General features: G+C 40.9%; 1 long non-coding RNA gene across 1 annotated transcript; it reads left to right on the plus strand.

Moving 5' to 3' along the window:
• Positions 1-5,730: 5,730 nt before the first annotated feature.
• LOC141493626 (uncharacterized) lies at positions 5,731-52,310 on the plus strand. The gene is made up of 3 exons (XR_012470262.1): positions 5,731-6,038; positions 46,844-46,901; positions 51,987-52,310. It is a non-coding gene; the product is annotated as an uncharacterized LOC141493626 (long non-coding RNA).
• Positions 52,311-72,089: the final 19,779 nt, after the last annotated feature.

Here is a 72,089-nt window from a genome sequence, read left to right on the forward strand (position 1 = left end):
GCTATCTCCAGTTGTCCTGATTCATCTGGCCATCAGACCCAGTTGGCTGTGGAGGAGAAAGTGAGGCTGGTGACCTGGCACAACTGCCCCTCACTAAAATCTCCTTCATGTGCTTGGCATGGTATCACCTCCTTAAATAGAACGAGGGACAAAACAAACGTGGAACCTACTCTCAGTCTATCCTTAACCATTGCCTTGGGATTGTCTGCTGTTGAGGCTCAGATTGTGTCCTTTCCTTCTCTTTCTGGTCCTCATCAGTGAAAAAGAGGACTGAAGAGACAATGAAAAGATGATTAAACTTAAAGTCCCAGGACCCAAGTTCAAGTGGGAGCTTTACTCCTCACCCTGCTTGGGCTTCTCTGGTCCTCAGTTTCCTCACTTGTAAAATGAGGAGTTTGGATTGAATGACCTTTAATGTCCCTGCTGAGTCTAAGACTAGAATCAGTCCCACTCCAAAGTTTTTCTTCACTTCACCACTGCTTGTCCCTTGCTCCTGTTCTCATGGATATTTCCCAACTCCTTTTCCTGAACATTCTCTAGATCTAGATACTTCAGGCTCAGGAGAGTAATCCAATCATTCGTGAACCTGAAATAAGCAGTGGAAAAGGTTGGCAGGAACCCAGCTATGAATGTGCTCGGTTGGGTCTCTTACTTTAATTGCCACGGCTTAGAGGCCATGATTCTGGGGGTGGAGAGGGATCATGGCCTCCCTACATTCCTCTTCCTGGAAGTCTTGAATTACATGATAGCATCTGAAGAGAGAAAACTAGAAGCTAATCTGCCCCCACTTCTAATGTCAGAGGGCAGTGAAGAACCAAGGGATCACCCCCAGCCTTGGTTTTGATATGTCCCAAAATGCCACCACTAGGTCACCACAAGGCCAGAAGTAACTGAGGAATTCCCAACTCCAGTGTTTCCAAATGACCAGCGAAAATCTGTATCACCCATGTTACATTAGATTCCTGGAGACCATAGGTCCTTGTAGAGAGATGAGCAGGGAAGTAACCAGGTTGGGAAATATCCTCTTGATGTGTAGGAAGACCTCAGGTTCCTATCTGATCTACCATGATCCCTGGTCCCAGACAATTTCATGAATGACTTAACACAGTAGTCCATGCCCCAAGGACTATCTGTCCCAATTGGTCACAGTCACACAGGAAGAGAGGGCAGCCATTCCCCAGAGAGGACCTCTATCCACAAAGTATTGGCATTCAGAGTCAACTCATCTGGTAATCCTTCTGGAAATTTCTTTGAAAATCTGAATGATGTTGGCATAATCCCTAGATTTCTTCTATCCCAAAGTACATAGCAAGATCAGTACTTGGCCCAAGGACAGACATTCTCATTGAACCAGCTTACAATAGCAAGTTTTGTCATTGCTACTCTTTAAAGCCATCAAATAATACTTAGTTGAGGTCCATCTCAATTTGGGGAACAAACTCAGAATTCAGCCAGTCTTCCCAGTCACTTGTGAGGAGATGCTAAGACGGTTTTCTAAAATAGTTGGTCTTACTCCTTTTTTCTTGCTTCTGCTATATTCACAGTCTTCCCTGAGCAGGGGAGAAGACTTTATCTACATTCTACCTCCTTTAGTTTATCACCTAAAATACTTACAGAGCCTGATGGAAGGATGTTTACATTGTTCTGCATAATACTGTGAGATAGCATGTGAGAATCTACTGTCATAGATTATCAAAGATGGGTCTTTGCCACTAAGTACTGTACTTGTGATTTGGTAGCTTCTTAGAACAGTATACATATCTCTTCAGGTAGGAATCCTATATATGATTCCTAGAAAAATATCAGGATTCTAGCCGATTAACATAAAAATGAACCAATAAGGCATCTCTAATAATCATACATGGGCAGCTAGGTGTCTCAGTGGATTAAATGCCAGGCTCATCTTCTGGAGTTCATATCAGGCTTCAGACACTTTGGAGCTCTATGATCCTGGACAAGTCACTTAACACTGTTTGCCTCAGTTTCCTCATCTATAAAATGAGCTAGAAAAGGAAATGACAAACCATTCCAGCATCCCTTCCAAGAAAACTTTAAATAGGGTCATGGAGAGTCAGACGCACTGAAACAACCGAATGATGAAAAATTTTCTAATTCCAAAATGTTAGTGCTCTGCCCTACACTGATTACCAATATTCTTACAGTTCCATGTAGCTCAATTTCATACCATTTTTCATCCAGTTTATGATCAGTGCCTAGCACAACACATTTCAGATGGGAGTGGGGGCCCACTGGTTGTTTTACTGGGTGTCATGGCCTCTCAGTGGGGAAGCTTCCTCTCCATCAATGCATATAAACAGTTCTTTTATAATATATTGAGAATTGAAGTGACTTGCCCACAGTCTCAGTCAGCATATATCTGTCAGGGGATAGAACCTGATCTCCTAGCTCATCCCCCAAAGCTGCCTTTGTCCTACAGATCCATAGGTAGCAAATGCAAATTGGATTGAATTGAGCTGAAATGAGGTGAGGTGAGGTGAGGTGAGGTGTGCTAAGTGGAGGAGAGGTGAATGTTTGTCCTTTATTCTCAAAGATCTTAGCTTCTGGGAAGTAATGCCATAACAAACACCCAAACTGGACCTGAGTGAGAGGGGCTGTGCTAAGTCACCAGTCTCAGTTTCTCCTCCAGATCCTTCTAGATCCAGTGGACAGATAAGAATCAGGATGATTGGAGATGGCCTTGAATGCTAGGCAATCAGGGGTTAAGTGACTTGCCCAAGGTCACACAGATAGTAAATGTGAAGTGTCTGAGATTGAATTTGAACTCCCATCCTCCTGACTCCAAGGCCAGTACTCTAACCACTACACCACCCAACCGAGGTGAATTATAGCATCATAGTCCCAGAATTGGGAGGGAGATTAGAGGAATTTAATTACATTAAATTCATTTGGGGGGCAGCTAGGTGGTGCAGTGGATAGAGCACTAGCCCTGGAGTCAGGAGGACCTGAGTTCAAATCTGACCTGAGACATTTAATAATTACCTAGTTGTGTGGCCTTGGGCAAGCCACTTAACCCCATTGCCTTGAAAAAACCTAAAAAAAATTCATTTGAGGATGATGTTTCATGGTATTTATTTTTAGCCATTCTTAGAAACTCTTCCATTTTTTACTATGTGCAAATTTAGAGCTATCTCCACTCCAGATGTTCATATGGCTCACTTGTGCCCAGCCTGTGGCAGAGTTCATTGGTCTGACTGGCTACATTTGGATATACTTGACCCCAATATCGTGATCTTGTTTTGATTCTCTTCAAGAACGAAAGGCAGCAACTGCCAAGTTTGGGAACTGTGTGCGTGCATCTAGTTTTAGGCTGTACTTTAAATGTAGTTAGCTGTTATGTTCTGCCAAAGGAAAGAAATAAAAGATGCCAATAGTTGAAAATCTCTGGGATGTTTTTCCAAATTGTACTTGAATTCTTTTATTGAGCACATTTTGAAAATTCGACTCCCGTGTATTTACCTAAGCTCTTAATTAGACTCTAATGGTTTGTCTTCAGATACAAGTTGTCATTTCCATTCTTAATGAAATGTAGAGATTGTTCTAGAAATCTGGAGCAGAATTCTGATTTGTCTGTTTCAGCTGTCTATGTCCTATTTCTACTTTATCTGTTTTGATACACTGGAGTTATGCAGGAATGTGTTTTCCATCGTTGCCAAGGCCAGATAAAATAGTTCAATGACTCCTACATCAAATTGGAGAATTACATATCTAAATTGCTTCCCGTCCATGCATTTTTGTCTATCCGAGATAAAAGCATTTTTTCCACCTTAGATAGAATGTTTCTATCACCTCCTTTGCTTCACATGAAAGTTTATCTTGTAAGGGACCAGGTGCGATGGGCAAGGAATTGGCTCTGTTCCCAGCACAGGTTGGAGTTGTGATTTCCAGGTCGGCTTGTTGAGTGAGTAATCAGGGGAGCCCGAGTTTGGAGAGTTTAAAGACACGAAGCCCAAGGATGTTTTCGTGCAGTATTTGTCCTCAGGGAAGAGCTGGGAACCAGAGTGAAGAGATATGGGTGGTCTCCCTTAATTGAACGGAATTTAATTAATTGGATGGAGATACACTCTGCCAAGACAGGTGGCTGGGTGAAAAATTTTTCATGTACCCACCAATAGGGGTCAGGCTGAACATAAATGGCTGGGGATGAAGGAAGATGGGCTGATTTTGAGCCTTTATTATGATTGTTTTAAGTGATAGAACCAGGGGAACACCAAGGTATTCATTTGCTCTTTCAGGTTAGCCTCCAGCCAACCCCCATTTGGCTGCATTTCATTAGCTTAGTTAGAGATATAGTGAGACCACTAGATGGGGGGGTGGACTTGATTGGTTGATTTCTGGAATTGGAAGGGACTTCAGTGACCATCAAATCCAACCCTCTTTGATAGGGGAGGAAATTGAGGCCCAGGGAGAAGTGACTTGCCCAAGGTCACTCAGAGGTAGAGTTTAAGTAGGCACAACTTTTGAGGACCAAACTAGTCCACTATATACCCTGGCTTCCTTAGTAGCTCCATAGGAACCTAACCTGCTTCTCAAACTGTCTCTCCTCCTTCCCTCCCCATGTCTCTGTCCTTAACTCCTCTCTAATCCTCCTCCTGCTTCAAGGTTCAGCACAGGTGCTACCTACTTCCTAAGCCTTCCTTTGAACCCCAACCCGAATACCCAGCCAACTCCTCTGATTTTGGATAGCTAGAGATAGATCAAGGTAGATAAGTATAGATTAGATTAAAGTTTTACTCAGATTCTTTTAGCTATATCACTCACTGTAGTTAAGATATGGGACTTGTGATTTCTCTGATACAGGAAAAACCCTTCTATTTAAGGTCACCACCTTTGCCCAAATGAGACCATGAAGATGTTTAGTGACACACACTAGTCCAGTCGATGTCAGAAGCAAGATTTGGTCAAAGGTTTTCCTGTGTTCAGAGCTAGTTTTCCTTCCACTGTGCTATACTTCTTCCATAACAATTATCTAGTTAGGTAAAACATTTTGGCTAAGTCTGGGAATGTATGCCTCATTCCATAGCTGTAGTCCACCACTTTCTGGAGATGTATTTCACCTTTGGGTTACTTGAGTCAAAAATCTACCTTTGTATTTATTGTTGAGTTTACTGATGTCTTTCTGTGTCATTAATGTATCAGGGTCATTGGGTAAATTGCTTCCCTGGTTCTGCTTTCTTTGCCCTCTATCAGTTCATAAAAACCTTCTCAAGATTCTCTGAATTGAAATTCACCGGTTTCTGAAGGTGCAATGGCAGCACTCCACACATTTGTGTTCCCGACAGATTTAGCCATCCTGCTCCAAGTTTCCCAAGGCACTTGAACTGAATCTCTCCATTGCTCCCCTGCCACACTCCCTTGACTTACTGATTGCTCTAGATGCCATATGGTCTTCCTCCTTCCCCAGTAATCAATCCACCAATTAATACACATTTCTTAAGCACTTACTAATGGAACTCTTGGAGGGCAGGACTTGGGTCATCCTGTAATATTTCTGTCCCTAATATCTAACATGGTGCCTTTATAGAGAGATTGGGGACTTAATAAATAAATAAATTCAACAAACATTTATTAAGTGTTTATTGGTTGTCAGGCACTAGCAAACACAAATACAAGTCAAAAGGATAGTGTCTGCCCTCAAGGAGCTTACATTCTCATGGGAGGAAAAAAAACAAAATGGAGCTGCAAAAAGCTGGGGCAGGATATGGTGGCTAAGTCAGAGTGAAACAGGGCTGATCTGGGGCCTTGCTTAACATACAGGTCCCCTGAGGGGGCAAAGGGAGCCACAAGGAACAGAGGACGAAGGCAGCTGAGGCATGGAAGCAAAGTTCTCCAAGACTCTAGAGCCTTGGAGGTTGTCCTAGAGATGTGATACAGGACAGGAAATGTAAGAAGGCTAGCCCCCACCTGGAGGAACTCTGCAGAATGGGAAAGAGGGATGAGGGGAAGGACCAGTGAAAAAATATTATCTGAAGTCAGCTCAGATGAAAAAAATAAGGCTTAGAGGCACCCATCTGTGAAAGGTAGGTGTGAATGTGACCTGGAAAGACTTATTGTCAAAAACCTAGGATTGAGGACAGATGAACTAACTAAATGGTTAGCTTTCATCATTTCCTTGAGGGTCTCAAGTATTTTTCATTATCAGAAACCAGCTCTGAAATTGTTCTGCTAGGATATATTCCAGCTCCATGTGTAGAAGTAGCTTTATCCAGAAATATATATTATTTAACAATGCTATTGAGTTTTAGTTTGTATTTTTGGGATATTGGTTTTCATTTGTTAGGGGGTAGGCAGGTTCTTTAGCTCTTGAGACAGAACACTTAAAAGTTTAAGAGGCAGACCAGGGATTGTCTACAATTTAGAAATCATGGGTGCCAGATTTATAAAGGAGAGCCATCTGTTCAGCTAAGTAATATCCCTCCCTTTTCTGCTTGTACTGTTTATGTTGAATCTTTTTTTCAGTCTAGGTAATTGGATTCAATGACTTGTCCAGGGTGACAAATTTAGTGTCAAGTGTCTGAGACTACATTTGAACTCAGAACCTCTTGACTCCAGGGCTGGAGCTCCATTTACTTTGCCACCTAGCTGCCCCTCCATTTAGGCAGAGTAATGTAGACGAGAGTCCTGAATTGGGGGGTCAGAAGACTTGGATTTCAGGGATCATAGACCTGAGAGGTGGGAGGTCTTCTTTTTCAACTACCTCATTTTATTGAGGCTCAGTATGGGGATTTGTTCAGGGCCACACAGATTGTAAACTGCAGAACTGGAATTCAAAACCAGACCCTCTGACTAAGTTCCCACCCTTAGTTTACCATGCTGCCTGTCCAATGTCTTCCTCAAACACATGCTCTTCTAACCAGAATAGAAATTTTTCCTGTGTCTTTAGGGTGAAATCCTCTCCCTTACTCATCATCCCCAACCTACTGCAAACCCCTCAAGGTGCTGATCAGAGCTCTGAGTATGTGCCTTAGCCATGCCATCCCACAGTGGGGATTTTTATGGGACCTATAGGCTACTCCAGGAGATCTTCCAGGAAGAGACCAAGTTGTTTGTTTGGTAGGGGGGAGTGGTTGATGAGTGAACGGGACTCATGGGAGATCCCTGATCAACCAAGTTCTCCAATCTAATTGATGAAATTACAGGTGCCAGATTTATAGGGGGGCTCAATTATGACTGATTAGAGGGACTTCCCTGATTCTGATCTCCTCAACCCAATGGGAAGAGCCTCTTTGATCTGGAAGTACTCTAATGATGTCATAAAAATTGTGGAAAATTTTTCATCATGAAGCTTTTCCCCCTCTGTGGGTCCTCATAGACCCATGTGCTGTAGAGGATGACTTGTTGCAAACTCCTCAATCCCTATCAACAGAATCAGATCTTCTGGAAATCTAATAAGACACTCAGCACTTTGGTGAATCTAAATGTGTTGGTGTAGACACCCCCTCCAATGGAACATGAGCCTGGTGTCCATATCTTCTCAATTTAATGATAGGAGTACATCTAAAATTCTGGGGGCCTTCCTGACTCTCTCTTGATATTTAAGAGTATACCAGGGAACACTAGGGCTCTCCTTCAGGTAGCCCTAAAACTTGACAACTTTTTCTCATTCATTTCTCTAATGACATGCTTTACTTTATACTTCTCTTACATAATTCCTTATTAGTGCAGTGGATAGAGTCAGGAAGACCTGAGTCAGGAGTCTGGAATCAGGAAGACCTGAATTCAAATCTGATACAGACACTAGCTGTGTGACCCTGGGCAATTAATCCTTTTTGCCTCCATTTCTTCATCTATAGAATGATGGGAGAAGGAAATAGCAAACCATTTCAATATCTTTGCCAGGAAAATTCTAAATGGAATCACTAAGAGTTGGGCAACTGAAATGACTAAGCAACATCATCTTCTCTGGGCTACTTTTTTAACTTGCACTCACATTCATGGCTTGAGGCCGTTACCTCAAGTTATAGAAGGAACCTGGTACTGATAAGACTCTAGCTCACCAACCCCCACCCATGTACTTCCTAATAATAACAATCCAGAAGACTCAACTACACTTAACAAAGGCATTTACCCTGATAGCAAAGAATAGTAATGACAAAACACTCCCCTCATAAACCTGAATCCCCCTTACACAAATACATACAGCTTCCATGGGAAGAGCAAGTTCAAACAAAGTACGATAATATACAATAAAATAAAATCATATTGAGAACTATACCACATATGCAAAGTCAAGTCACAATTTCAGGGAATAAAGGACCCAGAAATCACAACTCTCTCCACAGATTCTTTATGAAACTCTCCTATGCAGCATCTCTGGTGGCGGTTACTCTCCTAGGTTCCCAGGTTCTGCTTCTTTCCATTATCTAATTTTTTTCTTCTGCCAAGGCGTGTAAACTCCTTGAAACTTCACTAATTCTCTTTATTCTTTTCTATTTTTGAATGTGTAGCAGTTCCCCACAGATGCAAGGTGTCTCCTACTTACTGTAGCCCCTTCAAAGCTGAATGACTGATGTGGAGAGAGAACTTCCTGCCTCCCCTTTGCAGGGGTTTCCTGTTCGAGCAGCTCTTGGTTTGATTTAAGATTTAATATTCATTCAGGGTTTAGTTATTGAAAACCCCCCAAAGACTTGGTTTGATTCAATCTAAGAGGTGTTTATGCTTTTAAAAGCATCAGACTGTTTTATATCCCATTAACATATTGAAACTTCATTATATATATATATATATATATATATATTACTACATAAGGGCGAAAGGAGGGATCACTTTCTCCCTCCATTGTTTATAAGATGTTGTAGCCTGTTCACACCCACCATGGAGGTGTGAACATGGGTCTTCTCATTGCCCTATAGGAAGAGGACCTTTGGGAAATTGCAAAAACTTTTTGATGACTTCATTCTTATCATTGAAGCAAATATCCACTTAAAAAAAACCACAGTAATATTTTTCAAGGTTGCTGTATGGCAATAAGACATGAAATACTACAGATGTCAAAGAATTAGCAAGCTAATAAAAATAAAGCCTTTAAAAATATAAGGAATCTATGGTTTGAGCCAAAGAAAAGATAGTTAAGTTGTATCTCTTCCCCTATCTGACTGTTGTCCACTCAAGCACAGAGGAGGGTTAGTCAAACTGGAGTTTAAAGGAAAAAAATATGAAATCTGCCCATATTAGTTTCCCAGCATCCTCTTGATGGCCCTGAGCCAATAAGCAATGGTGTCCATCTTACCAGATTTACTTTACACATACTTGAAGACTCAACAGTAACCCTTCTCCCCAGGTTAAATAATCCCAGTTGCCTTAACATTTCCTCATAAATTCCAGTTTCCAAACCTTTAATCATTTTTATTGCTTGCACCATGTGGGCAGATTTTGCTCTCTGGGGCTCTGACATCATTTTGGCTTGGAGAAACCATCTATGTTGCATTTACACCACCCAAAATTAAAGTTAAGTTCCCTTCCCTCCTTCCCTTGAGGATCTTTCATTTAAATTTCTGGAATTTCTAAAGTTAGCCAGATCCAAATGTGTTTGAGGTCTATGGGGGCCTTCAAAGGGGGATGAGAGTCATACATCAGGTTTTTTTCAGCATTTAGAAATTCCATGAAAGCCAAAAAGCAAGGTGGCAGGCTGTTGGGAGAAACAAAACCAAGCTCATTTTCCATTCTTCCTTTTCCAAAGGAATTATGTGGGGTTCTGATCATTTCAGGCCCTGCTGGGGCTCAGCCGATTTCTCTAACAGTTGTGGAATGTGAAACTTCAACCCAGGACCGACTGAGGTGGAATTTTTGTTGGCCTTCTCCTCCTCCTGAGGGTTGCTACCAGCTGCAAGCTCAGTGATGTGTCTCTGCATGTAGGGAAACACAGGGAGGAAGACAGGGGCTCCTTTAGATCCTGCACCCAGGGAGCCTGGGTAAGGAACTGTCTAGGAGATTCCTGTCGTTCAGAGAACTCTTTCTTGTCCATCATCAGCCCATCAATGACACTTGAACCCTGGTTGACCAGGTCACAGTGACACCACGGCGGTCAGGCAGGAGGGGGAGATGCAGAGGTCACTTTCCAGAATGACAATCAGCCCCTGGAGATATGGTAATGCCCCAAGCCTTTCAAGTGGCTTTGTCCAACTGAGCAAAGCTTCCTGTCCCCTCCAGCAAAGTACCTGCTCAGTGTGGGCTTTAGACCAAAAAGAGGCAGCATCCCTGAGTCCTGGTGACTGGGGTCTGCTCTGGAGGTGGACATCCTAGGAACCTGGGAGGTGGGAAGGCTGGCCTTCAACCTAGTAAGGATTCTTTTTTTAACCACAGAGATGAAAGTAAATGCAAACCCTGAGCATAGGACTTTTGCATCTGAATGAATGTGCTTACAGTCAATAGACAGCCTTCAGCCCTCCCCCTACTCCACCTCTTGACATTTCCTTCCTGAGTAGAACAGGTTAGAATGTCATCATTAGAAATAAATCCATCATATTCCTATTGGGGATCAATACTCCAGATTTACTGTGAATTTGCCCCTGTGTACATGTTTGCTTGGGCTTTAATCCATTTCTTTGCTCAGGAGGACTAACAAATCCCCCAGAAGGTCAAAAAGCCTTTGTTTGCATGTACATACAAAGTTGACTGCTTCCTCCAGAAAAATAAAATAAAATAGAATAAAAACTACTCTTGAGATGATTCCAGCAGTGTCGGATTAACTAGTCACTGTCCAAGTCTGGGGATAAGGCAGGGTGGGACTGAGAAAAATAGGTGAGTTCCCCACATCTTGAAAATGGGCCAGAATTCTATGCAGAGTGGAAGCTCATGACATCAGTCACAGATTTTGAGCTTGAAGAGACCCGAGAGAACAAAAAGTCCCATTCCCCCATTTTACAGATGTAGAGAAAGAACAGTAGAGGTTAAATGTCTTACTTCCCTCCCAAAATACTTGAACTCTTGCATCATTATTTCATAGTTATGCTGGGGATAGGTTCATGCTATAAAGATCAGTCATTTCATCTTCCATCTACCGTTTGTAACTATCTACTTGGCTTCTCCCCCATTCAAATGGAGGTTCTTCCTGAAGTATGATTATTCCATTCTTTGTGTAATAACCACATCTCCCAGCACGGTCCTAGTGATCACATAGTAGGTGCTTCATTTCTCTGATTGAACAAGATCACACAAGTATTCAGTGTTTGATTTGGACTTGAACTTAGGTCATCTCCCCCTAAATCATGGTTCTTTCTATTCAACCAGGCTAATGGGCTTCACGCCATCTTGCCTAACTTCATTTTGCTTATGAGGAAATTGAGGCTCAGAGATGCAAAATCATTCAACTAAGATAATGTGATTCAGGAAGGGTGTAATGCTAGCATGTGAACCCAAACCCTCTGACTCCACATCCAGAACCCTGGACATTATTACATCATTAAAAAAAATCAAATGCATAGAGGGTTGTAGCTCATTTTTCTTCACTGTTGGGAGGCTGCCTCAAAGAGAACTGTGGCACCCAAAGTGGGGAAACTGGTATTCTTGGCATATGATTTGCAATCACTCAAGGTCCTTTCAAAAGCTTCTCATGAAGGGCTGAGCCTTTGATCATCCTAATAGGCTGACGAATAATATGTAAAATCATACTGCCTCTATATTTATCCCTAAAATTGACAGAGGGCTGAAAGATAAATAGGGATATAAATCACCTGTATTAGTCTGCCTGTCTTACTTCAGAATGTCTCACTTAACAAAAAACAGCTGACAAGATCCTTCCCCATCATCTCAAAGAGATGGCCTCTTTTGGTTCTCCTCATAATTGCATATAATGTTCTGTAACTCCATATTGCAAATCATTTTATACATTTGCATACAATCTAGATTAGATTAGAATGTGTAATAAACAAGGAGAAAGAATGAGAGTGAGAAAAATTCATGATTTGTGATTGAAAATATTTAAATCTGAATTATTTAAAAGGTTTTTAAAAATCTAGAAGTAGATGAAAGAAATGGCATAGGGGCAACTAGGTGGTGCAGTGGATAGAGCATGGACGCTGGAGTCAGGAGGACCTGAGTTCAAATCCTATCTCAGAATTTAATAATTACCTGGCTGTGTGACCTTGGGTAAGTCACTTAACCCCACTGCCTTGCAAAAAACAAACAGAGAGAGAAATGGCATAAACTCCGATCACAATTTCCTCTAGAAGTTAATTAAGGGCAAAAGGATATCAATTTGGGGACCAAAAGGTCCTTAAAAGTGTCTCAATCAACAAACATTTGGCTCATCCAATGGAGTGAGATGGCAACTAAAGGCAACAATGGGTTAGACTATAAACTCTTACAAGAAAAGAGAACAGATGAATATGAGAGAAGCAAAGAAGAGTAGAGTACATTAAAGAAGGCTTAGATGATATCCAAATATGCAGAAAGAACTTTGGAAGCTGAAGAAGGGTTTCATGTGAACATTGGCCCCAACAGATCCAGATAAATCCAGTCATCCCAAGAACATTCAAGGATGAAAACAGAAAGGACAACAAATTGAAGAAAAATGGAAAACATTTGTAAAAATTATTACAATAAAAACTGCTCCTTCAAAGGTGGCTGAACTACCCCACTTGAACCCTCTTATCACACTCCCTGAGATATTTACAGAAGAAATGACATTAAAGAGAAAAGATGGGGAACAAAACCAGAGAAGGGAGCTATGCTGGAGGGATATAATTGTGAGGGGACTGAAGGATCAATTTACAAGGAGGAGAAGATACCAAGACAAGAGAAAAAAAAACCTTTCAACTTTGTTACCCAAAAGAGGTGACCAAGAAAACACCAGCTACTGATCTATATAGTAGGCTCAGTGGATAAAGGACTGGGCTTACAGTCAGGCAGATCTGAGTTCAAGTCTGACCTCAGATACTTACTGAGTAATCCCAGGCAAATCAATTAATCTGTTTGCCTTAGTTTCCTCACCTGTTAAAATGTAAATACTAATTGTATCTACTGGGTTGTTGTAAGAATCTAAATAAGATAACAATTATAAATGGCAACCAATAATTGACTAGTATATAGTAACCATTATATAAATGTTAGATTATCATTATTATTATTATTATATGCCTGGTCTCTCATCTATTCAAAATTTGTAAGAGTTTTATTCATATATGGATATTTATGATGGACGAAAAAGAAGAGGGCGTCTTCCAGAGGAGTATTAGTAGGGAATCTAGATTCAATAATGGGTCCCATCTTTATCCTATCTCAGTTGATTGAAAGCTATAGAGAATGTAAGATCTCATCATGATTTGGTGATATGGGAAACCAGTCTGCTAGGTTCACAGGCTCTTTCACAAGATGTCTTTTGGGGTGGGTAGGTGGTGAAGTGGATAAAGCACCGGCCCTGGAGTCAGGAGGACCTGGGTTCAAATCCAGTCTCAGATACTTGATAATTGCCTAGCTGTGTTGCCTTGGGCAAGCCACTTAACCCCATTTGCCTTGCAAAAACCTAAAAAACAAAACAAAACAAAAAACCCAAGAAGTCTTTACTCACATCATGCAAGATTCCTTGGAAGACAGAACAAAACAAAAAGGCCTATTCAGTGACCCTCTGATAATAAACATTGGGGGGGAAAGGGGTGGTCTAGACAAATCTAAAGTATAGACAGGACTGAACCTCAGTGACCTCATCTATGAAATGAAGGTACCATTCCTGTAATATAAACTTCACAGATTGTTGTGAGCTTCAAATGAAATTTTGAGTCAGTGGCAAGATTCAAACCTGAATCTCTGCTGATGCCAAGCACATTGGCATCTCTCCATCTCACTGAGAGAGGAGCAGTACGTGCCTTCTGAACAGACTTCATGCCTCTCTACTTATTTCTTAAAAGTCAAAGAAAACCTTGAGGGTAATGATCACAATGGCTGCTGTTCTATAACCAGATCAAAACATTCAAACACCTCTACACATGATTGTAAAAGATAACATGCAACTGGCCAAGAAAAATCTACCAAAGGCAAAATTTTATGTAATTGTATCACAACTAAAAAAAGAGCTAATCTTGCTCAATGAACAATAAAAAGTGATAGAAAGAAGAATGTCCCCTGGATATTTGTTTCATTTTTGATATTCCCTAGACATAACATCTTCCTTCTTACATTATTACCTAAGGAGATGGAGGCATTGTCATTTTACAACTCTGGCGTCAGTGATTCCAACTATGAAGGAAAGGGAACAATCATTTATTCAGCACCTACAATGTCTGAGTTCTTTATCTACCTTATCTCATTTGAGGAGTGACAGCCCTTTCCAGCTCATACTTTGAAAGAAAATAATGCCCCAAATGGATCCCACTTAGCCACTGGCTTTCTGCCTGGGTATTTGACTTTTGCTTTCATTATACTGTCCTTAATACTTTTCAAAAATTTTCTTTATTTTTTTTTGTTTCATTTTGAGTCCCTCCTAACACTGCCAGAGGGAAGGCTAATGTTGGACACAGATATAACTGTGAGATCACATAATACCTATTTCCATATAGCAACTCTTTCTCTAGTAGTGGAGAGCACCATCCTTCATAAGTTCTTTGATTGATAGGAGTGTTCTATGACTCAAAATAACTTAGTCATTCCCAGTTACTCTTTGAACAATATTATTCTTACTGGTCTCTGATCAAATACCAAAAAAGCTCAAATTTTTATGACTTTGATTATTACCATTAGAATTATTACCATCATTTTACAAATGTGGAAACTGAAGATTAATGAAGTTAAGTAACTTGTCCAGGGTCACACAGAAAGTAAGCATCTGAGTCGGGATTTGAACCCAGGTCTTACTGACTCTTGTCTCTTTAGCCACTGAACTGCCTCCACAGGGAACTGAGCCCATGGTAACCAAGGGCTGACTGGATTGGACACCTCTGGATCATGGGATTGAGGAACCTCAGAGGTTATCAGAGAGGTCAATCTGCTCATTCTACAGATGAGGAAATGAAGGCCTGTATCAATGAACTAACTCACCTAATGTCATCTGGTGAAGGCAGAGCCATGTGGAGTTTGTCAAAAGCCAACTTTGCATGCTCCACCATGTTTTCAGGGGTCCTTCTTCCCTGTGGAGAGATGATGGCTGTAGTGATCTGGCCTCTGGCACCCGCAGTATTATTACTGAAACTGAACTTATTCTGGCGACAGGTAGGTCATCCACACAGTCTCCACAGGGAGAAGAGCTGAGTTTGAGTCCTCCTTTTTTCAATTTCTGGCTTTATTTATTTATTTATAGTCAGCCCTGCCTCCCTCTGAAGACTCTCCTCACAGGTGAGCAAGCATATCTGAATTAATGGAAGCAGGTGCTATGGGGAGTTCCCCCTCAGTAGAAAGCACAAGCTCTACTCACCCAAATCTGAGTGCACCCCAACCAAAAATATTGCAAAGCTCTGTACTAAGTACTGGGAACCCCAGAGAGAGTAAAAATATGGCCCCGGCCCTCAAGGATCTTACATTCTTCTGAATTAGATGAATTGATGATATCAGCTAGCAGGCTAAACTCGACTCTGCGGGAGTCAAGGAAAAGCAATAAGCATCCACTGCTTTCAAGGAGTTCATGGTCAAATGGACAACACAACATGCCAAGAACCAGGCCTCTCCAGCAAAATTGGACATCATCCAGAAGGAAAGCCTGGGATAAAGAGGGATCAGAACGCTCCGATACAAGGTTGGATTGTAGTTGAACCTTAAAAGAAGCCAGGGAAACAAAGAGGCCTAAATGAGGAGAAAAAGAACTCCAGTCATGGGGAGCAGCCCATGAAAACTCTAAGATTCTGGAAGGAGATAGAGTTTATGTTTGGGGAATACCAAGGAGGCCAGGGGAAACTTGGGGTCTGGTCCAGCCTCGGAAACAGATTCAGGCTGTGTGTGATTGGGCCAAATTCCTCGGTTTTCCCATTATAAAGAAGAGATAAGAACACTGACAATAGATACCCACCTCCTCACTGACTTGTTGGATTGCATGGATTTTGACCATGGGATCCATGCTCTTAAGAAACTTGACAATCCTTAAAGGACTGTATATACCAGTTATCATGACACAGTACATGGCTCTGCTGTTGTCAGAGATGTAAAACTTCTCTTCTGGTTTTCCCTGGCGGGAATCTCACTCGGCCTGAACCCTATTCTCCCTCTTGTTCACTCCCCATCCTATCACCCACCCAGTGCTGATGGTACCAGGATCAGAGTTGGGCACCTACCTTCTATGGCTTTGTAATCTCCATTCACAGACAATGAGGCAGGAGATTGGGGCGAACAGGAGGCCAGGCCGGGGTCAGAGATAGGCCACATGTCCCGATGAAGTCTAGCTGCAATGCGGTTTGGCTCATGGGCACAGGATGTCTTTCCTAAGTGTGTCCTAATCACAACTCCCCCTCCCCCCGAAAGGAAAGAAATGAAGTGTGGCTCTGATTTCAGGCACTCCTCAGATAAAGACCAGAGATCCCTTCCATTAGCTGCCAGCAAACAAAACCTCTCCAAAAGTCATTCCTTGACTGGAGACGCTTGGGTTTCCAGTCCAGCCTCTTGGGAGGAGTGGGGGGTTAGGGGGAGGGCACCCTCTTGGCCAAAGCTAAAGAACAGCTGATGAGCCTCCCAGGCATCAACACCATCTCTGACATGCATTTCTTCTCTGTGTTGACCTTCTTTTCCGGGGTCAAAGTTGAAGAGCTGGGCTTGAGTTGCTGGGTGGAAATGTGGTGAGTGGCTGATATGGGCTGTCAGCATTTGTCCGGGCACAGCCCCGGAATGGGGGCCCTCTGTGCCTCTCCAGCTCAGTTCCAAAGAATTCATCTCAGGGTGGCTAGGGACAAGAAAAGGCAAAAACACAAAGATCAAACCTAGCTGACTCTAGGCCACCCCTCCATTTAGACTACATTCCTAAAATGAGGTCACTTTGATAGAAATGTATTTATGCCAAATACATACATATATGTATATGAGACAAGGGAGAAAGGAAATATGGAAGCTAGAGGAAAAAAAGAAGGCAAAACAGATGGGGGGAGGGAAGGAGAGATAGAAGAGAGAAAGAGAAGACAAAGAAAAGGGGAGAAAGACAAAGAAAGAGAGAGAGAGGGGCGGCTAGGTGGTGCAGTGGATAAAGCACCAGCCCTGGAGTCAGGAGTACCTGGGTTCAAATCCGGTCTCAGACACTTGATAATTACCTAGCTGTGTGGCCTTGGGCAAGCCACTTAACCCTATTTGCCTTGCAAAAAAAAAAAAAGAAAGAGAGAGAGAGAGAATGTGGTCTTTATTACCACATGGGTTTTCATGAAAACCACATTTGGGGGCCTTGGTGTTTGTCCATCACTATTCCCAATATCATCACCTCCCAATCAATCAAGCACACCATCAAAAGCATTTCTTAAGTGCCTCATAACCCCACACTCTATCTCCTGCCTCTAGACCTTTGTCCTGGTTATTCCCATTCCTAGAATACTCTCCCCTCCTAAGTCCTCCTTCTGGATTCCCTAAGTTTCACCAATACTCCCCTCTAATGTTCCTTTACCACCAAATCTTTGGAGATTATCCTCGATAAATTCATCTCGTATCTTGAATATAGTTGTTAATGTCCATCTTGTTTGTCTCCCCTATAGAATGTAAGCTCCTGGAGGGCAGGGACTGTCTTTTGCCTTTCTTTGTATCCCCAGCTCTTAGTACAGTGTTTGGAATATGAGCACTAAATAAATACTGTAGGTTGATTGATTGATGATGGGTAGAGCTAGACCAAGTCTTCCCAAGTATCCCAATCTCTGTCCTCCCTTTCACTGTGTTCTCTGCAATTCTTCCTTCACTGTGATTGACCCTCTCCTCTTTGTCAAAGGAAGTCCTTTTCGGGACCTATTTCTTCCCTCTTGGTGCTCACTGAAATCTGCCTTTCTCTTGAAAATATCAACATTTCTTGATCTCCTCTCCAAGACTAATTGCTTTAGCTCCTGATATGAAGGGCTAGGAAAACAGGTCGACATCTTCTCTGGTCCCTACTGTCACTTCCAGATTTTCCCATTCCCACCAGTCACCAATCACCTCTCCTCCTTTATCATCCTGTCCAGATCACTACTGCTGGGGTCAATAGACCTTCATCCCCAAGAAATTCCATGTCTAGCCCAGCCTTCTTCCCCCCAACTCCTGCCATCTTTGAATGCTCTGGCATCTCAGTCTCATAATCACCTCAACTCCCTTGAACTCTGTCTTTAGTTTAGTCTACCAATCCTATAAAGAAGACATCCCTTAGATAAGGGGCAGGGAATGTCCAACCCTCAGGCCATATAATGCCTGATAATTCATTTGGTCTGGTACTGCCAAGGTAACTCAGGTGGGACTCAAAATTCAATAAATCTAGGCATTTTTAGCAGGCTAATTTTTAAGTTTATAATTTTGTGTGGCCCAAGAATAATGTTATAAATATCCAAATGGCCCTTGGCAGCAAAAACATTCCCCATCCCTACCTTACACACTTCCCCCCACCACAAACCTTCAGTAATAACATTTACTGTATATCAGGCATTATCCATTACAACAACACTGGGAAATAAGTGTTATTATTACCTTACCCCATTTTACAGATGAGAAAACTAAGGAAAAGAGAGATTAAGTGACTTTCCCAGAGTTCCACAGCTTTTCAGGTCAAATTTTGAACTCAGATCTTCCTGGTTCCAGGTCCCATGTTCAATCTACTGTGCCTATACAACTGCTATAATTTTCTGAATTTATCTCAAGTGTCAGAATTCTGTTATGACTCTGCCCTCCATTTCACTCTGTGTTAAATGAGGACAGAAATAATCACACAATTATAAATCTTCAAAGAACACTTTCAGACTTGGACAAAAACCAACAAAACTCAAGGCAAGAATACGTGGTGAGCTTTCTGGCATTCCACCCTTGTACAGTAGACATTTGCCACCTAAGTTGGTTTGACTTTTCTTCTCCTCCTTACATCAATTTTTGAATTGTTGTTTTTAGCATAAAGCAGTCTTTTTGTCTCAATGTCTAGGTTTCTTTCTTTTCTCTTAAGGTATCTTCTAGAAAAGGTCAAACTGCTTCAAAGCAGGAGGCCCCAGTCCTTTCTAGTACTGACTGGATCCATGATGTTTTGGGCAGAATATACCTTCCACCAGTACCAAATCCATCACTGAGGCATCTAAATGGCACAGTGGATAGAGTACTGGACTTGAGGTGAAGAGACAGGGTGAAATTTAAGCTTCAATCTCTCTTATTGCTGTGGGACCATGGGCATGTGACCACCTCCCCTGCATTCTTCCTCATCTGTAAAATAAAGGAACTGGATTCAGTGGTTTCTTGGGTTCCTTCTGACTTCACGCTGTTGTTCCTATGTTCCATCTGTGCCCTCTCAGCCTCAGCAATTCTTTTCTGTGTCATTCTATAAATCTTCCATGGAGGATTCATTCACTCCAACCTGCTGAAGGACTGCCTCTGTCTCTTTAATATTTTGAGGATACAGGATGATGATGGGACTCTTGGTCTATCCTCCTTAACTCTTGCTAAGTGACTGGACCACATCTCTTCTGGTCCAGCATACTCTAAATGTATTTTATGTCACTTTTTGAAGTAATTATTGATCACATGTCTTGATGTCAGGCCATTAGTCTTGCCAAAGACCTTGATGAGCTTTAGAACTGGATTAGAAATCATTTAAATCCAACCCCTTTATTTAACATATGAGGCAACTGAAGTCCATAGAAATTAACTGACTCATCCAAGGTCATATAGAGACTGTCTGAAGAGAGATTTGAGCACAGGTTTTCAGGTTTTCTGACTCCAAATGCATTCAATCATACTAAGCCCAATGATGTCAAAAGAATCATTGCCAACAAACTTGTCTATTAAGCATCAGACTTTGAGTCTACACTACAAAGGACTGGCCACTCCATTCACTCATGTACTCATGAAAAAGGCATTAAGCATCTTCTCTTTGTGTGCAGCCTCAAGATAGGTATAGTGTGGGGATACAAAGATATATGAAGAAATAGTTCATAATCAAGGAGATTATGCTTTAATAGGGAGGATAAGACAGTATAATTTACAAATCCAAATCCCACCAAATCCCAGAAGCATCAACATTAAAGTCAGAAAGGACTTCATAGACCGTCTGAACCAAGCTGAGTCTGGCCCTCATTTTAGAGAAGAAAAAAGAAAAGGTTCAGAGAAGAGATTATTTTGCCTAAAGATGGCAAACAGTTTGATCAATAGATTCCAAATTTGAATCCAGATCCATAAAAGAGATGCAAATAGGTTACATGGAGAGATTGAAGGGTGGAGGGCAGAGGGAGGTGACATCTATATGAAGGGTAAGCTTCAAGGTTAAATTGCCTCATGGAATCTTACTTCTTTTACTTTCCATCCCCCCCCCCCCAACCCTGACTCTTTTGTTGACATATCTTGTTTTATTTACATTTGGTTTTTTTTTACAAGATCAAAAATAGGCAGAATGAGGTAAGAACTCTCACTGTGAAATGTCCCCAAATATTTGATAAATGAGAGGAACCATGTTGGTATTCATTTGTCCTCAAAATGGTACTGGAAAAAAGAATCAGCAAATTTTCTAAACTGAGAAGAATCAGAGAATGGGTCAAGAAACCACAATTTAGGAAAATGATGTTCCTAATAACAATGCCAATACAAATACTCAGATGTCACAAGATAGAGGAGAAGATGACCTGGAATCAAAGTTCCCCTCTCTTGGACATCATCTGAGTGTCTAAAGCTGCATCTGGGAGAGGTGTATATGGAAGAAAGTGTCCCTCCATTAATTCCACTCTTAAAGCAAGTATTCTTAGGAAGTCCCCTTTGGCAGCCTGGTCAAGTCAACAAATCCCTTCTCAGAATAATGCTTATAAATGCGAAAAATGCATAGGATTACAAAAGAATGATCAATTTAGAGTTAGCAAACGATTTTTAAAAACAAATTTATGGACTACAGGTTAAGAACCCATCTTAAATGAACCTGTGAAATAAGTTAAGCCACTCAAACGGATAATTGGGAAAGTACCTGAATCACTAGAAAAGCAAAACAACCTTATCATCTGGAAATGGTAAAGAACAAGATTGGAGAGGTTAATAGGCACAAAAGAACACAAAGTCAAGAATGGGAAGTAAGCAGGACATTAGCTCTTATGCTGGCTTCTAAACTGAGAGCTATTCATATTTCCTGCCCCAGGCTTTAAAATTGTTCTCACTCTCCTATAATCTTCCAGCTTCAGACAATGAGATTAGATGTACACATAATCATCCAGTGGAGGCAATTAAGTTAGAGAGGCCGCCTCCCTACTTCCTCAGGGCTTCCATGCAGAGACTAAAATCTAATAGGACCAGAACATTAGGAAGGCAAGGGAGTGCATATAGTCCACTTCAGACTTAATTTCCAACAGTGTATTTAAAATGCTCCCGTAATTAAGTTACTTGAATATCTATGTCCACGGGTAATAAAGAGACCCTGTTGTGTATATGGCCATTGGCAGAACTAAACTGGGACTTGCTGGGTTCTCTTGCTGATAGAGGCCATGACTTTGTCATCTGGTAAGCCTTTAACCTCTTCTTGTCCCTATTTTTCTGTTTTATAGCAGGAAGTAGGTTCAAAAAAATCATCTTTTCCAGGATAAGATGGGTGAGTTGGACAGGGGTTTTTCTGAGGAAGATCTGGGCAAGTTCAACATGAATCAACAGTGAAGTACTGAGGCAAAAGATAACCGAGAAGTTTAACTTGAGGAAATGCAAAGGGGACAATCCCTCTGACCTGTTCAGATTACATCTGGATTTCTACCTTCCCAACATTTCCAATAGACATCCCCTCTCCATTCCCACAGTCTCCACCCTGGGGTAGTGGGGAGAGAATAGAGAAAGGACGCCATTATGTCTCAGAGAATTCCCATATCACAAGATCAGAGAATATTAAAAACCATCAGGTGCATTCTCTACATCTGAGAGCTGAGAAAAATGAGCCAAGAGGGGATTACATAAATTAACACACAGATAATTAATATCTGAGGCAGGATTTGAACCCAGGTCAATATGCTTTTGGAACCAGTACCATACTGTGGTACAGTACAGCCTATACTGTGTAGTAGAGAGTTTGTACTCTATGAATAACTACTTTAAGAATTGGGGACATTTAGCTTGTAGAACAGAAGGTTCAGGGCCAGATGCAAACTACCTTCAATTACTTGAAAAATTGCTGTGTGTGAGAGAAGTCTGTTTAACCAAAGGATAATCTTGGGTCTTCAAGGCTGTGCCAGCAGAGGAGAACCAGAGGAGGACAGCATATAGAAGTTGCCAAGGGACAGATCTAGACAATGTTTGGAAGGTTTTCTAACAAAGCTACGATTCAGACTTCCTCACTTGTGGGGTGTTATAGGGATTCCTTTGGAGTGTGGGCAAGACTAGATGCCTGTCCAATTTACAGATGAGGAAATCAAAATGATCCATAGTCATATGAAAAATTGCTCTAAATCACTACTTATTAGAGAAATGCAAATTAAAGCATCTCTGAGGTACCCCTTCACATCTCTCAGACTGGCCAATATGACCAGAAAGGACAATTATCAATGATGGAAGGGATGTGGGAAATCTGGGACACTAATGCATTGTTGGTGGAGCTGTGAACTCATCCAACCTTTCTGGAGAGCAATTTGGAATTATGCCCAAAGGGCAACAAAAATGTGCATATCCTTTGATCCAGCAATATCACTACTGGGTCTATACACTGAAGACATTATGAAAAGGGGTAAAAATAACACTTGTACAAAAATATAAGTAGCAGCCCTGTTTGTGGTGGCAAAGAATTGGAAATTAAATGAATGTCCTTCAATTGGGAAATGGCTTAACAAAGTGTGGTATATGTATGTCATGGAACACTATTGTCTTTTAGAAACCAGGAAGGATGGGAATTCAGGGAAACCTGGAAGGATTTGCATGAACTGATGCTGAGTGAGATGAGCAGAACCAGAGAAACATTGTACACAGTAAAGCAACATGGAGGTGATGATCAACCTTGATGGACTTGCTCATTCCATCAGTCCAACAATGAGGCACAATTTGGGGGTATCTGTGATGGAGAATACCATCTGTCCAGAGAAAGAATTATGGAGTTTGGACAAAGACCACAGACTGTTACCTTTAATTTTTAAAAAGTTATCTTATTATGTAATTTTGCTATCTCTTATACTTTATTTTTCTTCCTTAAGGAGATGATTTCTCTCTCATCACATTCAACTTATATCAATGTACAGCATGGGAACAAAAAAAAAAAAGACTAGATACCTGTCAAGATCCTTTCCTACCCTACAATTCTGTTGCCTTGGAGGGTAACTGGACTTTTCCTTCCTTCATTAGGCATCTTCTAGAACAGATGGTCCTTTATGGGAGAATTCTTTGGCAGTTTGGGTTAGACAGGATGGCTTGTTGAGAACTCATTTAACTGGAATTCTGTGACAGTGAAGATGAGATTCACTCCAATAACCATGGTCTCTGAACTCTAACAGGAGACACCGCAGAAGACAAAGCCCCCCCCCCCCCCCGCCAAGAATATTGGGCCTTCCATCTCTAGCTCCAGGTATTCTTTAGGAATTGTAGCTAAACTTTCCATAAGGATCTCTGAAAGAGCAATACTGGCTTAGAAAACCACAGCATTATCTCTGTTGTATTGTAGTTTTATTTTGTTCAACATTCCCAATTACATTTTATTCTGGTTCCAAGATGCACAGGGGGAGGCCCGAATTGGACACCTCTGGTCTTGAGCATTTATGGGCTTATGTTCTGAAATCCTTTAGTCATTTCTTATGCACCAGAGAGATGTCCAGGATTATCATTCTGACATCAATGATTTAGATGATAGCAGCCCTAGGAGGCTTAACTAAAACCCACAACTCCACCACCCCTGACCCTCTCTCCCCTAAAAGCTGACAAGCTGAGGGACTTCAATAACTTTTCTTTAATATTTAATTCATTTCTCCTCTTTCAGGATTCAGAGTGAATGATTGCTATTTAGAATGCCAATGACTTCTTGAACATGTAGGAAAGAATGCTGGAAAAGCAATAATCTAGTGATGGAGCTGGTGAAATCCACTGATCTGTTCGGAGAAAAAGAGGATGAATATGTCCATTATTGCATCAGTGGATTTTAAATGGCAAACACACGTTTTTAATTGTTGTTGTCCATACTCAAAGAGAACCAAAATGATATTACTATGTCAAGGTCAAGGTACAGTGTGTCCTATTGGCTGATCAGACCAATATGAGCTTGGACTACCCTTGGGGGCAAATAATTCATTTGAATTGTTGGAGTAGAGAGGTCTCTAAATTTGTGCATCTTACATTTCTTTTGAGTGACTGCCATTCTGCTTTGCTAATAGAGCACAGTACCCTCTTTGATGTAGGCACACCATGCTTGGCAATCCTGTGCCAGGGCCTCCTGTGTCTCACAATTGATTTCAAAGTTTTTTAGAGAGGCCTTGGGAATGTGCTTGTATGACTTATTTTTAATAACATATTTTCAAAGGAGAACCTTATCTCCTACTGGCATGGAAATGACCCTTGGCTCCTAAAGGTTGACTCAGCAAGGTCCACTCTCACCAAAAGTCCAAGGGGTTTGAGCACAGTGCTGGTGATGGACAGTTTCTGTTGTCCAAGGACTTGTTTCAATAATTTTGGAAGCTCATCACCAAGAAATCAGTCACTAAGTGATAAATCATTTTTGACTGCAACAAGATACAGAATCATCTACTCTGGCAGAGAGAGTTAGCCATATCTGTCCATGGGAAGTATTAGTCCCAAAGAAATCACAAATCTTTTGAAATACATTGCTCAACTAAGAGCTATATTCTTATATGGAGAACCAAGGATGACCCAACTATGTGCTAAGTATGGGACTGGAACACAGGCTATTTTAACTCAAGGAATAGCTCTCAAATCACTATCCTACACTGCCTCTCAGGCATCTACATAATAGTACTTAATAAAGTTTTTAAAAATGATTAAATGAATATTAGATGCTGAGACCCCAATAAACTCTAATTGTATTTTCAAAAAGAAGCATTTAGTTGCATGACCACAGCCTGCATCACAGATATCTGTAATTGGGCATCCTCTCCCCTTTGGGTTTTCAGGCCACTATCCTCCAACATCTGCCCCTTCTCTGTCTCTTTTACTAAATCTTCATCCATGTTGCAGCTTCTGAGTGTCCCCCAGGCTGTTTCTTGAGTCTTCCCTGCTTTTCTCTCTTTTCTATGTCCCTCAGTGTTCTCATCAGTTCTTGGTACTTCAATCAAGATGTAGATGATTCCCAGATCAATATATCTTGCTCCAGTCTCTTTTCTGAGCCTTTGTCCTGCATTACCAGTTGCCTATTAGATAGCTTGAGCTTGAGGGTGGCTAGGTGGCACAATGGATAGAGCACTGACCCTGGAGTCAGGAGTACCTGAATTCAAATCCAGCCTTAGACACTTAAGAATTACCTAGTTGTGTGGTCTTGGGCAAGTCAATTAACCCCATTGCCTTGCAAAAACTAAAAAAAAAAGATATCTTGAGCTTAATGCCCCATAGACTTTTCAAATCCAGCATATCCAAAACAGAATTCATTATCTTTTCCCCCACACCCTGTTCTTCCCAAGCTTTTCCTGATACTATTAAGGATACTATCATTCTCTCAGTGACTCAGACTCACCCCCTTGATATCCTTAACTCATCACTCTCACTCAGCCCACATCTTCAATCTTTTGTCAGATTTGTCATTTCTATCTTCATATCATCTCCATCTCTTCCTTCACAAAGTCACCACCCTGGTTCAGTCCCTTAGGCCTAGACTGTAGTAATGGCCTTCTGGTTATTCCTTCTGTCTCAAGTCTCTTTCCACTTTAATCCGTTCTCTACTCAGCTGCAAAAGTGATTTTCCTAAAGTTTAAGTCTGCCCTTATGACTCTCATGTTCAATAAAAGCCCTGTGGTCCCTCTTACCTCCTAGATAAAATATAGAATTCAACATTTAAAAGTCTTCTGGCCCCTTCTTATCTTTTCCAGTCATCTCATACCCTACTCTCCTCCACTCACTCTATGATCCAACCATACTGGTCTCTTTGCTGTTCCATACACACAGCACTAATTTCCCTTCTCTTTGTCTTTACTGGGATGGTCTTCCTCCTTACTTCCTTTTCTTAGGTTCCTTGACTTCCTTTAAGACTCAGACTCAGTTCAAACCATTGACATAGCTTTCCCCATCCCCCAACTTTAGTCTTTATCTTAAAGTTACCGTCTACATACTCTGTATCAGTCTTGTCTGTATTTATATTTTCATGTTATCTTCCCCATTAGAATATACATGCTAATGTATATTCTATCTTCTTCCTCTTTTAACTTTTATTTTTAATTTCATTTTTTTTCCTAATGTGTATTCTAGTGTATAATTCTAACTCCTTGAGGACAGGAGCCATGTTTGCCATTCTTTGTATCTCCAGCATTTAACAGAATGATTGGTACGTAGTTAAAGCTTAATCATTACTTACTAATTAATTGATTCTTGGTCTCAATCATACTGAAACAGTATATACTTTCCTCAACACAACCTATTTTGATTTACTGAAAAAAAATTTCTCATGATAAATTTCCTAATAGTGATAGGTCAGTTCCTTTATGTTCACATATGAAAAAGTATTTTATACTAAATGATACAAGACAAGATTAGTTTGGAAAAGAAATAATCTCTCTGGAAGCAATTTTGCCTTGAACTTGATTTTCTTGTGTAGTAAAGGCTGGGAACTTGTTTCTTCCCTTCCCTTTCATGTAATTATAGAAAGGAAGGAACGATAAACAACTGTATTAAGATGGAAGTAGAGTTCAAAGGTATGTTTAAGTCTTGTCATCGTTTTATAAAATGTTTCCCCAACTGGAAAGACAACTGGCCATTGGCTGACTGAAGATCGGCCACACTGGTAGAATTCTGTAAAAAGCTAAGCTCAAGACTGGGGGACAGTCAAATGAGATAGAAGGGTCAAGCAGTTAGAGACAAGGATTGGAGACACACACACATTCTCCAAATTGACCCAGACTCTGTGAAGCAGTGAGAAGCCTGAACTTTGGCATCAGAGAATAAAGTCAAAATTCAAGAGAGAACCAGATCTGACAGAAAAAAGTCATTCTGGAGAGAAATTTAGACCCAGAAAGGTCAGATGAATAAAAGGAGCAACATCAAGTCTCCACAAGAACAGAAAAGGCATTAGGACCTCAAGTATAAGCTTGAGAATCAAATGAGATTGTAAGTGTAAATATATATATATATGTGTGTATATATATATATATATATATATATATATATATACACACACACACCTAGTAGGTGCTATATAAATATTGCTATTATTAGTGAAAGATCGTACAGGAAACATCGGGTGCCTTGATACTATATGTATCTTTGTGAGAGTATGACCCAATTTTTATGGGGAAAATTTTTTCATCTGCAACTCTTTCTATGCCATTTTACAAAGTTCCTTTGTTTTGAACAAACTGTTTCTATTGACAGAATATTAAAAGTAAGCTTACAGGTGGGGATTCATGAACTATAGTTTGAGGAAATATGGGAGCCACAAACTACACTGTGAATCTGTGAGAGCAGTCATTCCTCCGGGTGATCCAACCTTCAAGCCTATGAATACCAAGTTTGGGAACTGGGGTATAGCTTCCAGATGAAGTGCTATAATCATAATCAAAGGTACATGACATCATTCATGATCTGAGTCTCTGAAAGTATCTCTGATGTTTTCATCTTTTCATCTAGTTTCAAAATGTCCAAAGGAACAAGTCAGTGATATTTAATAAGCAGCCAAATTGGGCAGACACTGTTCTTAGTGCTGAGAAAAGGTCAATAAAAGGGAAATCCAATTATAATTAACCCACTAAAGAGCTTATAAGTGAATGAAGACTATGAAGAATCTCACAGATGGCCATGGTTTCCCATGGCCTAGAGACTCTTGAAGACTCCGCCAGCATAATGAAGTTTGACATGGTCCTACCAAGGTGGAAAAGCTTTCCTGACAGCGGGAACATGAACAAGAAGATTCTGGTGAATATGGAAGGACAGGAACAAGAACTGTATTAAGCACCTGCTGTATACTAAGAACTTTTAAAATATGATCTCTTTTGGTTCTCACAGCAATCCTAGGGGGCGGCTACTATTGTTGCTGTTGTTGTTTCCATGTAATAGTTAAGGAAACTGAGAAAGACAAATTCAATGACTTATCCAGGGTCACACAGACAGAAAATATCTGTGTCAAGTTTGAGATTAGGCTATCCAGGTTCCTGTTCCATTCACTGCACTCCGATAAAGCAACTGCCAGTAAAACAAAAATTCTACTGACTGAATAATCAAAGTCTCTTCCATTAGAATATAAACTCCTTAAGGGCAGAAAATGTTTTTTGCCTTTCTTTGTATCCCTCATATTTTATCTCAATGCCTATCATATAATAAACAACTCCTAAATGCATGTTCATTATCTGATGTTTTTGGCAAAACTATTTAAAATTGTTTTAGATTTCTTACATATTGCATATTATTTACATGTATATTAATTCTAATACCCCTTTTAAACCAAATCATGTATCTATAAAATTGAGACTGAGGCAGGTTAGACGGGAGCCCAAAGACAGAAAGCAAGAAAACAAGCATCAGGAGCTGAATTCAAACTAAGTTTTCCTTCTTAAGTGCAGTGATGCCCTAGAAAAATGATTATCAATACTTAAAGATGCTTTGGTGTTTCCATTGGGACAGCCCAACAGTCAAATGTTTTGTCTATCCACAGGCACATGTGAAAGCCCAAGCAACTATCCATGGTCCTCCACAAAGGTCCACCACTGATGGATATTATAATGTGGGTCATCTTGTATTCTCAAGGGCTATGCCAGCCCATCCAGCACAAGCTCTGGCAGGTCTTCCCCAGCTGGCAATGTGGTCCAGGGAAGTTAACTACTTGAATACTGATCCGGCTAAGGCCAGAGGTTCTCTTCATCAAGAAATGATGGCCAGGGGCAGCTATGCACCAGTCCTGGAGTCAGGAGAACCTGAGTTCAAATTCAGCCCCAGCCATTTAATAATTACCAAGCTGTGTGATCTTGAGCAAGTCATTTAATCCCATCACCTTGCAAAATGAAAGAGAGAGAGAGAGAGAGATGATGGCCAGCAGGTCATGAACTCCTTGGCCATGAAAAACATGAAATAAAACCCAAGTAATACTAAGATGGTATCAGACTCACTGGAGTATATTTGGGATGGCATCTTGTATCCCTTATCCCTCTTTGAACCACTACTATTAAATATAAATGATCATTGGGATAACAATGACCACCATCAGTTTCTGACCATATCTAATTCAATCCAAAATAGGGCCTTATTAAACACTCAAATTATTGTAGGCCATTAGGACTGGATATTTTCAAACTATTTGGTAACAAGAATTATTTTCCTTGTAGGTAAATCAAAAGGGTTATTTCCATTTTATTGGCATTAGATTGCTGAACAGAGCAAGGCTGGCACAGACTTTACTTTTCATGTGCCATGAATCCCTTGGGCAGTCTCGTGAAACCTAGGGATCCTTTTGAAGAATCATGTTTTCAAATATATAAAATATATATGATTAAGAAGGATATCAATTATATTGATATGGTTATCAAAAATGTTTTTTTAAGATATGGGAAAGTCTAATATATTTGGTTTGAATTTAAATTTTTTATTCTGAAATTAAACACCAAATAAAATGAGTGTTTCCATATATAAAATATATGGAACAGGGGCAGCTAGGTTGTGCAGTGGATAGAGCACTGGCCCTGGAGTCAGGAGTACCTGAGTTCAAATCCAGCCTCAGACACTTAATAATTCCCTAGCTGTGAGGCCTTGGGCAAGCCACTTAACCCCATTGCCTTGCAAAAAAAAAAAAAATCTAAACTATATGGAACAAAATAGAGGATTGTATATGAAACTAAAATTCCCTACGTTTCCTTTTAAGGGTATAATAAGCATGTAACTTTCCAGGATGGCCTACTTCTAAGTGTTTCCTTCTGGCTTTCTTCCTGTTATCTTCTCTACATTAAAAAAAAGTTTCAATGACCTTCTTTTCTTTCTCTTTGTCAGCCCTATCACTAATTCCCATCTCTTTCCCTCCTCCCCAACCCATCCAATGGAACAAAAGAAAGAAAAAAAGACCTCACAGCAAACAGAGTGGAGCAAAGCAAATTCCTCATTAAGCATCTACAAAACTGAATCTTGCTCTATGTCATGCCTTTGGAGATGGGATTGGTCATTTTATTGAGCAAAGTTCCTAAGATTTTGTTATTCCTATAAAATCTCTTCTCCTGGCCCTGCTTACTTCTCTCTTCATTAGGAAATAAGTTCCTTGTTTGCAAGTCTTTTCTCAGACAGTTAGACAGTTTTTCTCTCTTTATCATAGCTGATAACAAAAGCTGAGAGCTTTGGGATACAGCAAACTCAGTCTTCCAAGAGAGGGACCTGATACCTTTTAAAAAAAACAAAATATCTGTTCTGGGAAGAGCAATAAGACTAAAACTTTATCAAAGGAAATGAACAATTACAACAACAAATTATAAAGGATCAAAGATATTAGAAGTTTTCTCCAGAGACAAGTAGGAAGAAGGAAACAGCTTTAGCCAAGGACTCTGGGCCTATGGCTCCTTTTCCTAGGAGATTCAGGACCTTTAATGCCATGAAGGATGCTCATGGAATGAAGCGACTCTTGCCTTTGATGTACCTCAACATGTCATGGGAAGTCAAATCAAATGCTCTTGGAAGCCAGTGCACTGAGTGCTGGGTCAGCTTTGGATTTTCTCAAGATGCCTTAGTAAATAGACTTGAGACTGTGGCTATGCTGGAAGACATGCTTTGGTTTGGAATACTTCCAGATGCTCTACTTAGGGTCTAAATTGGGCCAAGTTTCTCTCATTGAACTTTGGTGCAAGGAGGAAAAATGGCAGCAGAATATGGGATAAAGAGGGGAATTAGCTCCCTAGTCTCTGGGAAAGCATAGGTGCAGGATGTGGGAGCTCAAGGTACAAGAACTGGATTATTCCAGTCTTCCAAGTGATGTGGCATCTTCTCCAATAAAGTGACTTATCCTCCCGTTCACAACTGCCCATCCCATGTACCTCATTGTCCTTGTCTCCTCCCCAAGTTATATTCTGCACTGGCACCATGGATTACTCAAAACTGGAGGATTCAAATAAATTAATATTAAGTGTCTACTCAAATATTCACTTGGTAAAAATAAGTCCCAACACAATTAAAAATAAAAAGGGAAATAAAAGCAGAAAAAAGCCACTAGCAAGAAGATAAAAAAAAACAGTAGCAGTCCCCTAGGTTCCTGGGGTCTCTCTGCCAAAGTCCTGAAATTAACTTTTCTATTTTCTTGTCTAAAGGGTCCACAGGTGACTCTCCAAATCAATCCCTATGGGACAAAGTTAGCTCAAACTATCCCAGCAGCACCTTTCCCATATTCTAGTCCCAAACTTTACTTGTAGGTTAACTGCTGAGCTTTTTCCCACCATGCAACGGACCTTTGATTTCTCAGAAAATCACAGAGGCACCAATGGAACACCTAGGTAATTTTGTTCTCTGACCACGTCACTGGTTCATCTTTTTTGCTTATAACTTTTCTTAAGTAGAATCCTTTTATTCTTCTCCTCTGAAATTCCTTGTCTGACATCTACTCACCCACCCTCAATCTTGCCTTTCCATGGCTTTCCAGAGACTGCTTATTTTCTAACCTTCAAAGACTGCAATGTTCCATGATTCACCACTATACTATATGATGGGGAAAGCCTGGGATTAAAAAGATGGACTGCAGGCTTGAACCTAAGAAACACCAGTGAGTCACATAGTCAATGGTGTTAACTTGGTGGTGCAAGCAATTGCAAGCTCCTCAAATATAGGTTATGTTTTGAATCTAAAGGTTTGGACACTAAGTGTATGTCCTGGAAGAGAGCAAAATTTAACCAACACTGCACCCAGTAATGAGATCCTGATGGAAAGGATCATAGTTCTAGAGATGGAAGAGCCCTCAGGGATCATCTAGTCTAATAGTCACATATTGCATTAGGAAAAACTGAGGCCCAGAAAGTTTAAGGAACTTGCCCAAGGTTGTCTAGATAGTAAGAAGCAGTGGGAGGATTTGAATCCATTATTCCCTGATGCCAAATGTAGCTTTCTTTACCCTGGACTTTGCTTCCTCTCATAGTCTATTAGTTCTTTATGATGAAGTTTGAGATAGAGAAGAGAAGGGAAAGCTTACTCCAGAAACCTTTTCAGGTGGATTTCTCTCAATTTGTTAAAAGCTTTTAAAAACATTTATGAACACTACTTCATTTATAAATGTTCAGCAGCCTATATCTGACCCCCAAGGTGGGGTGGGGAGAATCAAGTTTTGCTTGAATACCTCTATCGAAGGGGAACTCACTCCCTCTGAAGGCAGTTTCTCAAAGTATTGGAGAGTAACTGCCTGAAAGGCTACCCAATCCTAGAGGAATTTCAGTCAGTGAGAATAGCAATCCTGCTGAGTCCAGATATCCAAATTAAGTTACAGTGAAGCAAGGCGATTCTCAATCAGATTATGTGCAGATGCAGATTAATTTAATTTTATCTAGCCAAGGGCAAAATTATGATGCTTGCTGGCATGACCATTATTTTTATAAGTCCACCTCCCATGCTTTAAATCCATTGCCCCACTCTAAGCAGCATCTTTTCTCAATTTATTTTAGTCACCCATACTAGAATTTTAGAATTTTCAAAAAAATCACATCGAACTTACTCATTTAAAAAAATACATACATATAGATGTGTATATAAATCATCTCCCTCTCCTCATCTTTCCCAGGAACTTTTTGGGTTTTTTTCCCTCATGTTCTGAATGGCCACTTTTTAATCTGCAGCCTAGGAACAGTTAACATAGTCAGACTCCAAAGCACAGCTCCAATGGGGGGTGGGGGGAGAGAGTATTATGCAAATAATTTCGAAATATTTTAAAGCAGGATGACTTCAGCATTTCGATATTGGCGGAAAGGCCTTTAATATGCAAGGCGGAACGCCGGATGCTTAGCGGATCCAAATGCCAGTCTATAGATTCGAAAGACTAAAGATCACATCACCGAGAGTCTGACAGAAGTGACAGTTTGCAATGTGCCAATGATTTATGCCAATGTCTTGCTTGACGATACCGTTATAGACAGCACTGTCATTAAAAAGTCCCTGCTGACTCCCGGCCGCATTTCTGGTGCTCAGATTATAGGTGAGCCCCAGGATCGAAACCTTCCTGCCTTGGAGATTTCAATGACCAGGGTATTTATTTCTCACTGGAGTTAGTTATTGCCTGGGCCCAGAATCTTCCTCCCCAGCTCTGGATTTCTGTATTTCTGTGGCAAGCACAGTCAACCTAAACAAGGCTGCTGAAGAGGGGACACTTCTGCCAAGGAAAGTCCAAGAGTGGGAAGGAAATTTCTCAGTAGCCCCACACCCTACACTCATAAATTGGGGGGGGGGGCAGTGTCCTTTTCAGCTTTCCATTGTCTCCTATAAACTGGTCTTGTCCTGGGACAAAGACACAGCCTACAGTTTCTAAAGAGCATCTTTGGAAGCAAAGCTCTGGAGGAAACTGTCAGAATTATTATGGATTGACCTTCAACAATTCGAATGATATTCCAATGTCGTGGGGGACCTCAGTGATTTCTGAAGTGATTGCTAAAACAACCAACTCCAGCAGAATTGTTCTCTTAAGTAATTAGCTTCCAGTGATTTATGTTTGAATGCACCCCCTCAAATATGCAAATACTCGTTGTGTTAAATGGAATGGACAGGTTTTTTAAGCATTGGACAGCGATGACAGAATGTTTTATTGTTCAAAAATTCCATTCCAAGAGACCAAGTCTATTTCATTATCAATTTAGAGACAAAGACCCTGAATATTCTAGGCTAGACATCATTTGCAGAAGGCTATTTCCTAAAAATATCCTGAGTTTTTGCTTTAGCTTAACCTTTGACTCCTCAGAGATTAAAGTAATAAACCAGTGTTGTTAAAAAGGATTATAGCAGTCACCAGATTTCTCCTGACAAAATTTCAGACATTTCAGAAGTACTGATTGGTTAGAAACAGCTCACGACCTTAGCCCTCTTTGCATTGGTATCTATCAAGAAAACATGATTTTTCAAATGAATGATGGGAAGAGGGAAGCCAAAAAGATGATGGTTGTTTCTTCCATTTGGAGTTAGTAGCCTATGTGGTGTTATTCTTTGCCCAGACATTATTAAGTGGGGACTTGGGCTCATCTGAAGACGCGTGTGTTTGATCCCTAAATCATTCTAACCAAAAAGTCCAGCCTGAAAAGAAATCTTAAATGCTTAAATGCATAAACATAAGACATAAGACGTCTACTTTGAGGGAAAAGAAGTGGAAGCAATAATAATAATAATAATAATGATGATGATGAAGAACAGCAGAGTATGAAAATAGTATTGCAGTAAGAGTCACAGGACTTGAGTTCATATCCTGGTTCTTCATATCTTTTTACCTTCCTACCTCACACTGTCAAATGTGAGAGCTGACCTAGATGATTTTAAGGGTTCATTCTAACACAAAAACATATGATTCTATTCTCTTTAAAGTTTACAAAACAATCTGTGTCCACTGTCTCACTCGAGTTCTTACCATAGTTTTGTGAGGTAGGTATTGCAAGTATTATTTTCACCCTTGTTTCATGGGTAAGGAAACTGAGGCTGAAAGAGATTAAGTAATTTGTCCAGAGCCACTCAGTCAGGATTCCAGGAGATCTTCCTGACTTCAAGTCAAATGCTTTATCTAAGAGACTATGCTAATTCTCCTGATCTAAGGAGAGTCAGCTGAAGCTCTTGGCTGAGTACTCTGTGCAGTATGTATGATCACCTGAATTAACATACAAGGTTCCGGTGTAGCTAGGTGGTACAGTAGGGGTGGCTAGGTGTCGGAGTGGATAGAGCACCAGCCCTGGAGTCAGGAGTGCCTGAGTTCAAATCAGGCCTCAGACACTTAATAATGACCTAGCTGTGTGGCCTTGGGCAAGCCACTTAACCCCATTGCCTTGCAAAAAAAAAAAAAGAAAAAAAGAAAAGAAAAAACATACAAAGTTTTACTTCTCATTGCTACTGTCTCATCTCCTTATGAAGCATTTCTCCAGGTTCAAAAGCAGTTTGATGTAAGGATAAAAGGAAATTACTAAAATTACAGGAATTATCTCTCTTTAAGCAGTTCTCCCTTTATCTTGTCCTGAATTAGGAGAAAAAATGTCCTCTCCTTTTGAGGTTGTTTTCCTCTCAGAATCTCAAATCACGCATTTAGTGATTTGTATTAAAATAGTTATGAATGCCCATTAACGTAATAGCAATTTCAAATAGCATAAAGCATTTTTTAAAAACATTAAATTAAAATATAGCAGATTAGATCTGAATGGAAGCACTGAAATTCAATTTCTTTTCATCCCTCCCTTCATCCTTTCCTATTAAAGAAAAAATAGGAAGTAAAAGAGTTTGGGAACTTTCCCAGAATTGTTTCTTGCGAGGCAGAAGGGGGAAGGTAGTAATCAGTTGTGTTCTCCTCTCCTCCAGTCTGCTGGGATCTTCTCTCTCCTATTCCTAACTTGTTGCACTCTTCACTATGCCATAATTTCTCAATTCTGCACGTTTTCTCTGCTTTCTTTTGTGAGGACCTCCCTTAGTTCTCCCTTTCCCAAATTTCTCGATTCTGCATGTTTTCTCTGTTTTATTTTGTGAGGTTCTTCCTTAGTTCTCCCCTTCCCACCAGCCTTCCTCATGGTCTTGATCTTCTATCTGGGCAATCAAGGTCAGAAGTCCAAGAAACTTTGGGAACATGACTAATGGCAGTCCTTCAACATTTCTGCCCCAAAAGGTATATGCAACAATGTGTCTGGAGGAGATCATCTCATAACCAAAGTCGTTCACCAAGTCAGGTTTGAAAAACTGACTGCCAAAAGAATCTGGATACATGAAGTCCTAAGAATGTTGAAGTACATCAATTATGTGTTAATTATTTCTATAGGTTCCCCTTTTATGCATTATCTTCTCCTATTAGAATGTAAGTTCCTTGAAAGTATGGGCCTTCTTGCCTGCTCATATTTATATTCCAAGAGCTTAGCATAATGCCTAGTATACAATAATTGCTTAATAAATGTTCTATCTGTCATGGTCATACAACAAAACTTGAATCAGCTAATTTTGTTTTAAGGCAACGGGGTTAAGTGACTTGCCCAAGGTCATGGTCACACACCAGTAAGTATCAAATGTCAGACCAGATTTAATCAAACTCAGGTCCTCTTGACTCCAGGGTCAGTGCTCCAATCACTGTGCCTACTGCTCCCTCAGCTCATTTTGTTATCCAGAAAAGGGTGGAATCTGCAATCAAACACATTTCGCTTGGGTATGACAACAACTTTCTAAACATTAGAGCTGAGTGGACAAGGAAGGTGATGAGCTCCTCATCCCTAGAGGTCCCTCTAGTCAGTGTTGGATGACTCCTTCTTGGGTGTGTTGCTCTGGTAGAAATTGTTACCACATGCAGGAGGAAGATGAGGGCTACAGGGAAAGATACGGGCTGACTTTTAGACAAGTTCTTTCATCTCAGTGATCACGTGGATGTTATTCTAGTTATAGTTGTAATTTTGCAATTATTTACTTATGTTTATGTCTTTTTTTATTTAAAGCAATGGGGTTAAGTGGCTCGCCCAAGGCCACACAGCTAGGTCATTATTAAGTGTTTGAGGCTGGATTTGAACTCAGGTCCTCCTGACTCCAGGGCCGGTGCTCTATGCACTGCACCACCTAGCTGCCCTTTGTTTTTTGTCTTTTTTTAAAAAAATCAGAATTATTTCCCAATATATCATCTCCCCACCTTGAATCCTCCTTTTTGTCAGGAAAAAAAACTGAACAAAGTAACAATAACTTTTAAGCTTCCAAAGTATTTTAAATGCATTATATTCTGGTCTTCTACTAAAGAATCCAACATGTTCACAGATGAATAAATCCGAGCTCTATCAAGGGGTCAGAAAGAAGAAATATCCAGATGGACACAACATATTAGCCTTCAAAAAAGTATTCATCTCCTCATATTATAATCAATAATAAGAAACTTAGGATAACTCTCTTTCCTGTTATCATTCTTTTAGGTTTAATGTTTGGCAGACTCTTGGGAAGAATCAAATGACCGGGTGGGACGTGTGAGAGTGCCTGTTTAGCTTTTCCAAGTTCACTAGAAGTATCTTCAAGAAAATTTCAACAGCAGCAGCAACAGACAGAATGATGGGGATGGGAGGTGCTTCATCCTATTCCCATCTGGCTTTGATTTGTCCTACTAGGTCTCGTCATATAGAGAGCACTTGCCATTCCACACGGCTTGAGCTTATCTATTTAAAACATTGTTCTTGGGCTTTTCTGGGTCAGTGTATATCCAGGCAATTATAAACAGTCATTTTGTCTATTCAGGTCTCTCAGACTCCAAAGCCAGCTCTCTGCCTACTGTATCATTCTGACTTTCATTCATTTCAGCCCTCGCGTGATCGCCCAGATAGAAGATCAAGACCATCAAGAAGGCTGGTGGGGAGGGGAGAACTAAGGGAGGTCCTCACCAAAGAAAGCAGAGAAAACCTGCAGAATGGAGAAATTATGGTGTGGTGGAGAGTGCATGAAGTTAGGAATGGGAGAGAATAGGAATATATGTGTGTGTGTGTGTGTGTGTGTGTGTGTGTGTTTATGTGTGTTTGAAATTCCTTCCATAGATGCAAATTGGCAATTCATTTGTAAGTTAAAGTCTTAAAAGGCATGCTTAGGGTAGAGCACCGGCCCTGGAGTCAGAAGGACCAGAGTTCAAATCCGGCCTCAGACACTTCATAATGACCTAGCTGTGTGGCCTTGGGCAAGCCACTTAACCCTATTGCCTTGCAAAACTTAAAAAAGAAAGGCATGCCTAGGAACAGAGAGGAGAAATCACTCATCCAGGGTCACAAAACTTGGATACCAGAGGCAAAACTGAACCCAGGACTTTCAGACCCCAAAACTGGCCCTATAAGTATTTTACAATTCTCCTTTTTTTTTTTTACAAGATGTTGCTTTTTCCTTTAGCTCCTTACAATCCAGCCTCCAACCCCAACATTCCACTGGGATTTTACTCTCCCAAGTCACCAATGATGTTTTAGTTACCAAATCTAGTGGCATCTTCTCAGGCTTCATTCTTCTCGACTCCTCTGCAGCCTTGGACATTTTTGATCATCATCATCATCACCATAGTAATAGTCTGCCAAGTAATTTACAAATATCTCATTGGACCCTCACAACAATATTCCAGTATTATCACCCCCCTTTCAGGACACTGCTCTCTCCTGGTACTCCTCCTACTTATCGGTCTGATCCTTCTCAGTCTCCTGAGATCCTCCTGGATCCCCACCTAGGTCACATCCCCAACCATCTATGTCCCATTGGGCTGATGGACCTTTACTTGATTTTCTCATCAGATCCCATGGATTTAACTGCCATCTCTTTATTGATGATTTTGAAATCTCTTTATTCTGCCCCAACCACACTGCTGACCTCCAATCTCCCATTTCCAAAGATCTTGCAGTCATCTCAGATTGGATGTTCAGTAGACATCTTAAACTCCACATGTCTAAAAGTCAGCCCATTATCTTTCCCCCTAAACCTTACCTTCCTCCAAACTTCCCTGTTACTTTCAAGGGTTCCAACTCCTCACTCTCTTTCCCGAAATCCCCATCTCTCCCCCCACTTTCCAACCTGTCATTTTCATCTTTGCAATATCTCTCACCTACAGCCCCTTCTCTCCTCTGATTGTCACCCCCCCAATGTCTTCAGATGGATCTGTTTGCCTCAGTTGCCTCCCCACTCCAATCCTTCCTCTAGTTGGCCACCCAATTTGATTTTCCCAAAGTGTAGGTGTCCCTGCTTCCCCTCCATCAACTAACTCCAGTGGCTCCCCAGGACCTCTGAGCTCAAATACGATATCCTCTGGTTAGCCCTCAAAGGGTTTCACAAGATAGTACGTACTCTCACACTGATACCTTTCTGCCTGCTGAGACAATATTGCCCAACACCTACTCTTGGATCCTGTGACACTGGCCTCCACAGCTCCACGGATCTACTCTACTGTCCCCATACCTGGGGTGCTTTCCCTCCTCCTCTCTGCCTACTGATTTCCCTGGTTTTCTTTAAGTCCTAAATAAAATCCCACATGGTATAGGCAGCCTTTCCCAACCCCTCTTCATTCTGGTGCTTTCTCTCTGTTAATGAATTCCTATCTCTCCTGTATGGATTGATCTATGTGTTGACTCCCCTACTATTCGGTGAGCTTCCTGAGGACAGGAACCTTTTGCCTCTTTTTGTAACCCCCAGTTTTGTAACCCCCCCCCAACTTCTGACTCACAACAGGCTCTTAAATGTTTATTAACTGATTGAATTATTCCATTCATCCCACTGACTAGACCTTTGTTCTTCCTGCTGCTAGTTTACCATCTCCTCAGTCCCCCAAAAAAGAACTCTCTATCCTTGGGACTTAGACAACCCATAATTCATGGCAGCTAATGTGTTCTGGTAACTTCCCAAAAGGAAGTTCAAGGCTGTAAGTTAATCTTTGCAAGACTAAAGGCTTAAAAGCATCTGAAAAGACCATTGAAGGTCAGAATTTGCATATTGATCCAACAGTGTGTTTATTCTCTAACAAACACGTAATTAACTTTGCTTTTATTGAATTTTGGTTCATGACCCATTTTATTTGTCATACTTTCACTGATAATTCCACTGAAGTGTGGGGGGACAGATGTTAGCTAAGAGGAAGGCAAGCCTGCTAATCTATTTGGATAACTGAGATTTAAGAGACACTAAACATCGATGCTTTGTCAGCTCTTTGGGCAGCAGCTGTGTTTCAATCTGGCTAGGAGAAGCCTCACAAAGAAGACCAACCCGGGCCAGAAAGTTCTGATCCATTGCAGAGATACCAACAACACCCCAAATAGAGCTTGGATCCATTACTCCTGGGGTGACAAATCCTCGAATGGGGAGTCTTCAATAAGATTCAGAGATGGAAGGAAACCTAGGGATTATCTATTCTGACTTTTTCATATTTATATTTATTTCATAGACATACATGGCTTTGTCTCCCCCACTGGCACCCAAGTTACTTGAGAGGAGGGTATTCTCATTCTTCGTGATTGTGTCCCCAGAGTCAGCACCAGGACCTTTTGGATTGTTGTGACTTGGAGATTCACTCCTATTTACTCCCCAAATGTCTCCTGCCTCTCTGAATTCACACAAGTGACCATCGCACATGAGCACACACACACACACACACACACACACACACACACACACACACACACACACACAAAACAGCCCTGCAGCCCTACAGGCCTTCTCATCTCTCCTTAGCAAAATACTGCATTTCTTTCAGGACAAAGCTCTTCCCTGATTCTACCAACTTAAAATGCTTTCTCTCTCATACTTTTATTTCTTTAATTAAGACTATCATAGGGACAGCTACATGGTGCACTGGCCATGGAGTCAGGAAGTCCTAAGTTCAAATTTGGCCTCAGACACTTAATAATTACGTAATTGTGTGACCTTGGGCAAATCATTTAGCCCCGTTGCCTTGCCAAAAAAATAATAAAAATAATAAATAAAAATAATAAAACTATCATAGCTCTATTGAACTATGCTTTGGAGGTATATTTGAAGGAAGTAGAGGTGCTTTCCCTAGAGAAATTGCTTTCCAGAAGTCCATGGGGTCTTTGATCTATGCCTTCAAGTATTTTAAGATTTTTCTCACTGAAGAATTAGAATTGATCCTTGGAGGGTCAGATCCAATTGTACATAGGCAAATTTAGACTTCAGTGGAACATCTTAGCAGTTAGAGCTGTCCAAAGGAGGAGGGAATCCAAAGATTGCCCTCATACACATTTTCAAGCAAAGTTGATCCAGGGTCCAGTGAAATAATATGTGTAAAATTCTTTGTAAGTCATAAAATGCTGAATCGTTATTATTATTATCATTATTATTATTATTATTAACTCTGGACCAGCTTTTACACGTCTTCCCCTGGGTTTCTGAACTCCTTACGTCATCATTTAAAGGCTCACTAATATTCCATTGTACCCATAGGCCAGAAGTTATTCAGTCATTCCATAAATAATGGACACCAATTTTCTTTTCTTTTTTTTAGCACACACAAAAAGTGTTGCTATGAATATTCTGATAAATGGGGCCATTATTTCTTGTCTTTGACCTTGGAGCCTATGCTCAGTAGCCAGTCTGCCGGGTTAAAGGGTATGAACAGTTTATTCAATTCCATATTGTTTTCCAGAACAGCTGGGCCAATTCACAGTTTTGCTGATGTCTCCTTGGAGCAATTCAGAGCTTGTCAATCAATTCAATGTAAAGGTGTGATAGTCTCATAACTTGGGACAAACTCAGGACTCAGAAATTTCAGGGATATATTTGAGAAGTAACATGCATTGTCTCCCTCTTGCTGCCATCTTCCTGATCATTTTTATCCCTAAAAACTCTTGCCTTAGTCCCACTCTCCATTCAAAGCATTCTATCTCCATCCAATCCAACAAGAATGTATTAACTGCCAATTAAATACAAGACACTGTGCCAAGGAATCTCTACCCTCAAGGAGCTTATGTGGCATGGGGGGAGGGGGGGAAGAAAGAGATTCACAGTGGAAACAAGAAAGTTCATTCATCATAATTTGAAAATGAAAAGAATCCTGGTGAATTGTCTGGAAAGACTTCCCACAGGAAGAATCCTAAAAGTTAGAGGCGAAAAGGAATTGCATTCCAGGTGTAAAGGGGGTGATTAGAGGCATCCTTTGATCTGCTGAAGAAGGACAAGACTGCCCTGTATCCAGGCATGGGCTCACTGGGGCCCTGAGGATGGTTTCAGCATTAAAGATTTTGGGTTTTGGATGACAAAGCTGATGGTTGCTTCAGCTATAAAGTGCCTTCCAACCATCATCCAGGGTCATCTCCAATCATCCTAATTCCTCTCTGGCCACTGGACCCAGATGACTCCAGAGGAGTGGGTGAGGTTGGGGACCTAGCACAACCCCTCCTCACTCACTTAAATCCAATTCACTTGCCAGGCATGGCATCACCTCACTGATGTCATGTACCTCTTCCAGAATGAAGGACAATCAATCAGTCAATAAACATTAAGCACTAGTCACTGCTGTAAGATCTGGGAATCAAAAAGAGGCAAAGGACAGTCCCTGTCCTTAAGGAGCTTATAACCTAGGGGGAGATGACAGGTGAAAAAAGAAATAACAACCACGCTATAGATAGGATAAATGGGAAATAATTAACAGAGGAAAGGCTTTGGAATTAAAAGACAAAGTCTTCTAGAAGGCACAAAGTTATTTGGGTCTTAAAGGAAACCAGGTGGATCAGTAGTTGGAGCAGAAGAGGGAGAGTATTCCAGCAATGGGGGGACAGCCAGAGAAAACTCCCAGAGTCAAGAAATGAATTGTCTTATTCATGGAATACCCAAGAGGCTGGTGTGATGAGATCCAAGAATACATGTCAGGGAATAATGATAAAGGTCTATAAACAAAAAATCTATGTATTTATGCGTGTATGTGTATGTGTATAAACACATATACAGTCCCTGGCTGCCTCTTTTGTTTTGTGGGTCCTTCTCTGAGCCCGGGTCATCAATCAGCAATTCTGAGAAATGGGCATTCCCAGCCTTGGCAGCTACCTTGGGAGTTCAAGAAGTGCTAACTGCTCAATGAGAGAAGCTTCCTGAAATGACATCATTTTTCAAAGAAGCAGAAGCACGAGGAAATCCAGCCAGGAGGGTCCTCCAGCCAACAACAGCCTCCATGCAACGCCTTGGCTGGCCAGGAAAACCAGGCTTGGGAATTAGGCTCATAATACAAGTTAAAGACAAAAGAGAACACTGTTCAGCAGCTCCTACCAAAGTGTCTTTGCCTCCTGGGAAGATATATGGGATGGATTGTGGTTAAATTATTGCTTCATGTTTTAACTGTTTGGGCAACCCATCTATAACACAATTGATATGAAAATGCTCCATCCTGGGTCTTCAGGGAAACTAATTTCACCTTTGTGGCTTCTGCAGTGGGAGGTTGTCTGCGTCTGGGCGCTCACTCCCTTGCTCTCCTAGCTTCAAAAGGGATGTTGGGCAGGAGGCATAACTATGCTACACCAGCTATTTGAGGCCTGTGGCTATGACCTTTGGGGTAAAGGAGAATAGCTTCTTTGTCTCATATTTCTAGATGACTTTCTCTTGTGCCTGTTTATACAAGAGAATTTATAGGAAGGCAGAGGAAGTAGGGCCACCCGCCCACTATAGGCTTATGACACCCAAGACACCACAGACATTTAGCAAAGATAGCAGGTTAAATGTTCATATAGGAAATCAGTCATTAATTTAGGGGAGACAATACACCTAAAAAGTTAGGGTCCTTTATGACTTAGAAACTTGATGGAATTTTAGCTCTGCTAGGGAAAGATTTGCCCCAGGGACTTCAATCTTAACAGCTTCTTGGGCTGTTGACATTGCAGATATTGGAATGTGCCATTTTCCCTCCAGGCTATCAGACTTCTACCCATCCTTTTAAGCCCACACCTTGCCTCTCCACTCTCCTTCCTCTGCTTCTCTTTCCACTCTTTCCACATCTTTCAATAGATCAAATCACCTTAAGTCAGGGTCCTGGGGGTTCCCAGGCAGGTCATAGCATAAAGGAAGTTTCCAACATTATTATTTTAAAATGTTTCCTGAGGATCACATTCTAAGGGACTCCCATTCCAATTGACCTTACTTGTGGTTTCAAAGGGCAGCTAGGTGGAGCAGTGACCTTGGACTCAGGAGGATGAGAATTCAAATCCGGTTTCAGACACTTGCCACTTACTAGTTGGGTGACCTTGGGCAATTCACTTAACCCTGATTGCCTCACCTCTGGGGCCATCTCCAGTCATCCTGATTCATATCTGGTCGCTGGACCCAAATGGCTCTGGAGGAGAAAGTGAGGTTGGTGACTTAGCACAGCTCCCCTCATTCAAATTCAACTCATGTTCTTGTCATAGTATCACCTCCCCCATGTTATGATTTTCTTAGAGACTGTAGGACAAATATCATCATCACTTATGGTTTCAAGGAATGTTCTGAGAGTTTATTCCATTTATACCTAACATTTGCTCTCTGATTCTTTTTTTTTGTTTTTTGGGGTTTTTTTTAGGTTTTTGCAAGGCAATGGAGTTAAGTGGCTTGCCCAAGGCCACACAGCTAGGTAATTATTAAGTGTCTGAGACCAGATTTGAACCCAGGTACTCCTGACTCCAAGGCTGGTGCTTTATCCACTATGCCACCTAGCAGCCTCCTCTCTGATTCTTAAAACAAATACATTTCAAAATGGTTTAGAGCCACCGTATGGCCTACTGATCGTTGATGAGAACAGAGCCCATCCAACTTCTGCTCCAACTAACTCTCATCATTAATAAATACTTTTTGAGCAAAGATGAGGGACCAGAGGCTTTGAAGAATCTACAATAAGCACAGTTCCAGTTTCCCAAATCTATTAAAAGGATCTAAATTCATTAAAATAACACTAATAACAAAAATAAATGGTACTCTTACCAGGCAAGGTGGTACAGTGGATAGAGTCCTAGGTCTATTCAAGTTCAGCCTTAGATAATTCTTAGTTGTGTGACACCTGAGCAATTCACTTAACCTCTGTTTGCCTCAGTTTTTTCATATGTAAAAAGAGGATTACAATAGCACCCACCTCTCAAGGTTGTCATGAAAATCAAGTGACATAATAGTTGTAAGAATCTTAGCACAGTGATTACTTTCCTTTGTCTTCCTTTCCTCCATCCAAGTTCACTCATATCCTGAAAGCTATTCATGGACCTTAAGGTCCCTGAAGACCCAGGCTAGGTGGTGCAGTGGATAGAGCACCAGCCCTAGATCAGGAGAACCTGAGTTCAAATGTGACCTCGGACACTTACTAATGACCTAGCTGTGTGGCCTTGGGCAAGCCACTTAACCCCATTGCCTTGCAAAAAAAAAAAGATAGAATAACTCCTCCAGTGATCTCAATCTTACTAACATTATGAAAAGTCAACTATAGACACCATGCCCTGGGGACCTAAAGACAAAACTGGAGCAATCCTGGCCCTCAAGGAGCTTCTACTGGGGCAGCAGGGGGTTGGAGCTGGTAGGTTGAGATCCAAGGAGAAAACATATTCAGCGGGTAAGCATCTCTTGCCAAGCATTAGACAAGCAGCTGAGTAGCTTCTAAGGTCCCTCCCAACCCTGTCTAGGATTTTCAGTCCAAAGATTGACCTGGGATGGCATTAGAAAACTATGCCTTCCTTTCCTTTTCTCCTGGTATTTTCAAAATGTCTGAGCTTCCTTTGGGATCCTCTTATGGAAAGGGTGAAGGGAGGTTATTGCTAAGCTAGTAATTACAAGTACGCCAACACCAATTAACATTCATGGGATGCCCACTGAGTAATTTAAGGTACCATGTTGGACTCTCTTTATAGATGTAGATAATGTGGAGAGTTATCCATTGGGAGGCTGCTTGATGGGACCAGGTGGAGAAGGTGTATCATGAAGGTCATTCCTGCATCTAGCAAATACATTTTATCATACCCCTGCTTCTTGCCATATGTTCCAAGTCTATCACCCTCCTGGCCTCTTGTTCCCTGCCACTCATCCAAAAGGGCCCAGTTCCACTCAAAGTCTGCCATGCAAGGCACCAGGCAAAACCAGAAGGGAGCTCAAAGGGCTGATTCAGAGTCAGGGATGCTGCCTCAGAGCCCATTAGTTAGCGCAGCTGGTCCTCTTCATCATATTCATAATACAGGCATTGCCCCCGCATGACCATTCAAGGTGGCCCCAGCTATCAAGTAGTATGGAAGTTCCAGTTAATGATCTGTCACCCTCCTTCCTCTAAGGTGTGCACAAGCACAAAGAGAAGACAGATTTTAAAAAGAAAAACCGTTCCATCTCTCACTGGACAATCACAGAGTCCTTGTGTCAGAATTTCTATTTAGGTTTATTTTGAACATGAATTATTGTGAATAATAATGAACAATTATTAAATGAATTATTAATAATACTAATGCATATATTTTAAGGTTTGTCCAGCTCTTCATAAATATTATTTATCATCCCCATTTTACCAATGCTTACTATCTGTGTGATCTGTGGCAAGTTATTTAAACTCCTTGCCTCTCAGCTTCCATATTCATAAAATCAGGGGTCTCTAGGGTCCCTTTAAACCCTAGGTCTATGATATCGAGCTCCAAACAATTAGTAAATATATATGGTGAGATTAGAATCCTAGTCTTCCTAATTCCATATTCAGCACCATTATCCAATAAGCCACAATACCTCAGTGTTCTCAACTGCAATTTACACTAACCTGGATAAAAAGGGCAAAAAACCCCTATTTCTCCCCCTCTCCATCATATGATGGGAGCAACCTAGAGGTACAGAAGGTTGGATGCATTATCAAACTCCTAGCACTCTTTACTTGACTTTTCTTATTTTTTTTCTTTTCTTGAAAAGACATTTCTACTCTAAGGAGAGCAGTATAAATGATGCTGAGCATGTATTAGGAAGTGACTCTATAACATAATAACTAATATTTCCACAGTTTTTGATGCTATAGAATGATTTTTGCAAGATACTTTATACACACTTCCTCATTTGATCTTAACAATTGTGTGAGAAAAATGTTTTCCTTATCCCTGTTTTACAGATGAGGAAACAGACACTGAGAGAGGTTAAATGAATGACTTCCCCAGGATCTCACACAGGTAATAATGTTTGAGGCACAATTTTAACACTATCTTCCAGATAACAAGTTCAACATGCTATCTTGCTGATTCAAAAAAAACAATATTTTTAAAAGTCATAGAATAATCATTTTGCAAAGGATGTGGGAAAGCAGAGAGGCCCATACATTATTGGAGGACCTGTGCATTGATTCAATTATTCTGTAAAGCAATTTGGAATTTTGCTTTCAGAACAGTGATAACATGCCAATACCTCCCAAGGAGGCAAAAAACAGAAAGAACCCATATACATAAAGACCTTCATAACAATATTTTTATAGAAGAAAAGATCTAGGAACAAGTTATATGATCACCAGTTGAGGGATGGCTAAAAAACGTATGTTATGTGAAGAAAAATAGAATATCACAGTGTTGAAAGAAATTATGATATAAAGCACTCAGAGAAACATAGGAAGCCATATTTGAATTGATGCAAAGTGAAACGGGCAGAAAAAAACAACATATATAAAGTCTAAAATTTGTAAATGGGAAAAAAGTGAAACTGACCAAACTATAATGAATAACAGTCGAAAAAAATGCAGCCCCCCCTTCATTTCCGAGTTGGAGGAGTATGAATTTATACCATCCAATGTGGCTAATTTATTGGTTTATTTTGCTCTCCCTATTCCTTTTTAATTTTTGCTTACAGGAGATGGCTCTCTGATAGGGAAGGGAAAGAGATATTCAAAACTGAACACAAAAGGTATCCATAAAAAACTTTCAAATATAAATAAAACTCTGAAGTTCAGAAGACTTGAAAACAAGTAACCATTTCTTCTCTAGTAAAAATATTTGCATCTGAAAATCTTTCAAAGGATAATGAATAATTCCCCTAAAAGATTAATTGCCATGATTTTCAAATGTTCAGAAAAAACAACAAACTAACTTTGGTGCTAAAGGATAACCCTTAGAGAACAGAGAACAATGACTAGGGAGCAGCATAGCCTTTTGACCCAGAAGTGTGCTTTGAAGACCAGGTTGCCTACTGCCCAAGGGTTTCCTCCGTAGCTAGGAAAGACAGGACAAACTCAGGACATGGTCCAGGTCTTAGTGATGGTTATCATGGAGCCCTGCAGCTGGCCATCCCATCAGTACACATTGCCCTTAGCAATCATCACCAGATCAATACGAGCATCCATGACAGCCTGCCAGGCAGGCAGAGATTCCCTGCCCACCCAGGTCATCTGCAGTTCACATGCTCCAAAGTTCTGCCTTAATAGTCCTGTGTCATTGGACCAACGCTAGAACTCAGCCCGGTCACTCTAGATAGATCCCAGCTCTCAGATGACTGCCCACTGTTGACAGTTTAAATACACTCAGAAAACCTAAAACATGTTGATTTTCTGTGAACCACAATTGCATTTTTACTAGCAGAGGAGGTATCGTTAAAAGGTAAATGCATTTTGAAAGGTAGGCTATAAAAAGGCTTTCTGTCACAAACCATTTCTAGACTTGGCAGTGCTGAGAAGAAAAAGGTAATATCATTGGCCATTCATCTGATCAAATTTGTCACTGCTGGAAAGGAGAAGGGGCTTTTGGTCAAGATTGAAACCTAAATGGAGTTTGCAGTGGCTGCAATCTGATTTTGCAACTCATTTAACTGAGGCAGCTAGCAAGGGAACAGGGCAGCAGGCTCTCTGCATCCTGGACTCCCAGGAACATGAGGGGAGGGATTCCCCAGCAGCTTCTTCTTCATCTCCTCATTATAAGCCCCTTACTAAAGGATCCTCTATTTTCACTATTTATCAAGCCACCCACCCCATCCATCACAGAGCTTGTCGCCATGACGACCTCATTCCCAAGGCAGGAGAGTTCAGGTATAGTTAGGAAGTATTGGAGTGACCTTGCCTTTACCGGAAAATGCATCCTATCCGACTTTCCACTTTTCCTGGGTGGCAGGAGAGAAACCTAGCAAATGGAGTCTGAAATAAATGGGTTTCTCTTTATGTCCATAACTAATTTAGCAACTATTTGTCTTCTTGTTTAATTCTGACCAGTGACTGAATGTCACTCATGTCTAGGAATCTCTGGGAGCCCAAGAGATGGCCTGGATTATGACATATGAGGGATTTATGGGTCAAACCCTAACAGGCTAGCTTCATTATTGGTCAAAGTGTATTACCTCTCTGTATGATGGAGTTTTATTAAAATTTGCTTCAAATTGGAAAATAATTCCAAGCTTTGGGGGAGGAGAGTTGTAGTGTTCATCCTGGGGGACTTTTGCAGCAAACATTCTAAGGTTAAGTGACTTGCCCAAGGTCACACAGCTCATAAATGTCTCAAAAGTGGGAGGATTTTGAACTGAGATTCTCCTGACTCCAGGACCATAATTCTATTCACTGCATCACTTAAAGAAGATGGAAACTCCTCCAAGACTCCATCCAAATCTAAAATCCCAAGATTCTATGACCTTTTGGAGAGAAAAATAGAAACCATTTCTCTGGAGAGAAGTAGTCCCTTCCAATTTCCAAAGCCAACCCCTTCTCTGAAACACATCTCAGGTAGTAATTGGGGTGACCTTTTTTCCCAAGGCAATGGGGTTAAATGGCTTACCCAAGGCCACACCGCTAGGTAATTATTAAGTGTCTGAGGCCAGATTTGAACTCAGGGACTCCTGACCAATTGGGGTGATCTTAAACAAGTTCCTTGCCCTTTAAGAGTTCCATAGATTATCCTAGAAATAAATATCAAAATGAAAGCATTATAACGCTGGTTTCAGGAAAGGACAAATTCACTTTCCAGATCACCATATGAACCTTGCCTTCACCTTTAGAATACAAACTCCTTAAAGGAAATGATGTATATTCTTGGTGCCTAATCCATGATAGGCACCTTATTAGCTAATCAGTTAGGGGGTAAGATAGAAATCACTGGATATTTAGACAGGACGATATGAATTCACACATACTAGCTGTGTGACCTTGGCTAATATTTGCCTCAGTTTCCTGATGAGTAAAGTAGGAATAATAACAATACCTGCCTCATAGGGTTGTAGATCAGATAAAAGAAGAGAAGCAAAGTTTTGCAAACCTTAAAGTGATATGTAAATGCTTTGTTGTGATCATATCATGTTCAATGGTTCAGGATCCCACAGACCATGGCATACCAATACTGCCTAACAGATTTTCTCAGCAAAGATATTGGAGTAGTTTGCCATTTTCTTCTCCAGTGAATTAAATCAAACAGACATTATGTGACTTGCCCAAGACCACACAGCTCTAAGTATCTGAGATCAAATTTGAACTCAGGTCTTCTGATTTCAGCTCCAACTCTCTATCCACTGCATAGACCCCAAGTTACCTCATAGAAATACTAGTTATGATTATTAAATGATTTTTCATTCATTTATCCATGAAATTAGAGGGTTTCATCCAATGTAGGAATTTGTTTTGTTTCACTGTGAGTATTTGTTACAAATATTTTCTTTTTGTCCCCGATGAATATGGGGGAAATGGAAAGGAGAGAGAAAAATGCTTATTAATTGGAAATAAAACTAAATTTCAAAAATGAAGGTGCTGTATTAGATAACCCATAAAGTTTCTTTCATCACTGACCTCACTGGCAAAGAAAAATTCAACAAAAAATCTTGGTCCCCAGAGCAATAGTGGGGAACAAAGAAGGCATGAATGTCATAGAGTTAGAAGAGGAAAGAATTTCAGGCATTATCAACCCCTTTGTTTGCAGACTGACATGGCCATAGTTTCATGGACAGTAAATGAGGAAACCTGGATTCAAATCATGGCACATGTTGAAGCATCCTCTCCAATAAGTCTTGACAGTGACAAATGTTCTAAGACTGAGGGGTCCTTTGTGGTCCCTGGCCATAAGGGCCATGAGGGCCCTGATAACAAATACAGTTGTGCAGGTCTGTCAAAGAAGACGGAGGTCCTTCCTCAGAGCTGTCAACCAGCTGGGTGCCAGATTCTCTTGTGCCAGTCCCTGGGGGAGCAGAGGAGAAGCAGCAGAGCCCAGTGACTGGTATTCCTGGGCCTCAGATCCCCGTTACTAATCAAAGGAAGATTTTTATCAAGCAGCAGATAAGAGGGAATGAGAAAACTAGAAAGTTAGGGTGAGAGATAACAGGAAATAGTTGTCTCCTGTCTCCCTTTTCTTTCACCCTCCAGTGAGCCCTCCTGTTCTCTATCCCTCTTCCTCCTCCTCTTCCCCTTCTTTTCCCCCTCCTTTTCTCTTCTTTCTCCTCCTCCTCCTTATTTTCCTTCTCTTCCTCTCTCTCTCCTTTCCTCTTTTTCTCCTTCTCTCTGTTTTTCTGTGTCTCTCTTTCTGTCTCTGTCTTTGTCTCTGTCCTGTCTCTCTGTCTATGTCTTTCTCTCTCTGTCTCTCTGTGTCTCTCTCTTTGTCTCTGTCTATCTCTCACTGTCTCTCTCTGTCTCTGTCTCTCTGTCTCTCTGTCTCTCTGTCTCTCTGTCTCTCTGTCTCTCTCTCTCTCTGTCTCTCTCTCTCTCTCTCTCTCTCTCTCTCTCTGGCTCCTCTGTCTCTGGCTCTCTCTGGCTCTCTCTGGCTCTCTCTCTGTCTCTCTCTGTCTCTCTCTGTCTCTCTCTGTCTCTCTCTCTGTCTCTCTGTCTCTCTCCCCCCTCTCTCTTTTCTGACTACAGCTCTGACCATTATGTTCCCATGTCTTCTTTCTCTTTCTCTTATCCAAATTAACATAATATGGAATCGACATGTATGTAATTATTGGGACTTTTTGCTTTGGGGTGGATTGATTCATTGGTATTTCCTGTCCCTCAAAAATGAGTGGGGGAAAATGTGTGGTATAATGGATCAAGAGCTGGCCTCAGATAAGAATATGTCTCTCAAATCACTGGTTGTGGGACCCTGGACAAGTCACTTGAGTCCCAGGCCACTCTCAAACAGCCTAAGCTGCAGAGCAAATGGTGATTCACTTTCACGAGGTGGGGTGGGAGGTGGGGGGGGGAACCTGCTCATGATTCCAAATACCAGAGAAATCCCAGCTTAGCTGTTCTCTTAAGAGGAGTGATGTGGCAATTTGTTTTTTCAAAAATAGAAAAGACAAACTGAATTGTTTTACTTCTTTGTTGTGTTCAGATGATTTTTTTGGCGAACATTAAAGTCCTGACATCACCCTGCAGTCGTGATCCCAGAAAGCTCTCCCAGCCTTTAGGACTGATTCTCAAAATCGTCATTAATGAACTCTGTCGCCTGTGCCGGGTCTAAGAGACTTTTATTTCCTATTACACTAACAGGACAAACTTCTCCCATAGCAAGTTTTCAAGACCTCGGAGTAAGAAAGAAGAGTCCCATCTCCATCACTGTTCCTGGGGCTCTTCTCTCCCAGATGGGCACCCTCTTGGGACACCAGTCCCAGCCCACTTCTGGCTCCACAGCCAAACCTACACCCAGCCTCATATCCTGGCTCAGTGGAAAGGCTCCTGTGGATGATGGGAGGCGGGGGACTGCTGAGGAGTGATTTATTCAAGGCAACTCTCCAAAGCGGAGAAGGGAGCTTGGATTGGGTCCATAAAGGAAGAATGGACGACATGTGTAAACAAGTGTGTTGAAATATTAATGCATAAAATAACTTCATTTTCAACATTGGCTATGTTCTGTACTCACAGTGGAAGTACCACAAAGTTGTGGGGTCTTTTTATTAGCATTTCAAACAAACCAGAATTCATTACCAGATAGGAGCTGTGTTAAAAAAGGGGAGAAGAGAATGAGTAGAAAAGAAAAGGAAAATGAATAGAAATGACCACTGGAGGGAATGTGGTTTCTGCCTTGCCCTGGCTTCCCAGAGAGCAACAGACTGAAGGGGCAAGATGCACACAGTCTCATTAAGAGTCCTAGCATCCCAGAAAAAGTAACCCTCAAAGGAAGCAGCATGGGAGTGGATGTGAATTCAAATCCTGCCCCTGCTATTTTGTAGCTGTGTGACCTTAAGCAAGTCACTGCTTGGGGCGGCTAGGTGACATAGTGGATAAAGTACCGGCCTTGGAGTCAGGAGTACCCTGGTTCAAATCCGGTCTCAGACATTTAATAATTACCTAGCTGTGTGGCCTTGGGCAAGCCACTTAACCCCGTTTGCCTTGCAAAAAAAAAAAAAAAGCAAGTCACTTCTTTCAGGATCTCATCTATCAAAAGTTGGAGTTGGATTAGATGAATTCCAAAGTACCTTCAAACCAGAAATCTAGTATTCATAAGACCTGAGTTCAAATGTGATCTCAAGGTGCAGTGGATAGAGCACTGGCCCTGGAGTGAGGAGTACCTGAGCTCAAATCTGGCCTCAGACACTTAATAATGACCTAGCTGTGTGGCCTTGGGCAAGCCACTTAACCCCATTGCCTTGCAAAAATCTAAAAAAATAAAATAAAAGATACCAGCTATGTGACCCTGGTCAGATCACTTAACCCCTTTTGGCCTCAGTTTCTTCATCTGTAAACATGAGGATAATAGTAGCACCTACTATTGTTGTTGTTGTAAGGATTAAAAATGACAGTAATTTTAGAGAGCTTAATACAGTGTTACATAAATGTAAACTGGGGTGAGGAGGAGGAGGAGGAGGAGGAGGAAGTAAGGGCTGAATTATTGTCTGCAGCTCCCCCCAGCTCTGACCAAAAGCGGAAAAAGATTAGATTGTATGCCTTCAGCTAAATGAGAGGGGCTTCTTGGACAATTCAGGGCTTCTTGGCCAAAGTACAAGAAGCTTCCTCCTGGAAAAGCTGAGGAACATAACCTTTCCTCAATAATATGGCCATAAAGGCTGAAAAGAAGGGGATCACATAAGAAAATAGAGAAATTGTAAGAAACTGCCTCTTGGGAAAGCTGTGGAATACAACCTTTCCTCAATAATATGGCCATGGTGTTGTCCATTGAAAGCAGAAAAGGGTAAAATAAGAGAAGAGAGAAACTGTTTCAGTCTTGTGGGGGAAATGCCTTCATTGAAAAACCAGTAACAGTCCCAAGGCCCGGATAATGAAAACTTCCACCATCTTGCCACCAGAATGTGAACACTGTGCATACTGTAAGAGTTCTTTTAACTGGTTTGGGGTGGCAGTGGTGGAGATGGGGAAATGAGTATAAAGTAAAAAAAAAAATACATTAAAAAGAAAAATGTTCAGCCCTCCCCACCCCTTCCTCCAAGCCCCAGTCTCTACCCCTACCCCCTACCCCAGGTTCCAGGCTATTCCATCTTTTTATCCAGATGACTAATTTTCCATCAAACTGGTCAAAGTGAAAGCAGCCACCAGTCAGGAACCTTTTATAGCCCTGGTTTCCTGGAGCCAATACCCTCTGGACAAAATGAGCAGGATTTACAAGCCAAATATATGCAAGGAGGTATCTGAACAGTAAATCTAAGGCCACAGTTCCTCTCAAGGTATTTTCCTAATTCTGCATGATCAATAGGCCTTAACTAGAGACTGATCATTCTCCAAATGGCTGCTCTTGCTCACTATGAAACCTGCCATTGGTGGAAACCACTAAATATTTGTAAATTGCCAGAAAAACTCGAATTATTCATTCCAAATGATTACTTTGGAGGAAGGAGAAATGAGCTTTGGAAAAAAATCTCAGAAGTCCCTAATGCATTAAGACTGGGACCTAGAAAATCTACTAACTCTTATCTCCTTTTTTGAAATGTTTCAATCATTAAAATATGAGTGGAGAGGAATGGGAACCAAAAGAAAAAGAAATGTGGGCCCCCTCCATATCAATGACCCAGGGATTTTGCATTCGTACAGGGAGAGTTCATGAACTCTGGCTCACCATGTTAACAATCCACCAGGTTTCTAAAGGAGCAGCAGGGGTCTGTTGGAATTAGAAGGCTCCCCCATAAACATCAATAACAGGGATTTGACACACAGAGAGGGGTTTTCCACTGGGCCTGCCAGGCTGAGCAGTGTTCACTGGGAGTATCTTCTGATCCCCATGCCTGAGTGCCACCACTAAGAAAAGAACTCTGGAATATCGTCTGCCGCCATCTTTGTTGTGATTTGCAAGCTGTAGGTGAATGAAATCACAAATGTGACCCCGGGAGGCAGGAAAGGGGCTGAGCTCCTAATTCACAAAGGAAGCCAGTTGGACAAATAATGGTCTAATTCATCTGGGCATCCTGGGCCCATGGCAGGTGGCAGATCAATCCAGAGATACAGAGGAACAAAGGAAAGAAATGGGATGGTATGAATGTATGAACCGAGGCAGACGCAGGCTGGCAACTTGCTTTTCCGTAGACCCTCCGTATTAATTCCCACCTAATGGCCTCTCTCTGTACTCCATTCTCCAGGAAATCAGATCTTGGGGACGGTAGGACTGGACCTCTAAATAAAGGACCCAGAGAAGGATGATTTTCCATTTTTTCAGGAGATGAAGGGTTGCAATCCTCATCTATTTTCTCTCTTTTTTTTTTTGATGGAGGCCTACAATGTTCACGGGATTATATTTCCTGTTACTGCTCCTACACAGCAGACAGAGGATCCCTCTTGAAATAATTTTGTATAATCTTGTACATATTTTGCATTTGTTTATCTATGAACATAGTATGTGTTCCCTGCCCTCTGCTCAGAAGAATACGAACACCCTAGGGTCAGGGATTTTCTTTTTTGTTTTTGTTTTTCTATCTTCATTTTCTTAAACATAGTAAGCTCCTAATCAATGTTTGTTAAATACATGGAGAAGACACGTGGGAGGTCCATGCCCCAAATCCCAGCTGGGGGTGGGAGAGAAAGGCTGGGATGTTCCTTCAGTTCAGGGGTTCCAAGTGGCAATGAGCTAGGGTAATCCAATGTCAGCCTGAAATGTGGTTTCACTGGGAGTTCCCAGAAGCAAGAACTGACCCAAGTCATAATTGGAGTAGTGGGATAAGGCTTGTAACTAGATCTGAATACCAGAGTAGGAGTGATGAGGAAAGCCAATCTTAAAATAACTGAATGAAAGAATAAATAATTATTTGAAGATAGTATGGCCTGGTAGATAAGAGTACTGGATCTAGGAGTCAGGAAAATCTGAAAGCTCTCTGAGGGCAGGGGCTGTTTCAGGCCTATTAATCTCAGAGAGGCAGCCTGGTATAGTGAGTGGATAACTGGTCAGGAAGACCTACTGCTGATACATATTGGCAGTGAGACCCTAGGTAAGTCATTTAACTTCTTAGTGTCCTTAGCAGCTCTTTCTGACTATGGGTTGTAGGGAAGGCTATCTGGCCTCCCTTCTCCTCTCCTTCTCCACATCTCCCTACCCCAATGAATCACAAGTCCAAGCTCTATCCTTAAGTGTCAGTTTTACAAACATTAGCTGCTTTGGTGATTAGAACTGAGAACTTGTAGCCAGGAAAAGTTGGGTTCAAATTCTACCTCTGACATGACCAACTGTGTAACTTTAGGGAAGCCACTTATATTCACTGGGTCTCAGTTTCCTTATTTGTGATAAGGGTCTCAATGATCTCTGAGATGACTTCCCATTCTAGATACAATGCTTACTTAGTACAGTGACCAGCATCCAGTAGGTACTTAATAAATGCTGACTTAGAATTGCAAATGAACTTGGGCACCCTAAATGCAGGTCTATGGATTCTTGTCTTGTGAGTCTTTGTCTTTTGGAATTTCAGCTCCAACATTTTATTTCCAGACCTTCTGAATGTCCAGATATGTTTTCTTTTTGACTCCTTATCATTGTATAGCTCACTAAACAAAGGCATTTTGTGAATATTCCTGGCTGCTCTTGTTAACTATCCCCAATTAGGCTAAATTAGAAAGCCTATTTTGGGACCTTCCAGAGAAAACATATCCGTTGAGACCAACTCTAACATTTTCTCAGCAATATCATTTCTTGCTCCCACTCACCCACTCATGCCCTTCGGAAGAACAGAGCTATGGGAGCCCAGACAATTTAAACTCAAGAGTTCGTTAAATGGGCTCTTGTGTAGATTATCACCAGCACAAATTAGGTCACTAGGGAACACTTATGTGACTTGAGATTCATGGACACATCTACTTCTAGCCATAGAAATTCAAATTTGCTCTCCATTTCCCCCCCCAAAAAATTAAGTATGTAGGGGAGAAAAAAACGTAGGAGAAAAACATGAACACTTTCCTTCCATCACAATTCCTTTCTCATTATCTGTTCCTTTTTCTTTCACTTTACCATAGTGAAACACCATAGATTTAATCAAACTGTTGTCTGGCCAAACGCCTCTCATCTTTCTTCCTCTTCTTTCCTTTTTTCCTCAAGTATGACTTGTTTTCTCTCTATTTAAAATAATAATTTTAACTCACCAATCCAATTCACTCATACACTCAATATTTTCTGAATATTTGAGAAATGACATATATATGTGTATATATGTATATATATATATATATATATATATATATATATATATATTCCTATATGTATATAACATGTTTTTTAATCCATTGTGTTAATATGCATCTTGGACATGATCAAATCAAACAGTTCTCTAAAGGGAACAGTTCGAGTAGAGATAATAGTCTCCTAGGGGAAAAAGAACTCAAATCCTTTGACTGCAATTCCAGAACTCTTTGTATTGACTCAAAACTACCTTTCTTTTTTTTGTTTTTTGGATTTTACAGTTTCCCCCATCTCCTTCCCCCCACCCCCGGAGGCAGTCTGATAGCCTTTGCATTGTTTCCATGCTATACAATGATCAAAATTGAATGTGCTGAGAGAGAAATCATATCCTTAAGCAAAAATTACATAATAAGATACCTTTTTAAAATTTAAATTAAAGGTAATATCCCTTAATTTAGAAAAAATAAAAATCCATTATCTTATCATGTAATCTGCTATCTCTTATACTATATTTTTCTTCCTTAAGGATATGATTTCTCTCCCATCACACTCAGTTTGGATCAATGTGTACCATGGAAACAATGTAAAGACTAACAGACTGCCTTCTGGAGGGGGGAGGAAAGCAAGAATAGGGGTGAATTTGTAAAACTCAAAACAAATAAAATCTCAATAAATCAATTAATTAAAGGTAATAAACTCTACAATTCTTTCTCTGGATACAGATGGTATTCTCTATCTCAGACACCCTAAAATTGTCCCTGATGGTTGCACTGATGAAATGAACAAGTCCATCAAGGTTGATCATCGCCCCTATGTTGCTGTTAGGGTGTACAGTGTTCTTCTGGTTCTGTTCATCTTGCTCAGCATCAGTTCATGCAAATCCCTCCAGGCTTCTCAGAATTCTCATCCCTCCTGGTTTCTAAAAGAACAATAGTGTTCCATCACATACATATACCACAATTTGTTCAGTCATTCCCCAATTGATGGACATTCGCTCCATTTCCAATTCAAAACTGTCTTTCTTGACCTCAGTTTCCTCTTCTATAAAATGAGAGTCAAGTTTTAAAGATCTTTTAGTTTATTCTTTTATGCATTTGAACACCTCATCCCATTGACCCTACCACCCTCCCATATGTACAAAATAGCTTCAGAGCTTAAAGGTCATCAGTCCAGCTCTCTCATCTTATAGATAAGAAGACTGAGACCCAGTTAGTGGAAGTGATTTACTCAAGTTAACATAACAAATGCCTTTATCCCATAGGCATGCCAACACATATATATCAATATAGTCATTTTTTAGGCTACTTCATTGTAGTACCTGTACTCACAGTTGCAATTTTGGTCCCCCAGAATGCCTACTATCTTCAGGTCCTGGGTGTACTCCCATGGATTCAGTTTTCTAAAGCTAGAGCTGAGGAACCCCGACCAGTGTGCTTTCATTTAACAGTCAGCCAATGAATATGACTGATTCTTAGCAGAGGTATCAACTGTGATGGCAGCCTAAAAACCATAGCTTCAAATCATTCTCCCTAATAAACTCAGGCAAATATACACACATCCATGAGAAGAGTGGACTTAACATGCAATCATGTACTATACACACATCTAAGATATATGAGGATGATGAGGCAGCTCACAACTCCTGGTACAACTGGATCTTTTCATTCTTCATGGAGTCCTCACAAATCTCCCTTCTAGATGACCTTTGGGTTTTGAGGACAATTTTGCTTGCTCATCACAGGGCACAGCATTTCTGCTAAATGGATTTCCTAGTTGCTAGACTGGGCTTTCCCAGCACAAGGTATAGCATCACTGCAAGTCAAAATGTATCCCACTGGGAAATTTCATCAAGCAATACACGTCATTAAGAACTCACATGCCAGCACTGTGCTAGCTGGTGAGCACACAAACATAAAGAATGAAACAATCCCTACTCTTAATGGACTTACTTTCTAATGGGCAGAATTAGGAGATATTATATAGAGATGGCGATAGATACATACAGAAGTGATGATGATGCTTGTACTTCATTCTCATCAGGGAGGCCATGCCATGCCAAGCACATGAATTAGATTTGAGTGATGTACACAAAGAAATATAAAACAGTTAAATCTAAAAGGAGAGAGGAAAGGAAGAAGAGGCTAGCAACTGGGAAATAAGGAAAGATTTCCTAGAGATGATGAAACCTGAGTTGAAGAGGAATATTCAATGAGACAAGAATATAGGTCAGAGCAAGATGGTGAAAGACTTGAAAACCTCATAGACCCAGAGAGAGCACTGGAATTGATTGAGTAGGAGACTGACATGGTCAGATCTGTACGTAGAAAACCATTTTGGTAGAAGTTGTAGGATGGACTAGAGTAGGGAAAGATTTGAGCAAAGGAGCCCACTTAGGAGACTATTGGGATAATCTAGATGAGAGGTGATGAGCATCTGAACTCTGATGATAGATGCCATAGGTACGGTGACAGCAAGAGATGGTTGCTGCTAAGGCATTGTGGGAGTGGGGAGAGGAGTTGAGAGAAAATGAGTGTTCCAGGATAATGCAAAGGTTATGAACCTAGGACAGTAGAAGACAGTATTTCAAGAAATGCAGGCAAGTTTTAAAGAGGAAAAGGGATAGAGCCCCTCCACCAAGGGCTCTCCTCTCCAAAGTATTTCGGAGCCTTTTGAATTTCCCAGGAAGTTAGCCATTCAAAGGCCTGAAAATGACTAATTTTTTCTCAACAGAGAAAGGAATAGTGGAATACTGGAGTCAGTTTTAACTGGTAAGATGATTGTTCATTTTTCAATGTGAACCTTTGTCCACCTCAGAAATAAGCAATTCCCACAATCACTATAAATAGGATTTGATTTATTGTTTTGTTGATTGTCTAGAATTAAGGGCTAATAATGATGCAGATTCAACTTAAAAATGTGTGTACATACCTTATTTTTTTTCCAGACAGCCAGGTTGTTAAAACACTTGCTGGCACCCTTCTCTGTGCCTCTATAAACATTGCTCGAACTCATCGGAAGGACAGTAGAAGACTCAAGAAATTAAGTCATCTCCAGATTAGAGAGCTGGCAACGGCAGGCTAATAATAATAACAATAATCATCATCCTCATCTATAGAGCACTTTAAGCCTTGCAGTGTGTTTTCTATCCATTTGCTAATTAGATCCTCACATAGCCCCCTTGGTATCAAGACATCTTTCCAGTTAATTTAATCTACCATTAACACCTTGTTATTTCATAGGCTAAATCCCTTGGCTATATCGAGAGTTGGAGGATGAGAATCACACTCCCCCTTTCATAAATATTGCTTTATGTAATACTCCATTCTAGAGTACTGAAAGTTCCCTAAAACTTTATAAGAATAATAATGCAAAAAGATTTAATTTAATTTTTTAAAAAATCATCTTGGGACTGGTTTTACAGAGTGGGAAAAAAAATGTAAAGCTATCTAGGTGGAAATCTTGAGTAGGTAGTAAGCATTAAAGATGGGATTTGAACCCTGTATGTAAAGCACTATTGTAGGCACTGGACATCAAAGGGTCTGATATTCTCATCTCTTCAGTGATTCAGATGGTAAGTCATCCAGGTGTGTTTGGCCTGGGCACCTAGTTGACTACGCTCTCCCATAAAGGATGGTCCTCTTGGAGGCCTTATCTTCTTTTTCTGGGGACATGCTTAGTGGTTGTCTTTCAACTTTGCAACAGGGCCAGCCCATCTTTTTTTTTTTTTCTGGTCATTCATCTCTTTGCTAATTTCTTTTCTAACACTCCCTTTTGCAAAGGGTTTTAGCCTTTTCATGTCTCCTGATTGTCCACTGGGTGATACCCAATTTCACTTCTTCAAAGACTATAATGATGCTAATACCATGAACCACAGTCACATCCCAAGAAGAATTTTAAAAGGAGTCTTTGATTTAGGGAGAGATATTGGAGAATCAGTGACAAAAATAGAAACTGTCCTGCCTCAGGGAACTTCTATACTACTAATCTGAAGGCAATATTCTCAGTACTATCTTGAAGGAGCTGCACTTAACCAGAAAGTCTGAGTAAATTTGGAGGGCAGAGAAATAATTGATGCATCTGAAAGAAGCAGGGCTCCTTTAACCTCTCATAACTTCATAAATACCCAGTAAGTATGGATTATTTCTCTTTAAAAATCAATAGTAAATTCAGTGTGGAACAATCCCATGATTCCTTCTGTCCATTCTCTTATTTTCTTCTTTAATAAAAAAAAAGTTCATAACTCTTTTCTTTTTCTGGTTTTCTTTTTCAATCTATTCACCCCCCAAAAATTGAAAGAAAAATTAAAAAAAATTTTGCAACAAACGTTCACAGTGAAGCAAGACAAATTCCCACATTAACCATGTCCAAAAAAATAAACATATCAGTTTGCACCCTGAAGTTATCACTTTTCTATTAGGAGATGAGTAGCATATCTCATCATTGGTCCTCTCTTTTGTTTCCTTATATGCAAAAATGAGGGTATCAAATTAAAAGACTTCTGAGATTTCTTCCAGATCTAAATCATGTGATCTTCTGTCCTACCTGTGGACTCTTGAGCAAGTCACTTCCTTAGGCCTCAGTTTCCTCATCTGTAAAATGAGGGGATGGGACTGGACGACCTCCCTTCTAACTCTCAATTGAAGGTCCTTAGAATCACTATTCTTTTAAATGGAAGACATCAATTGTATTTGGAGTATCACCTATGTGACAAAGTTCCCTAAACTTCCATCTCTTTCTACTGGATCCATATAGAGGAAGAAATTAAATCTTTTGGAAAAACCAGCAGTATGGTGAATTCAACAAACCAGGATGCCCATTGTGGTCTGTATTGAGGAATCAGCCAAAGCCAAAATATGCTCAGAGACAAAGTGCTTCGTTAGAATGAAATATTCACAGAGGCCTTGAGCCAAGAGGGTTATAGCTCTTTGATCTGTCATAAAGAGTGCCAAAACTTAAAAGCATCTGCTTATTTTCTTTCTAAATTGGTTCACCCTAAGGAATTCCCAAAAAGATTCACTATCAGTCACCACAAACAGGTGACATACACCAACTAGAGGAACCGCAAATGGAGGCTACATACGTCTTGCTTCCCACCTCCACCACCATTGAGGATGAGGACATACTGGGGTCACTGCCAAAAGCTGCTTTGATACAGGAATCAGGGGGTGAGGAGAAGCCAGGGAGTACTTAGGGAATGGAGAGCCCTATCAAACAATCCCTTGCCATCATTCTCTCTTCTCCTAGACCAAAGGCAGATTTTCCCCATGGATCCACAATGGCTATAAATCAAGATGGAAATGAAAGAAAAACATGGGAGGGGGGTGGCTAGGTGGTGCAGTGAATAGAGCACCAGCCTTGGAGTCAGGAGTACCTGGGTTCAAATCCAGCCTCAGACACTTAATAATTACCTAGCCATGTGGCCTTGGGCAAGCCACTTAACCCCATTGCCCTGAAAAATCTAAAAAACAAAACAAAACAAAACATGGGAGACTTGCATGAACTGGTTTAGAGTCAGCAACCCCAGAATACATAATGAAGGTCCCTAGGTGATGCAATGACTAGAGGGCCAGGATTAGAATCAGGAAGACATCTTCTTGAGTTCAGATTCAGCCTTAGAAACTTACTAACTCTGTGACTGTGACCAAGTCATTTAGTCCAATTGGCAACCCACTCCGGAAACCCTAAATGAGGTCACAGAGAGTTAGACACAACTGAACTACAACAACAACTCTAACAGTGCCTTTTCCTCTCCATTTCACTGCTTCTAATTAACCCCATCTTTAAATCTTGTCAATTAAAATAAAGAAACAAAAATGTCAATAGCAATAATAAACAGTCATCTTTAAAGAACACCTAAATAAACACTTTACTTGCATTGTCATATTTGATGCCATAGAGAAATGGAGTTTGTCTTCCTTGGAAATTCTGTGTCTTAAAAATTCAGAAATGTGGCAGGGGTCCAGTTCTTGTCACTGGACACTTCATACATATTTATTGACTGATCTCTTGACTGAAAGTCTAAAGCCAAAGTCTCCAAGCCAAAACACATACAGGCCATATAACCAGTCAAACCTTCTCTGATCTTATTTGTAGGGCTTGTTCCTATCATAGATGGACCAAGGACTTCAAATAGACAAAAATGAGTTTGTCAGTCTCGGTGAGCCTCTGACAGGAACCCTAGCATCAGGCACTTGGCGAATAACTAGCAGAGTCTGACCTCTGAACCTAAAGATAGGAGGACAATTCCTTTCCAAACTGATCCCACTTCTTCCTCAGGTTTCTAGACACTACTGTTGAATCCATATGATTCAACTTCCAATGGGGGAAGGGATCACAGACCCACGGTTTTATTGATATTGGCTACTCCCACTATGGTTCTATAAGAAACCATGTGTGGTCACACTTTAGAGAAGCATGGAAGGAATTACATGAACTGATGCTAAGCGAAGGGAGCACACCAAGAGAACATTATAGATTATTTATTGTTAATGTGACAACATTGTGAGTTGACCAACTATGAGGCAATTTCTCTCAGTAGTTCAGAGATCAAGGACAACCCTGGGAGACCTGTTCTAGACAATGTTAATCATATGCAGAGGGAAAAATCAAAACCACAGAATCTGAATGTATGTTATGCTCATTTTTAAAATTCTCTTATTTTTTCCTTCCTATCTCATGGCTTTCCTAATTCCTCTTATACAAAATGATCAATCTGTAAATATGTCAAACACGAATGCACATGAACAACTTTTATCAGACTGTTTGCCGTGAAGGGGGAGAGGAGGGGAGGGAGGGTTATAGAAAAATGTAAAACTCATAAATTTTGCAAATGGATGAATGCTGAAAAACTACTATAGCATGCAATTGGAAAAATAAAATAAATCATCAATTAAAAATATTGGGTACTAGCAACCATCAGTAACTTGCCATTTTAGACATTGCCCTCAGTTTGTTAGAGAGGAAATAACCTGCCCATGGTCACAGGTCTTCCTGATATCAAAGTCAACCCTTCAATCTCAATATGTATTATCTTGTCTACTTAGCTGAGACCAAGGGAAAAATTCTCCCTATCTAATATTGTGGTGAGTTGAACTGCTGAGGCACTTATCTGTAATTAGACCCCCAAATAAAGCATCCTTATCTGAGAGTGGTGTACAAAGATATTTCCCTCAAAAGTGAAGTCTTCTTGAGAGGGTGGGAAAGAGGAGATGATAAAAAATGCCTAGGATGCCTCCCTCCTAAGGCGATTGTAGAGTTTGAATGAGACCCTGACCAGAGTCCAAGGCAGAATGCAAACCCAGGTCTCTCCTCACTTCTTTTCCAAAACCTTTTCTGCTCCTCCATGTCTAGCTGCAGCTGAACCACAGTTTCTCTGGGGCCAAGATCCTGAGGTTTCTCCTCTCCAGAGACCCAAGTGAGAATGACCCTTGCCCTATTACAGCTGTCATTTTTGAAGATGCGGTTAGGATGACTCTACCTCTTGTACTCCTGACCTTGCTGAAACAAATCCAGGCTTCCTTTAGAGGCTGAAGCTCATTCTACACTTGACCTCAATGAATATTCTTGAGGCTGAGGGATATTCTTAGACAGACCCAGACACTACAGATGATTCACCATCTGGTCCCAGTCCAGATTGCTCAAGGGTTTAAAATCAAATGTTCAATAACCACTAATAAGTAATATTCCCCCCTTTCTTCCCAACCAAGGAAGAAAGATTTGAATACTTTACTTCAGTCAAGTCAGCAAAGCATTTATTAAATTTTATTAAAATGGCAGACACTGAGGGGGCAACTAGATTGCATAGTGGATAGAGCACCGATCCTGGAGTCAGAAGTACCTGAGTTCAAATTTGGCCTCATACACTTAATAATTACCTAGCTGTGTGACCTTGGGCAAGTCATTCTTAACCCCACTGCCTTAAATAAATATTTTTAAAAAATAGTAAGAGTTTGTGATACAAATACAAGTAAAAAAAAAAAGATGCCCTTTAAATCTCAGCTGATATAAACAAGCAATGGAAACCTTAAAAAGGAATTCTTTCACTTGGGAGAAAAAGAACACACCCAGAGGTAGGACTCCCAAGAAAACAGTCCTAACAAGAGCAGAGAAGGTGTCTCTTGTTCCACAAGAAGAAGACACCATGATGACATGCTCTTTGGGATGGTAATGAGGGATTAGTTATATCTGTGAACCAACAGAAAACCAAGAGGAACTGAGTTAGTAGTCAACAGAGAGAGGGAGAAAACAGCCCAAAGAGAAAACTTGATTCCCAGCTCCCCTATCCATGTTGTCATTCAGGAACATGTGTCACCATCTGTAGCCCAGGTTAATCACTCCATGCTCATTATGACTGCAGATAAAAATTTCCTAACATTTCAAAACCACAATAACACAGCTTGGAAGGATTAACAGTATAGGGGGAAAAGCACTGGCAGGAAGGACTGGGGTTCAAATCACATTTCCTATATGACCTTATACCACTCATTTACCTATTTGAGTCTCAATGTCCCCAGGTGTGAAATGAGGAGACTGCAAGGCAACACCATGGTTCTATGACAAAAGGCAAGTTCAGTCTTAGCAGGCTTCTGACTCCCATGAAGGGCATGGTATGTCCCAAACTCCAAATGATGTTACAGTGACATTTTTTCTTCTTGATCTTTCTGTTGTTGCTATACTTAAACACATTCACACACACACACACACACACACGTGCGCACACACACACACATTCACACACACACATACACACACATACATACACACACACACATGCACACACATACACACACATACACACATGCGCGCGCACGCACACATACACACACACATACACACACACGTGCACGCGCGCACACACACACACACACACAGCCCTCAGGTGCTCAACTGGAATACCTATGGTAATCATCAGGTTTTTTCTTAACTGCACAAGTCAGGAAATGTCTGATAACAAGTCACATGCATTAGGCATTTTGCAGCTAAATCTGCAATAGAGGTGAGTAACTGGGCTCCAGGGAGCCCTGGATTTGCATTTCCTGAGTCAGTTTGAATCTTGCCAATTATAGGTAGGGCCTTTCCATGATACCAACCTTGGAGCAATTCCAACTTTGGAAATAATGTAAGTTGTCATAAATGGAGCCCTTTGCCAGAGGTCTCTGGGCCCAATGGGAAGGCCCTGGATTTGCAGCCAGGGGCCTGAGTTCAAATTCTGACTCTTCCACTTACTACTTGTTACCCTAAGAAGGTGATTTCACCTCCCCAGGCCTCAGTTTCTTCATCTATAAAATGGAGAAATTGGGCCAGTTGGCCCTGCTTTAGAACTGTGACTCTGTGACCTCCCAAATTCCTTCTACCATTAAATCATGTGATTCCAATGAAGAGTGTGTTGAATTTTGGAGTCCAAAGATGAGTTCAAATCCAAGGCCTACTATTTCTATAAGCTTGATCAAGTCACTTTAGTTTTCTCATCTTTAAAATGAGGGTCAGACATCTGGAAGACCCTTTTGGGCCTAAAGCTATGATTCGCTCTGAAATTCCTGCAATATCTACCTCTCTGGCTTGCCATGAAGTTCAAATGAGAGAATAAAGCCACATGCAGGCTTTAAATCACTCTGGAACTGTCAGCTATCATTAGGGGATTGAGCAAACCCCAGCCTCAGATAAAAACTGTTCTTGAGTCTATCAAGTGTGGCCAGCAGCCCATGAATCTGAGACTGTACCCAACATAAACATTTAACAACCTGCCAGATATGATAACTCCAGAAGGGATCCTTTTTATTTTAAAGCCTTTAATCTGTGGCCGTCTCTGATTTGACATTTGTCCACAATACAAAGACAGATCTCCTCTTTGGTTCTTTGATAAGCTGTCAGAACCAGTTCAGAACAGAACTTTGACCTAAGACATTGGCCCTTCTTTTTTTTTCCCATTGTAAGTATCTTATATACAGAGGCTGGTAGCAGTGTGTTGAAATAACTTTACCTTGGGATAATCACCCTTATCTTGCCTCTATCTGTCATACTCTCAATTTCTCTATTAGTCAAGTTTACCTTTGGGCATCTCACACACCAGCTGTCAATCTATGCTTCCCTCCCAAGCATTTGCAGCAGACTGAGGAGCTCAGGTGTGCTGGGCCAAAGCCGATCATTGTTTTTCTTCTTTCCTCAGTGAGGGTCGGTCTTGGAGACGGAAGACAACCAACCCTCTGGCTCTCCAGATGTGATGATGCCTCATGCAGCTGGAACTTCTTTCCACCTGCCTTGTGGGTCATGACTTTGCTTCTAGAAATTCTGTCGAGGATCTTGCCTATCCCCTCCTCACCTTTACCTCCTCTCCCCACTCCTCCCCAGGGAATATTCTAAGTAACAATATTTGTCAGCTCTGGAGGTTGAAGGGAAGAAGGAGCCCGATTATCTGATGGTAGAGTTTAAAGCTAGAAGGGCCTTTAGGAATTGTCTCATCCCATGCCTTCTTATGCCAAAAAAGGAAACTGAGGTCAGAAGGGGAAAGTCAGAGAAGTATCACAGAATTGAAGAATAGAGAGGGACCTTGGTGGTCACCACTTGTCTGATCCATGTATGGGTATTTCTAGAAGTCCAGCTCTTTCTCAAATTTATGCAAAACTTCAAAGTAAGAGGCTTGGAGAACTTTGCTGTGAAGCATATTTAGAATGTTTCACTTGGAACCTCTTAAAGAATAGACGAGTTTTCATAGAATGTCATGCTTGAAAGGGGTCTTCAAGGCCATCTAATGCAATAAGTACCCAAAAGGACTCTTCATTTGAACATACTAACTAGTCTTTGAAAGCCTCTAAAGATGGGCAACACATCATCTCTCAAGAAAACCCATTCTACAATTCTCAGACTCGGCAGGCTTTCCTGATAGCCAGGCAAAATATGCCTCTTGGTGCCTTCCATTCAGACTCTCCCTACTTCATGAGGAATCCCTTCAAGACTTGAAGAGAGCTGTCATGTCTCTTCACCATTTCCCCCCAAAACACTTCATTCCTCCAAATTAAGTACATCTGGATCCTTTAACTAATCCTTATATTCCATAGACTCAAGGTTTATTCCATTATGGTTGCCCACCAATGTCTACTATCTAGTTGGTCCTTGCCCTTCTCAAACTTTTGTGGTGTCAGGATTGAACTCCTTACTCCAAATGAAGTCTGATGAAGATAGAGGAAAATAAGACTCACCTCCATAATTCTAGGAACTGTACCCTTCTTGAGGCAGTGTAAGATGGCAACCACATCACACTGCTGACTAAAATGCCCACTAAAATGCCCAGACCTTTTGAAGGAGACTGTCTTTTGATGCACCCCTTCCCATCTTCTTATAGAGTTGATTTTTTTTATAACTAACAAGGTTGGGCAGCTAGGTGGTCCAGTGGATAGAGTACTGGCTCTCAAGTCAGGAGTACCTGAGTTCAAATCTGACCTCAAACACTTAAAAATTACCTAGCTGTGTGACCTTGGGAAAGTCACTTAATCCCATTGCCTTGCAAAAACAAAAAAAATAGCACAAAGTTTGACATGGATCCCTACTGAATTTCAACTTATTAGAATTTGTTCAATGTTCTAGTCTGAAGATTGCTCCATCTTTGGTCCTTACACTTTGATAATCCTCTTGGTTGTTTCTACTCCTCTGACTGTAGGGCTGGAAGGCAGAACCAAAAACTCTTTCCAAAGCCTTTCTCTGTAGAAGGCTCAGTCTCCCAACCATCTCTGTTTTCCACCAGCTGCCCTGGTTGATTTCACCTCTACCACCACCATCATCCCACTCACACCTGGTTCCCAGTACAATCTTAGGAAGATTCTGAAGCTCACCTGGCAGGAAAAGATAACAGACACTGAGGTCCTTTCTTGAACTAAACAATCCAAAGTGTTTTTAAGATGCCCTGAAGGCTATTTATGGATCAAAATCCTATGATGCATTTCAACTATTCAGTGCTGATGGAGTGGCATTGATAAATGATAGGGAAAATGATCCTAGAGAGATGGGTTGGAAACTTCCATAGTATTCTTAATAGATCATCATCAATCAATGCAGAAGCCATTGACCGTTTAACTCAAATTGAAGTCAATCAGTCCCTAGCTGAAGCTCTAACTGAAGAAAAGGTTTTGAATGCCATTAGTATCCTTTCAAGAGGCAAAACACCTGATATTGATTCTATTCCAACTGAGATCTACAAGGTGGGGGGTTCATTCCTCACCCAAAATTTGACTGAAATTTTCCAGGTTATATGATATGAAGAAGTTCTCCTCCAAGAATCCAAGGTTGCCTCCATTTGTCCATCTCTATAAAGATAAAAGGAATAGATTATCCTATGACAACCAACGGGGTATTTCTCTTTTAGTCATTGCTGGTAAGATTATTGCCAGAGTCCTTCTCAATAGACTTATTCTTCACCAAGATGGTTCCCTCCCTGAGAGCCAGTGTGGTTTCAGAAAGGGTAGAGGAACAGTTGATATGGTGTTTGCTGCCCGACAATTATAGGAAAAATGGCAGGAGCAGAACAAAGGACTGTATACAACATTTGTAGATCTGACCAAGGCCTTTGATACTATCAGTCATAAGGGCTTATGGGAAATTATGTTACAATTTGATTTCTCAGTGAAGGTCACTAATAGTATACAGATTCTGGATAGTGACAATGCTCTCGAGAGTTCCCCATCACCAATGGAGTAAAACAAGGCTGTGCCCTTGCTCCCAGGCTTTTTAGCATGATGTTTTCAACCATGTTATCAAATGCCTTCTCCAAGAATGAACATGGATGACATCAAGGAAAGCTGTGGTATCCATGATAGATTCTTCACCTTGAAATGGTTATAGGTCAAGACAAAAGTAGAGGACATGGTAGTACATATTTGCAGATGATGGTGCCCCCGATGCAGCCTCTAAAGCTTAAATGCAACAAAATATGGTCCAGTTCTCTGCTATTTGTCCTAATTTTGACCTAACAATTAACACCAAGAAAACACCGGTGCTCCATCAGCCAGCACCACACCAACCATATGTGGAACCATTGATTACAGTAAATAAAGAAAGTCTGAGTACTGTGCACAAGTTCACTTACCTTGGCAGTGTATACCTCCAGGGAGGTATACATTGATAAAGTGGGGGACACATGCATTGCCAGAGCTAACTCAGTGTTTGGGATCCTGAAGAAAAGAGTAGGAGAGAAAAGAGTCTACAGAGCCATTGTGCTGATCTCATTGCTATATGCCTGTGAAACCTGGCCAATCTACCAGGAATGTGTCAGGAAACTGAGTTGCTTCCATTTAAATTGTTTTAGGAAGATTCTGAAGATCACCTGGCAGGAGAAGTACCAGACACTGAGGTCCTTTCTCGAGCGAACCTGCCTAGCATTCCATTACTACAGAGAGGGCAACTACTGTGGGCTGGACACATTAGGATGCCAGACATATGCTTGCCCAAAAAACTATTTTATGGAGAACTCACAAAGGGCAAATGCTCACAAGGGGGTCAGAAGAAGTGATACCGGGACACCCTGAAAGTCTCTCTTAAGAATTTTAAAATTGGGCAGATAGGTGGCATGGTAGATACAGCACTGGTCCTGGAATCAGGAGAATCTGAATTCAAATCCGACCTCAGACATTTAATAATTACCTAGCTATGTGACCCTGGGCAAGTCATTTAACCCTGTTACCTTGCCAAAAAAAAAAGAACTTTAGATTGTACAACATGGGGGATACTGGCACAGAACAGCACAGCATGGCATGCCCTCATCAGTGAGACTGCTGCACAGTAAGGGGAAGGCAGAATTGAAGCAGCTCAAAAGACACATGACTTACATGAGTTTGGAGTAAGCACCTCAGATGTTCACATGGACTATTTACACCCTATCTGTGGAGGGGCATTCTGAGCTCGTATTGATCAGATCACAGTCGGACACACTCTAACTCGTCTCATAGTGATGTCATTTTGGTAGTCTTTGATAACAAAAGACAAGAACCAACTCCTCTGACTGAAGGGCTAGAAGGCAGAACCAAAAACTCCTCCCAAAGTCTTTCTGTGTAGAGGGCTCAGTCTCCCAACCATCTCTGTTTTCCACCAGCTGTCCTGGTTGGTTTCGTCCCCACCACCACACCATCATCCCACTCACTCTCTAGTTTCCAGATATTCTTTGCCTCCCTCCCTTTAAAGATTCTTTATGTATATTATCTTCTTCCATAAGACTTGGAAGCTCCATGAGGGCGGGGACTGTCTATCTTTTTCTTACTTTTATCCCCAGTGCTTGGGGGCAACTAGGGAGGGCAGTGGATAAAGCAACAATCCTGGAGTTCAGGAAGATCTGAATTTAAATCTAGCTGTTCAAATCTTCCCTGGGCAAATTAGTTAACCCTGTTTGCCTCCGTTTCCCCATCTGTAAAATAAGCTAGAAAAGGAAATGGAAAAGTACTCCAGTAAATTTGCCAAGAAAACTCCAAATAGGGTCATAAAAATTTGAACAAAACTGAAATGACTGAACAACAACATCCCCAGTGCTTAGTATCATTCCCAGCACATATTAGTCCTTTAATAAATATACATCATAGTGAGATGAGCAGAACCAAAAAAACATTCCACACCCTAATAGCAACATGGGAGGTGATGATCAACCCGGATGGACTCACTCATTCCATCAGTGCAATAATCAAGCACAATTTGGAGCTGTCTGAAGTGGAGAATGCCATCTGTATCCAGAGAAACAACTGTGGAGTTTGACCAAAGACCAAGGACTATTACCTTAAATTTGGGTGGGGCGGGGGGGGGGGGGGGGGGGGGGGGGACTTGCTATCTTATTGTCTGATCTTGTTTTCTCTTATACTTTATGTTTCTTCCTTAAGGAAATGATTTCATAGGGCGGCTAGGTGGCGTAGTGGATAC

Source organism: Macrotis lagotis, chromosome 7, assembly GCF_037893015.1.
Source record: "Macrotis lagotis isolate mMagLag1 chromosome 7, bilby.v1.9.chrom.fasta, whole genome shotgun sequence".
Taxonomy (NCBI): domain Eukaryota; kingdom Metazoa; phylum Chordata; class Mammalia; order Peramelemorphia; family Peramelidae; genus Macrotis; species Macrotis lagotis.